This window comes from Pituophis catenifer, unplaced genomic scaffold (assembly GCF_029215685.1).
Source record: "Pituophis catenifer annectens isolate HBS135680 unplaced genomic scaffold, rPitCat1.0.hap2 SCAF_1, whole genome shotgun sequence".
In the NCBI taxonomy this organism is placed as follows: Eukaryota; Metazoa; Chordata; class Lepidosauria; order Squamata; family Colubridae; genus Pituophis; species Pituophis catenifer.
The window spans coordinates 351699240-351771328 of NW_027256881.1; the positions used below are offsets into that span (position 1 = coordinate 351699240).

General features: G+C 41.4%; 2 protein-coding genes and 1 pseudogene across 2 annotated transcripts; all 3 read left to right on the forward strand.

The window, feature by feature from the left end:
* Positions 1–820: 820 nt before the first annotated feature.
* Positions 821–13408, forward strand: LOC139313062 (vomeronasal type-2 receptor 26-like). The gene is made up of 7 exons (XM_070938417.1): positions 821–1223; positions 1608–1887; positions 7172–7463; positions 9626–9844; positions 11288–11366; positions 11612–11677; positions 12504–13408. Exons 1-7 carry the CDS (start codon positions 821–823, stop codon positions 13406–13408), a joined length of 2244 nt encoding a protein of 747 aa, XP_070794518.1.
* Positions 13409–17516: 4108 nt separating this feature from the next.
* Positions 17517–24821, forward strand: LOC139313093 (vomeronasal type-2 receptor 26-like; annotated as a pseudogene).
* A 10862-nt stretch (positions 24822–35683) lies between these two features.
* Positions 35684–53928, forward strand: LOC139313098 (vomeronasal type-2 receptor 26-like). Its single transcript, XM_070938480.1, has 4 exons — positions 35684–35850; positions 37994–38285; positions 50518–50647; positions 53024–53928. Exons 1-4 carry the CDS (start codon positions 35684–35686, stop codon positions 53926–53928), a joined length of 1494 nt encoding a protein of 497 aa, XP_070794581.1.
* Positions 53929–72089: the final 18161 nt, after the last annotated feature.

Consider the following 72089-nt stretch of genomic DNA (forward strand, 5'->3'; position numbering starts at 1 on the left):
ACGATGACAGGGACTGGAGAGAAGTCTGCGCTAGCTGTGGAGGATTCCACCAACGGCAGACCTGTCAGTTCAAAGATGCCGTTTGCAGGTGCTGCGACAAAAGAGGACACTTGGCAAGGGTGTGCCGGGCACTACAGCCATCCAGCCATAAGCAAAGAGCTGTCACTAGCCAAGCCGACCAACAACCACCTAAGAGAACTGACAGGTCCGGTTATAAAAAGAAAGGCGCATCTTTTAAAAATCCAGAGACCTTTCAAACCAGAATTGGTCAAGCGACCACCTCCCCAGAGAAGAAGCTGCACTTCACCGTCGAAATTGAGGGCGCTCCATGTAAAATGGAGATCGACACTGGCTCATCCATTACCATAATGTCATGGGCTGAGCTGAAGGCAGCAGTTCCCAACTTGCAAAAATGCCAACTGAATCATCAACGACTGTGGCTAAAAGACTACCAGGGAAACTGCATCCCTGTAGAAGGCTACAGCATGTTCCAGGTCAAATTCGGCCAGTACCAGAAGAATCTGTCCCTCACTGTGGTCAGCAGACATCTCCCAAGCCACCTTGACCTGGAATGGGGGTCACCGGAATCCACAATACCAGACGCACCCTAAAGGACGACCTGATACGCAAGTTCCAGGATGTGTTCAACGACCGCCTGGGCAAGTATATGGGGACCCCTATCTCCTTCAACCTGGTCCCTAATGTAGCCCCAATCAGACTTAAGGCTAGGAGAGTGCCTTTTGCACTAAAACCAAAAAATTGATCAAGAGCTAGACAAGCTCATAAAACAGGGGTTTTTAATTCCAGTGGACCTTGCGAAATGGGAGACACCGATAGTCACCCGATTAAGCCCGATGGATCAGTGCGCATATGTGCCGATTACAAGTGCACAATAAATAAAGCGCTCCACCAAAGCGCCTATCCGGTCCCCATTATACAACATTTGCTCCATTCTCTGGGCCCTGGCAAGATCTTTGCTAAACTCAATCTTGCGCAGGCATACCAGCAACTGCTGGTAGATGGCACTACTGCTGAGGCAGAGACTATTGTAACTCATAGAGGTGCCTTCAAGTGTACAAGATTGCAGTTCGGGGTTAGCGTAGCTCCCGATTTGTTTCAGAGTGTGATGGAGCATCTGCTGCAAGGACTTCCAGGGGTAGTCCCCTATTTTGACAACGTCCTTGTCACCGCAGCAGATGAGCAACAATTGGGGGACCAGTTACGTAGGTTGCTAACAAAATTTAGAAATGCAGGATTGCAAGTAAAACAGAGCAAATGCAAGATAGCAGTGCCTGCCATTGAATTCTTGGGGTACAAAATAGACGGAACTGGCATCCACCCCACAGAAAGCAAGATACGGGCTATTAGGAATGCACCAACCCCTAAGAACAAGGCAGACTTACAAGCATTCCTAGGACTTTTGAACTTTTACTCGATTTTCCTTAAAGACAAGGCAACGATAGCTGAGCCCCTCCACCGGTTACTGGCTAAGAAATCCCTGTGGGTCTGGGGCAAGGCTGAGGCTGAAGCGTTTGAGGCTGTGAAAAAACTCCTATCTGCTGACAGTCTCCTAATCCAATATAATGGAACACTTCCCCTTGTGTTAGTCTGTGACACATCCCCCTTTGGCGTCAGGGCCGTCTTGAGCCACAGACTACCAAATGGGCTAGAGGCACCCATTGCTTACTTTTCTCGCACCCTGTCCAGCACTGAGCAGAACTACAGTCAGCTGGACAGGGAGGCCCTGGCAGCCGTGACAGGAGTGAAAAAAATTCACGAATATTTGTTCAGACGGATATTTGAACTGGTCATGGACCACCGACCTTTGCTGGGTCTCTTGGCCGGGGATCGTGCCACCCCAGCAGCCTTATCCCCTCATCTGACTAGGTGGGCCATTTTTCTGGCTGCCTATTCCTACCGCCTTGTTCACTGCCCTGGCCGGAGCCTCAGACATGCTTCTTCCAAAGTACATCTAAATGTGCAACCAATGCCATTTCTATGCCAAACCCAGTCCTGAAACATCACTGAAATGAGGATTCATCCAGGGTCCACCAAAATAGTTCAGTTTGATGTGGTCCAGCAATTGTTCCTTGAGTAGGAGTCAAACTGAGTCCTCCTTCAGAGGTAGGGGAACAACCCCCTCTCTCAAGGATGATTCATACTGGCAGCATCTCAACTGTGGGTTTGTTCCCAAAGACAGAAGACTTTCTGCATCAACTCTTCCACCACTCTTTCTTGCATCATCTCTGTTGCTCTTGTGGACATTCAGACTCTCCACAGCTCAATTTTATTCTGTTTAACAAACTGAAGTTGTAGGAGGAGTGACAGAACCTGGGCATGGAGTCAAAAGATGAATCAGCCTAAACTCTCTATGTAGCCACAAAAGGATTAAATCCAAACTCTCTTGAATTCCATTGACCGTTATCTAACACCAAGGTATACTGATCATTCGTTTATTAGGTTCCTGTGGATAGGCATGATTAGTAATAAATCAGTCTAATTGGAACTTCCTGTGTAGTCTCAATGTTTTGCATCTGACACAACATTTAGAAAGACATTTCTTGAGGTAACCACCATACTGCTCCTTGAGCAGAAATTAATAGTCAACAAAAACCCCAGATTTCACAAGAGTTCTAAGAAGGACAGCAAACTGTCATGCAGAATCAAAGATGAAAAGTTCCACTTCTGGGAGGAACAATTATTCACAACTGCTTGGTTTTAACCCAATCTTGCAATTCTGAAAATGCTTTCTTTGTTCTTCATGTTACAACAGAATAACAGAGTTGGAAGGGACCTTGGAGTTCTTCTAGTCCAACCCCTTGCTGAAGCAGGAGAGTCCATAACATGTTCTCCACTTCCTTCTTAAAAGCCTCCTATTATTATTATTATTATTATTATTATTATTATTATTATTATTATTATTATTATTATTATTATTATTATTATTATTATTATACCACCCTTCTCCCAAAGGACTCGGGGCGGTGAACAGCCAACAGATAAAACACAAGAAATACAAAATTTAAAAACAGTATTAAAATCCAATTAAATTAATTTGGCCCACAATTAAAAAAACACCCCTATATTAAGACCCATAATTAAACAATTTAAAAATTAAAACAATTTAAAAGAGTTAGGCCAGCCCGGCTTGCTGGAATAAAAACGTCTTTAGGGAACGGCGAAAGGTGCAAAGGTCCGGGATCTGCCGTATCTCCGGGGGCAGCTCATTCCAGAGGGCAGGTGCCCCCACAGAGAAGGCTTTCCCCCTGGGGGCCGCCAGTCAACATTGTTTGACCGATGACACCCTGAGGAGCCCCTCTCTGTGGGAGTGTACTGGTCGGTGGGAGGTTATCAGTGGCAGAAGGCGGTCTTCTAAATACCCGGGTCCTAAGCCATGGAGCGCTCTAAAGGTGGTAACCAATAACTTGAAGCGCACCTGGAAGACCACCGGGGGCCAGTGCAGCTCACACAGGAGAGGTGTTACATGGGAGCGCCGAGTCGCCCCCATAACCACCCGTGCGGCCGCATTCTGGACCAGCTGGAGCCTCCGGGTGCTCCTCAAGAGGAGCCCCATGTAGAGAGCATTACAGTAGTCCAGGCAGGATGTGACGAGAGTATGAGTGACCACGCGTAAGGCATCTCGATCCAGAAAGGGACGCAACTGGCGGATCAGGTGAACTTGATAAAAAGACTCCCTGGCCAGAGCTGTCATATGCTCTTCTAAAGACAGCCATGTATCCAGGAGGACACCCAAGTTGCGAGCCCTCTCTGTGGGGCCAATGACTCAACCCCAATAGTCAGCGATGGCACCAACTGACTATATCAGGATGCTGGAAGCCACAGCCCCTCGGTCTTGGACAGGTTGAGCCAGAGCCTGTTTCTCCCCATCCAGATCCGCACGGCCTCCAGGCACCGGGACATCACATCAAGGGCATCGTTGGGGTGGTCCAGGGTGGAGATGTACAGCCGAGTGTCATCAGCATACAGATGGCACTTCACCCCGAAACCACGGATGATCTCACCCAGTGGCTTCACATAAATGTTGAACAAAAGGGGCAAGAGAACCGACCCTTGCGGCACCCCACACACAAGGCTACTCGAGGTCAATCTCTGTCCCCCTGTCAACACGAACTGCGACCGGTCAGAGAGTAAGGAGGAGAACCACCGAAGCACGGTGCACCCTACCCCCAGCCCCTTCAATCGGCGCAGCATGATACCATGGTCGATTGTATCAAAAGCCGCTGAGAGATCTAATAGGACCAGGACAGAGGAACAACCCCTATCCCAAGCCCTCCAGAGATCATCAACCAACGCGACCAATGCCGTTTCCATACTGTGCCCAAGTCTGAAGCCCGACTGGAATGGATCCAGATAGACCGTTTCCTCCAGGTACCGGGGAAGCTGTCGTGCCACCACACTCTCAACAACCTTCGCTACAAAACGAAGGTTGGAGACTGGACGATAATTCGCTAATACAGCCAAGTCCAGGGAAGGCTTCTTAAGGAGGGGCCTCACCGCCACCTTCTTCAAGGTGGTGGGGAAGTAACCCTCACTCAAAGAAGCATTAATAATCCCCTGGAGCTAGCCTCATGTAACCTCCCAAAAGGCCAGCACCAACCAGGAGGGACACGGGTCAAATAAACATGTTGCTGCGCTAAGCCTGCCCAGAATCCTGTCCACGTCCTTGGGAGCCACTGGATTAAACTCCTCCCAGATAACATTCTCAAGGCCAGCTTCCATCACCCCGCCTGAAACTACCCATTCAGAGACCAGCCCTTCCCGAATCTGAGCGATTTTGTCATGCAGATATTGCACAAAGTCCTCAGCTCTACCCTGTAAGGGGTCTTCACTGACTCCCAGATGGAGCAGGGAAATGGTCACCCTAAGGAGGGTGGCTGGGCGGTTATCTGCTGACGTGATAAGAGCAGAAAAATAGTCAAATTTTGCCGCTTTTATCGCCACTAGGTAGGTCTTCACCACTTCACATGATCTTGATTCTATCCCTCTGTTAATGCAACCTAGAATTTAAACCATGACTGTTCCTCCCCATTCAACAGCCTCCACGCACAAGGGCAAAACCTTGACAGCACTGCTTGGTCAGTCCATGGATACACAACTGAACACCATCAGCATACAAATGATATCTGACTCTGACTGAGAAGGCCTCATTGATGCACCCTGAAAGTTGGTGGATTGGGCTCAATCTCTTCCCACCAACCAGCATTGAATGGAACCACGGTGGCACAGTGGTAAGAATGCAGTACTGCATGCTACTTCTGCTGACTGCTGGCTGCCTGCAATTTGGCAGATCAAATCTCAATAGGCTCAAGGTTGACTCAGCCTTCCATCCTTCCAAGGTAGGTAAAATTAGGACCTAAACTGTTGGGGGCAATATGCTGACTCTGTAAACCGCTTAGAGACACCTGAAAAGCACTATGAAGAGGTATTTAAGTCTAAGTGCTATTGCTATTACTATTCAGATGAAGGAGGGAACCGCATAACAGTATGCACTCATTCTCTGTTATTGCAGTTTCTAATATCATCACCTACCATGTAGCTTCAAATAAACTAGTTCTTCCATCCAAATAATGGCATCACTGCTCAGTTACAAGGGTACAACTGATTATTATATGCCAGCATGATCCATTAACATTCACACTAACTGACCAACTATGACAAAGGCCAAACTCCATCTTGTTTGCAGGAAGTCAGTTTCATGGAGGTCAAATTCACAACTTTACCATGACTCCATCTGCTCTGTGCATTACAAGAAACACAAATATGTTTTTCCATTCTGGTGAATGAGAAGCTATTGCTACACGCGTAGAACAATTGCGTTTCGTTGCAATTATCTGAAGTACAGTAATACTTAGTGTATATCCCCTGTGGATTTCTAGATACAGAGCTCTTCCAAGCTATAAAAATATCTCTGAGTTCAGCAGATGGGGGGGCAAAATATGTCACTTTAGCCTGTCTTGCAAAGAGGTCACTCCTGGCTTTGAAGAGACTCAAATGCCTTTGTTTCCTCTACTGTCATGGCCCAAACACAGGTAAGAGGAAGCATTGTTGATATAAACAACATATTTGTCCTGTGCCATCCAGGTGGCACAGATGGTGTCTGATCTGCTAAGGTTCCAGTGAGATTTCAAGAGCAACCTTAAAATCAATTTCTGCATAAACCTTGATTTCTGTTCTAGGAGGGAAGGTAATAAGAATGTCCGGGCAGGAGTCATGCTACTGCTGATGCTGATGCTCTTCTGGTTCCTGGCTCCAACTACAGCAAAGAGGCTGCAAAAGATGTGTGTGTTCAGGGATTATATCCAGATAAATGAAAGCTACTATAGGGCTGGTGATCTCATTATTGGTGGGAATTTTCCCTTGGGAATCATTATAAAGTCTCCTGCCTTGGACTTTAATACAGTGAATCGTCTTCTAAAGAATATGTAAGTTTAAGCTAGAGGGGAAACATCCAGATACAGTAAATGTTGTCTTTGCATTAAATTCTGGGTTTTTTTCAGAAATACTTCTTCTAGTGTCTGTACTGTCCTGGTGTAATCACATTTTGTGCTTTTCTCAATAAATTAAGAAGCTCTTAAAATAGGCTAGAAATCAGGAAAATGATAAAAAAGAAAATGAAGAGGGAAGCTGTGCTGGCCTAATGAAGAAATCAAATTATAATATGAATCTCACCAGTAATTTCTGGTAGAAAATTCAAATAAAAGCTCAAGACTCTTCAAGGTAATACAAAAATCCCTCTCAGTTTTGGAATCAGCATTGCTGATGAATAATGGCCTTCAGTAAATCTATGAAGTGACCCCCACTGTAGTCCTGGGCTCAGCAATCCTTACCACACCTGAAGAAGCTGCTCCAAGAGAAACCTTAAATAATTATGCTGAAAGGTGAGCAGCTGGAAAGGATTACAGCCATTGGAGCAAAGCAAATATGGCAGGCATGATAGAGTGTATAAAACAGTCCATAAAATCTATGGAAAGGCTTGTCTCCTTTCTCACAAAGTCATCCAAGCTTAGACAAAGGAAATCCTTTGGAAAAAACCCAAACACAATGAAATTTGGAAGTTTCTGCCCCCAAAAGTCTCCCCAAACAATAAAGCAAATTCTACAGCCATGCACAAGTTTTCCTGTAATGTTCTCCAATGTTTTTCTCACTACAGCCTCCTCACCACTTACTACCAGCAGTTCCTTGCATTGATGTTTGCTGTCTCCAAGGTCAATAAGGATTTTCTTCTGCTCCCCAACATCACCCTTGGCTTCCACATCTACGGCCATTTCCAAAGCGAGATAAATATTTCCTTAAACAGCCTCTCCATGCTCTCCTCACGAGGCCAAGTGGTTCCAGGGTACAAACGGGGCTGGCAGGACACTCTGCTCTCCGTCATTGGTGGTCTCAGTGCCAAATCCTCGAGGCAGATGGCCTCCATCTTCAGCATCTTTAAGGTCCCACAGGTAAGAGAGCTCTCTTGGATACAGTATGGAACAGACAAAGATCAAAAGCACACACAGAAGATGAAACTAAAAGAAGTTTTTTTGTGGGGTGGGAGCATATAATGAGCTTGTGACTCTTAGATTATTCTTTATTAAAGGGTAGCCATAATTTTAGTGCCATTTATTCTCTGTATCAGGTTGTTGGTTTCTTCTCTTGTCTTCTGACAACCAATAAAAATGGCTAAGAAGGGAAGAAGATGAAGTCAAAGTGAGTCAGCCTGACTGGAGGGCCATCAACCACACAATGGTCACTACTAAAGTCAACATAAAACTTTTACTTTGTCTTTGAAAAAAGAATCTCTTTTTCTCCAGCTCGGTGTTGGCTTTGAGTTCTCTCAGGGAGAGAGAAGAGTTTATCCTTCCTTCTTCCGGATTAATCCCAAGGAATCTCCTCAATATGTGGGTTTAGTCCAGCTGCTCCTGTATTTCCAGTGGAACTGGGTTGGGCTTGTGGCCCCTGAAGATGACCGGGGAGAACGTTTCATCTCAACTCTGACGCCAATGCTCCAGGAGAAGGAGATCTGCCTGGCCTTCACTGAAAGGTTGAAATTGGATAATTTTGAAACCACTCAGACTAAGTTTATTCACAATTTTCTTACCTTGTCTAAAACAGAAGTGTTTATTCTGTTTGCAGACTCAACTGTTACTGGCAGTTTAATAGGGGCGGTATATTTTTTTGAAAATATCATGAAAGTATCATTTAGGAAGGTTTATATCTTTACATCCCACTGGAAACTTGGCATGGGACAATCTGAAGAAAAAATGCAATTTATAAAGGTTTTGAGTGGGGCCTTGCATTTTAGGGACCATTCCAGGGAGGTCTCAGAATTCAGCCACTTCCTCCTGTCTTTAGACCCCTTGAACCCCCAAGGAAATGTCTTTCTCCCTCCATGGTGGGAATTTGTCTTTGGCTGCAAGATCCATAAATCAGGAAAGATCCCTCCAAAGGGAGAAAAACAATGTACAGGAAAGGAAAATCTGCAGAATCTGCCCATTTACACTTTTGAAACAAGAATGACAGGAGAAAGTTACAATATCTACAATGCTGTTTATGCTCTGGCATATGCTTTGCATGCAATGTATGGATCCAGAGTTCGACTGACCATGATGAGGCTTGGAAAGAGGATCTCAAATGTCCAGTCATGGCAGGTAATTTCTGGGACTTTTGACTCGGTCTACAGACACTTAAATCGGAAGCTCCCCATATGAATTTCTTCAGTTCCTGATTCAATGTATGCATGCTCCCATACCAAGTCATCTGAGACCCTGCCCTTTTTTTTAGTTTACCATTTGTTGTGCTACTCAGCTTGATGTGTGAAAAGAGCTTCTGATTAACAACGGATGGAAACTAACCAAGGAGAGACACAACCTAGAACTAAGGAGAAACTTCTTAAGGAGTTCTTCAGAAGTTGTAGGTGCCCCATTGCTGGAGTCATTTAAGAAGAGACAGGATAGCCACTAGTCTAAAACTGTAGAGGGTCTGTTGCTTGAGCAGAGGGTGAGACTGGAAGACCCCAATGTCCTTCCAATACTATTATTCTGTTTCTATGACAACCACAGCAAAGAGCAAGATTCAAAGTGGTCCTAATGGGTTCCTGTTCTGAAATTCATCAGAATGTTCTGTATCAAAGGCTAAAATGTTGGACCTCTCTGAATAGTGAAGTGACCAATCAGGTCAGATGCTTCCTTCCAAATGGCCCAGTAGATTAAACCTGGTTCCTGCATTTGGCAGCCTTTGACAACGAGCTAGAGAAAATCAGTGGAATTTTCCATAATTCTGATAGAAATCATTTCAAACATTCATTTATCAGTTAACAAGAACTTGGAACAAAGGAAATATTTGAAAATGCATGTAGCCAAGTGTCACAAGAGGAAAATCCTAAAATTAAATTTAGATTGTGGAACTAAAATTCTTCTGTTTTGGTGGAATTTGAGTTGGAAACCATGCCCAGTGATAAAGGGAAAATGTTTAGTTTCAGAGTTAAGTATTTGGTGTTACACCTGATTCCTCAGATCGCCACCAAGAGATGGAAGTAGCCATTATGTTATGATAGAAGCCACAATGTCTCATTTCTAGATCTAGCTCAAATACTCCAATTTCTGAAGGTCTCATTTTATTTCAGATTCTTGCCTATTTGAGCAATGTGCAGTTCAACAACAGTGCTGGAGATGAAGTCTTCTTCTCAGGAGATGGACTGGGATCTGTTCTTTATGATCTTCTCAATTGGGTTTTCCTCTCCAATCGATCCTTTGTCCCCATAAAAGTTGGGCAAGTAAATCCTGAGGCTCCCCCTGGCCAGGATTTCACCATTAACTCCGATGGAATTGTCTGGGCCAAAAAGGTGAGCTGCAAGGAAATGTTGTAAGTTCAGGGAAATATTCATTCTCTTTCTGAGATGCAGAACATCTTCCTAACTTGAAATATAATCAATTGAGTCAGAAATGGGCAAATCCCAGACATGCAATAGAAAATATAAGTATAGAGCAAAAAACAGAGGTGATTACTTATAAAGAGCTTCTTTTTTTGGAAAGGGGTAAGTTGCAACTGAAATCTTTAGATGAATTAAAAGAAGAAGGGATAATTTATACTTGGTTTCAGTATGGTCAGCTTCAAGCTAGATGGAGGGAAGATCAAAAATTTGGTGTTATGCAAAATGAGGAAAATCTGGTGAAACAGATTAGAGATCAAAGCCAGATGCATATTAAAAGGTTGTATAATGCATTATTGGAAATAGATTCAGAAATGGAATTGGTTAAGGATTGTATGATAAAATGGGCACAAAACTTTCAGGAACCAGTGATGATGGAAATGTGGGAAAAGATTTGGGTCCGAAATGTTAAATTTACGCAAGCACAAAATTTGAGAGAGAATTTTTATAAAATGTTTTATAGATGGCACTTAGATCCTAAAAAATTACCATGTATGTACTGTAATTTGCAAGCTAAATGCTGGAGATGTGAATGTAATGATGCAACCTATTATCATATATGGTGGACCTGTAAGAAAATCAAGGCATTTTGGATAAAAATTTGGTGGGTGATGCAGAATATTCTGAAAAGAAGGTTGAAATTTACTCCTCAATTGTTCCTATTGGGTATAACTATGGACTGTACAGTATCAGAGACTAAATTGATTTTGAATCTAATATCAGCAGCTAGGCTGTTGGTAGCACAATATTGGAAGAAGGACTCTTTGCCTACTATTGAAGAGTGGATACTGAAAGTAACGAACCTAGCAGAAAATCTCAGCGTACTTGAAGGACTATACACAAGAAAGATATGTATCGGAATGGAGAAGATGGATTGACTATATTCAAAATAAGTATCAGACAAGAAAATATCAAATAGCTTATGAATGAACGTTAAGTATTAGAAGTATTTTGTTATCTATAGTGGAGTTAAGGTTTCAGGGGGGGAGTTAGTAGTCTGAGGACAAGTAGGCTAATCTAGTTTATGATTGTTAAATGAAACACCTTGTATTTTGCTCTGGGAAGTCTGGGGGGGAGGGTGGGATGAGGGGAGGGAAAGGGTGGGGGAATATGGGGGGAAGAAAATTTTTGTTTTTTGTAAAACTTTTCAATAAAATTGAGTCAGAAATCACAGTAGTCATTTGAGGAAAAATCTGCTTTGCATATAACACCTTTGAGGTCTGGTTTGTGTCATTCCACAAAGGGATGAGATTGAGAAGAACTTCTGCTTGAAACGCAGGATGCAATTACAGCAACCAACAGTGATTTCTACAACCCATTGCTGCTCAGTTGTAGCCTCATGGTTCTTCCTTTTAGAAATGTTGCAGTTCAGTTGTAACCCTTCCTCTGCAGGATGAAACCCCAGTTCCAATCTCCCACATCCATGAGTGTGTCAGTAATGCCAGTGGCCTGAATCCCTCAGGAGCTGTTCCATATTTCTGATATATGGTAGCAATGTATTTCTTTAGAAGAGAATCAGAACATCGAGGTAGGAATGGGGAAAAGAATTAGGAATGAGGAAAAGAATGAATGCATTAGGTTCATTGCTTAAGTAATTTGAAGTATTTCTCTTTCAGACCATCCCCTTTGCCAGATGTGGCATGAAGAGGTGCCATGCAGGAGAGAGGAGAAGAGTTCCAGAGGGCGAGCTGGTTTGCTGCTACCAGTGTGACACTTGTCCAGAAGGGACTGTTTCTAATCAGACAGGTGGAGGAGACTTTAATTCTAAATCTTCCATAATCAAGGAAGACATTCATTAAATCAATATATTTTTGTTATTGTGTCATTTTTGATAAGATTGAGATGCACTCACACTTTTCAGAAGAACCTTTCAGTTTACAGATCTAAACTGCCCTGGCCACAGAGGCCACCTTTCCCAACCCACAGCGAGGATAGTTTGAGGGCACAATTTATCAATCCCCAATTTCTATTTCTATTTCTACTTTCACCTCCAACTGGGAAACCAACTTTCAGTCTTTTCTTGAGGAAGTGAGGCATATGGTCCAAGCTTTTATTTGATCATTTAGAGTGAACTTCTTCCGGCATCTCTAGCAACCCTTGAGGAAATAGACCTGCTGGAGAAAGAGGAGATCCATCTATCTATGTCTCTTTGATAGAGCAGGAAGGAGGGAAAATGAACAGATTTGAGATACAAAGCAGAGAGATTAAGGCTATCAGGTTAAGGGATAATGTACTCACAAACAAAACAGCAGCATTCCTGGATAACAGAACTGCCCATCTACTGTGGGTTCCATTATCCAATGGGAGAAAAAAGAGGCAGCAAACTGAAAGCCACCTTACTCATGGAAGTGCACAGTGAATGAATAACTGGAACCGAATAAATCCTTGTCTCTGGCTAATATATCCCCAGGATCATCATAAATGAACAATTATTCTCTCTTTTTGTTGCCCCATAAATTGCACAGTGAGTTATTTCATTATACCCTTTGTGGGTAGGTCACCAGCAGAAAAGCAAGGATAATGTGCATGGTAGTTGCTCAAGAAATCCTTAGACAAAGACTTTTGATTTCAGATGCTGCTCGCTGTGAACCCTGCCCAGAAGACCAATTTCCCAACAAGGACAAGGACCAATGCATTACCAAGAAGATCCACTTCCTGGCCTATCAAGACACCCTGGGATACACTTTAGTTTTTCTTGCTCTTTTCCTCTCTGTGATCACTTCTGCAGTTCTGGTGGTTTTCTATAAACATCATGACACTCCAATCGTCAAGGCCAATAACCGAGATCTCACCTATAACCTGCTGGTCTCCCTCCTGCTCTGCTTCCTCTGCTCCTTCCTCTTCATTGGTCAACCAAGGAAGATCACCTGCCTCTTCCAACAATCTGCCTTTGCCATTCTCTTTTCCCTGGCAGTTTCTGCTGTGTTGGCAAAAACTGTCATGGTGGTTCTGGCCTTCATGGCCACCAAACCAGGGAACAAGACAAGGAAACTCTTAGGAAGACCATTGACCAACTCCATTGTCATAGCTTGTCCTCTGGTCCAAGCACTTCTTTGTGCCACCTGGCTGGGAACCTCTCCTCCGTTTCCCAGCTGGGACTTTCACTCCTTGTTTGGAGAGATCATCTTGGAATGCAAGGAAGGCTCAGCTTTAATGTTTTACATTGTCCTTGCTTACCTGGGTTTTTTGGCCTTCATCAGTTTCACAGTGGCCTTTCTAGCTAGGAAATTGCCTGATAGTTTTAATGAAGCCAAGTTCATTACTTTTAGCATGCTGGTCTTTTGCAGTGTTTGGATCTCCTTCCTCCCCACCTATCTGAGCTCCAAAGGGAAGTCCATGGTGGCTGTGGAGATCTTCTCCATTTTGGCCTCTGGAGCTGCTCTCTTGGCTTGTATCTTTTTCCCCAAATGCTACATTATTCTGCTGAGGCCGGATCTGAATTGTAAAGAAAATATAGTAAGAAACAAAAATTTCTAACAAATGCAAGGTTCGGCCTCATTTGTCTTTGTCTTTGAGGCATGTTTAGAATGTGATAATTTTTGTTCTGTTGAAATCCAAACTGAAATCTTCATATAGTGGTTTCTTTTAATTTTATCCCAATTATTTATCAAGGCATTTCGTACTAGATGTCTCTGAAAGTATGTATGAATTTTATTCTTTCCTTCCCACAGAAATGTGTGCCATTCCAATTGAAGATTGTGGCCCTCTAGAGTTAATACTCTCTTGTTATTTAATTGAATCCAATGTTTAAACCACATTGCTGCTGCCACTTGATAGTATAATTCCCAATCCGGCAGGCCAAAGCATCCTTTGGTTCTAGAATCCTGTAAACGTTTAAGTTTTATTCAGGCTTTTTCCCCCAACCAAATGAATTTACCTATTATTTTATTTAATTGTTCAAAGAATCTTTTCCTCAATCTTATTCGTATTGTTTGGAAGAGGTATAACAATTTGGGTAATACATTCATTTTTATTGCGGTGATTCTACCAATTAAAGATATAAAGAAAGGCTATATAATGTTTTGTTAGAAAGAGATTCAGAAACTGAATTGGTTAAAGATTGTATGATTAAATGGGCACAGAATTTTGCAGAACCAGTAATGTTGGAAACATGGGAGAAAATATGGGTTCAGAATGTTAAATTTACACAATCGCAGAATTTGAGGGAAAATTTCTATAAAATGTTTTACAGATGGCATTTAGATCCCAAGAAATTATCCTGTATGTATCCTAATGTTCAGCCAAAATGTTGGAGATGTGATTGTTTAGATGCTACATATTACCATGTTTGGTGGAATTGCAAGAAAGTTAAGGCTTTTTGGATAAAAATATGGTGGGTTATGCAGAATGTTTTGAAGAAAAAAATTCAATTTTCTCCATAATTGTTTCTATTGGGTATAGTAAAGGGTTTTACATTGGATGAAACTAAGTTGATATTGTATATGATAACAGCAGCGAGATTATTGATAGGTAAATATTGGAAAAATGAAGCTCTACCCACTATTGAAGAATGGACTTTGAAGATGGCCAGTTTTGCGGAGATGGCGAAGATTTCAGCATACCTAAAAGATCGTTCACAAGAGACTTATGAATGGGAATGGAAAAAATGGATAGATTATGTGCAGAATAAATATCAAGTTAGGAAGTATCAAATAGCTTTTCACTGAAAGTACTATATAAAAATAGAAATGTATGAATTGTGAAGAGAAAAAATTATAAGGGGGTTTGAGGGGTTCAAGTTTTATAAAAAGGGGATCTTGATGGGATTATATTCTGTGGAAGTCAGGGGGGGAGGGTTAGGGGGGGTTTGGGGGGGTTAGGGTGGGGAGTGAGGGGTGGGTTGAGGGGGAAAAGTGGAGTGAAAATGTAATTGTAAAACTTTTGCAATAAAAAAAAAGATATTTGTATTTTTGCCCAATTGTCTAAATCTTTTTATATCTGTTGTACCAGTTTATCATAATTGTGGACAAGAGGATAGATGGGGAACTCATCAAATTTGCAGATGACACCAAGCTGGCAGGAATAGCCAACACTCTAGAAGATAGGCTCAAGATACAGAAGGATCTTGAAGACTTGAATATTGGGCACCATCTAACAAAATGAAATTCAACAGTGAAAAAAGCAAGGTTCTACATTTAGGGAAGAAAAACAAAATGCACAGGGACCGTATATGTGATACCTTGCTCAATAGTAGTAACTGTGAGAGGGATCATAGAGTCCTAGTGGACAATCATTTAGATATGAGCCAGCCATGTGCATGAGCTGCCAAAAAAGCCAACACAGTTCTGGGCTGCATAAACAGAGGGATAGAATCAAGATCATGTGAAGTGTTAATACCACTTTATAATGCCTTGGTAAAGCCACACTTGGAATCCTGCATTCAGTTTTGGTCACCACGATGTAAAAAAGATGTTGAGACTCTAGAAAGAGTGCAGGGAAGAGCAAGAAAAATGATTAGGGGACTGGGGGCTAAAACATATAAAGAACGGTTGCAGGAGCTGGGTATGTCTAGTTTGATGAAAAGAAGGATTAGGAGAGACATGATAGCAGTCGTCCAATATCTCAAGGGCTGCCAGAAAGAAGAGGGAGTCAAAGCACCTGAGGGTAGGAGAAGAAGAAATGGGTGGAAACTAATCAAGCAATTTAGAAATAAGGAGAAATTTTGTAACAGAACAATTAATCAGTGGAACAGATTGCCTCCAGAAGTTGTGAATGCTCCAACACTGGAAGTTTTTAAGAAGAGATTGGACAACCATTTGTCTGAAGTGGTGTAGGGTTTTCTGCCTAAGCAGGGGGTTGGACTAGAAGACCTCCAAGGTTGCTTCCAATTTTGTTATTCTGTTCTGTTCCGTTCCGTTCCGTTCCGTTCCATTCCATTCCATTCCATTCCATTCCATTCCATTCCATTCCATTCCATTCTATTCTATTCTATTCTATTCTATTCTATTCTATTCTATTCTATTCTATTCTATTCTATTCTATTCTAAACACTCACACTATCTGAGCAAACTATGGCACAGGCCAAAATCCATCTTGTCTGCAGGGACTAGTTTCATGCAGGTCAACTAAACAGCTTCCCAATGACTCCATCTGTTCTATGCATTACAAGAAGAGACACAAACATGTTTTCCATTCTGCTGTATGAAGAGAAGCTGTTGCTAAGATGATAGAACAATGGCTGTTAATTGCAATTTTCAGAAGAACAGTAGTACTTAATGTATCCCCTGTGGATTTCTAAAAACAGACATCTTCCAAGATAAACCTGCTTTAAAAAATATCTCTGAGTTTTCCAGATGGGAACAGGACCTGCCACCTTAGTTGGTCTTGCAAAGAGCTAACTTCTGGGTCTGAAGAGATTCACATGCCTTTGCTGTTCTTTGGTCACAACTCAGACACAGATAAGAGGAAGCATTGTTGAGATAAATTTGCCCTCGGGCCATCCAGGTGGCGCATGTAGTGTCTGCTCTGCTGAAGCTCTGGTGACATTTCAAGTGCTACCTGCAATTCAGTTTCTGCGCAAACCTTGATTTCTGTTCCAGGAAGGAAGGTGAGAAGAATGACTGGGCAGGAATCATGCTACTCCTGATGCTGCTATTCTTCTGGCTCCTATCTCCAACTTCTGCAAAGACACTTGAAACTGTATGTGTGTTGAGGAATTATTTTCAGTTACAGGAAAGCTACTATAGGCCTGGTGATCTCATTATTGGTGGGAATTTGCCCCTAGGAACCATTGTCCTATCCAATGTCCCAGACTTTCAAGAAGACCCATTGATGCTTGTTACACATTATTTGTAAGTTTCCCTTGGAAGCAAAACATGCAGATTATTGTTCATAGTGCCTTAAATTCAGGGACTCCTTTTAAATTTATTCTACTATTTTGCAATGTCCTAGTGTAGCTCACATTTTATGATTCTCTCAGTAAAGTGCCAAGCTTGCAAAAGAGGCCAGAATTCTCAATCTTTCTTTTGTTTTTCATCAGGAAGATGATTAACAACAACAACAAAGATGAAGAGGGACAACATATTAAAAACTGTGGCAGCTTAGTGAAGAAGTCAAATTATAATATTAATCTGAGTAGTAACTTGTGATAGAAAATTCAAATAAAAGCTCAATCCTCTTCCAGTGTTCAGGAATTATAAAATCTCTCTCGGTTTTGGAATCAGCAGTGTTCATGAGTACTGGTCTTCAGTAAATCTATGAGGTGATCCCCACTGTTGTCCTATGCTCAGCAATGTTAACCACACCTGAGAAAGCTGCTTCAAGAGACATTCAAAATTGTTAGGGTGAAGGAATTGCAATTGGGAAGTATTACAGCCTTTGATGCAAGTGAAAATGGGAGGGATTGTAGAGTGCTTGGTATGGATGAGAAAGCTTTTTTTCCTTTCTCACAAATTCATCCAAGGGTAACCAAGGAAGATACCCTTAGAAACCTGAAACCCAATGAAACTTGGGAGTCCTGCTCAAAAGATCTGCCCTAAAAAGCAAAGCAAACTCTGCCAGCACGTACCAGCTTTCCTTCAGTGTTCCCCAATGTTTTTCTCACTACAGAGCCATACCTAGTAACTACCAGCAGTTCCTTGCATTGATGTTTGCTGTCCCAGAGGTCAATAAGGATTGCCTTCTCCTCCCTAATATCACCCTCGGCTTCCATATCTATAGCCATTTTCAGACTGAGAAGTTTATTTCCTTAAACAGCCTCTCCATGCTCTCTTCACAAGGCCAAGTGGTTCCAGGCTACAAATGTAATGGACAGGACACTCTGATCTCCATCATTGGAGGTCTCAACTCCAAATCTTCAAGGCAGATGGCTTCCGTCTTCAGCATCTTCAAGGTCCTACAGGTAAGTGTCCCCCATTAAATACAGTATGGAGTAGACAAACATCAAAAGTACACACAGAACCCAAAGCTGAAACCAAAGCTGGTTGGGGGGCACATCATGAGCATGTCACTCTTCATTTATTCTTCATAAAATAATATTTTATGTTTTAGTGCCATTTATTCTTTGTATAAGGTTCATGGTTTCTTCTCCTGTCTTGTTGTATGTCAAAACCTGTAGCTGGCAGCTCTTCCTAAGAATGGAAGAATCTTCATCTTGCCACTCAAACTCAGTTAATCACACTGGCAGGGTAATAAGTCACAGAATGGTGACCTCCTAATGTCACCAAAAACATTTCATTTGTCTTTGAAAAATAAATCTCCCTTTTTCCAGCTTGGTGTTGGCTTTGAGTTCTCTCCAGGAGAGAAAAGAGTTTATCCTTCCTTCTTCCAAATTAATTCCAAAGTATTTCCACAGTATGTGGGTTTAGTCCAGCTGCTCCTGTACTTCCAGTGGAACTGGGTTGGGCTTCTGGCCCCTGAAGATGACAATGGAGAACATTTCATCTCAATTCTGACACCAATGTTCAAGGAGAAGGAGATCTGCCTGGCCTTCACTGAAAGGTTCAAATTGGATGACACTCGTATTACAATGAAAAAATTACTTCACGTTTTCCAAACGTGGTCTAAAATTGAAGTGTTCATTCTTTTCGGGGACTCCATCAGTATTACCAATGTACAGCTGTCTCTGCGTGCTCATGAAATATTGAAAAAAACATCGCTTCTGAAAGTTTGGATCTTGACTTCACATTGGAAACTTAGTGTGGGGAAATTTGAAGATGTATTACAATTTATAAAGCCTCTCCATGGAGTCTTGCATTTTAGAGACCACACTGGGGATGTCTCAGAATTCAATCATTTTGTTCTGTCTTTAGACCCCTTGAACCCCCAAGGAGACGTCTTTCTCCCTCCATGGTGGGAAAATGTCTTTGACTGCAAATTCCATAAACCAGGCAAGATCCCTCCAGAGGGGGAAAAACAATGTACAGGAAAGGAGAATCTGAAGAATCTGCCAAATTACACTTTTGAAACAGGCATGACAGGTGAAAGTTACAATATCTACAATGCCATTTTTGCTCTGGCACACGCTTTACATACAATGTATGGATCCAGAGCCCAACCGATTATGTTGAGACTTCGAAAGAGGATCTCAAATGTCCACTCATGGCAGGTAATTTCTGTAGCTTTTTACTCAGTCCACAGACACTTAAATTGGAAGCTCCCCATATGAGTTTCTTCAGTTACTGATTAAATACCTGGTTTTATAGGTGCTGGTTCTCACCTATAAAGCCCTACATGGCATGGGCCCAGGGTACTTGCAGAACCACCTCCTACTGGCCTCCCACCACCCTGTGCGGTCACATAGGGCTGCCCTCCTCCGGGTGCCATAGGCCAGACAATGTTGGCTGGTGGCCCCCAGGATGAGGGCATTCTCGGTGGCTGCACCGACCCTCTGGAATGGGTTACCCATCGGGCTCCGGATGGCCCCTGACCTCCGCACTTTCTGCACCGACCTGAAGACATGGCTGTTTAAGCAATTTCCCTGATCTACTACGAGATTTTATTCTGTTTGGGGTTTTATATTGGCTGTTTTTAGGATTTCTTATTGTTATATGTTTTTATTCTGTGCGCTGCCCCGAGTCCTATGGGAGAAGGGCGGCATATAAATTTAATAAAATAAAATAAATAAAATAAATCAAGACCTGCATGCTCCCATTTCAATCCACCTCAAAGCATATTAAAACAGCAATGATTAAAAACAGTATGAAATAAGCACAATATTTTATTGAAAGGGGGTAAAAAGAGAAGTAAACCAAACCAGTTTTCCATAAGTGTAATATAGGAAAGATGTTTATAAAGCCCAAAATGCTCTTCAACAGTTGCCCAAATTTCAGGAGGTGACCATTCCAAGGCGGAGGAGAAAGATAGCAATCTGGGTGTGTTTGTGCAACACATTTCAACAGCTCAGTTGAAACACAAGTGGGCATATTTGCAGAACAATTTCAGTTTCCATGCTCAGTATGTACCCTCAATCCTACTTGTAAAAATACACTCAGTTCAATTCAATTAAATACCATGATCCCGAAGATTTAAAATGAACAAACATTTAAAATGAACAAACAGGCACCCCACTACACAAGAACAAAAAACACAACCCGTCAGCTCACAAGAAATCGGACCATGTCTCAGTAACAACCACCAGCCACTCAAACATACCTAAACCAGACCATGACTCAGAAGGAGCTGAACAAATACCCACAGTAATTTGCATTACATAAAAAGGTATTTAAAGACCAGAGTTTTCATGGATGAGCCCAACTCAAAATACACTGGCGATGTCTCCTTGAATGGTGATAAAACATTTGCAACCAAATTGACAAGCTCGGAGCTTACACCAACAGCCCAACACTCAATTCATTTTAAACTTGGTTTATGTTTCTATTGCTTAGCATCCTGTGTGACTACTACCCATTTGTTTTGTTTATCATTTGTTGCACCACTCAGCTTGTTGTGTGAAAATAGCTTCTTTCAACCACAGTACACACAGCAGGATTCAAAGTGGTCCTAATGAGCTCCTGATCTGATATTCATCAGATTTTTCAGCATCAAAGGTTAAACATTGGTCCCCTCTGGAGAGTAAAATGACTAACCAGGACAGGTGCTTCCTTCTGCATGGCCCCTCTTGGTCCGACCTTGTTTCTGCATTCTGCTGTCTTTGATTATCAAGTAGATAAAAATCAGTGGAAATTTACATGGTTGTGATCTAAATTATATTCATTTCAAAGATGGATTTGTCCATTAACAAGACTTTGGGCCAAAGAAAATATTTAAAAATGCATGTAGCAAAGTATCACAGGCGCAAAACCATATAATTAAATTTGGAAAGTGGCACTACAATTTTTCTATATATTGTATTCTGATAAAACTGGAGTTGAAGAAACCATGATACACAACAATGAAGAGAACCTTCTATAGTTTGGAGTTAAATATCTGATGCTACTCCTGATTCCTCAGATCTCCACCAAGGGAACTCCTCTAGCTTCTCAGACAAAAAAACAAACAAACAAAAAAAAAAAACACTTCATCTCAAGATGGTCACCCCTGTTATGATAGAAGCCACAATGTCTCATTTGTAGCTCTAAGCCAAGTACTCCACTATTTGAAGGTCTCTTTTCTTTTAGATTCTTGCCTATTTGAGGAATGTGCAGTTCAACAACAGTGCTGGAGATGAGGTCTCCTTCTCAGAAGATGGACTGGGATCTGCTCGTTATGATCTTCTCAACTGGGTTCTCCTCCCCAATCAATCTTTTGTCCCCATGAAAGTTGGGCAAGTAAATCCTGAGGCTCCCCCAGGTCAGGATTTCACTATTAACTCTGATGCGATCACCTGGGCTACAAAGGTGAGATACAATGAAAGATTCGTTCTCTTCTGAGGATGCAGAACATCCTTCTAACCTGAAAAATAATGAATTGAGTCTGAAATTATGTCAGTCACTTGGTGAAAAATCTGCCTTTCATGAAACATACTGAGACTAGGAAGAGCTTGTGCTTAAAAACGAGGAGGCAATTACAGGAGTCAACAGTGAGTGCCATGGCCCATTCCCATTCAGTTATATCCTAATGAATCTTTGTTTTACAAAAACTAGTTCACTGTCACAAGCTTTGCTTTGCAGGATGAAACCCCACTTACAATCTCCAGCATCCATGGGTATGTCAGGAGTGCCACTGGCCTGAATCCCCAAATTCTGCTCCTGGTTTCATGTAGATGTGGTTGAACCATTTCTTTAGGAGAGATTCTGAAATCAGAAATAGGAATATGGAATGGAAATAGGAATGTGGCAATGGATTAATGGAGAATGTGAAATGCTCAAGTGTTTCTCTTTTCTCTTTCAGAAGGTGCCCTTTGCCAGATGTGGCATGAAGAGGTGCCATGCAGGAGAGAGGAGAAGAGTTCCAGAAGGCGAGAATGTTTGCTGCTATCAATGTGATGCTTGTCCGGAAGGGACTATTTCTAATGAGACAGGTAGAGTGGCCTTCAAATAGTACATCTTTCAGGGTCAAGGAAGCCATTCAGTAGATCTTTTTGTTTTTTACTGTTGTCCTTTGGGGTAAGATCGACATGGACTCATTTACGCCTCAGCAAACCCCTTCAGTTTATGGATCTAAAACCAGAACTATCCTTACTAGGTATACTACAGGGGAAATAAAATAAAAGAATCATATACTTAATGTTACATGTAATAACAGCAGCTAGAATCACATATGCACAAAATTGGAAAAATGAAAGTATACCTATAGACAAAAACTATTTGGGCCAAACTATTTAATTCGATTTTATTTCTGCTTTTTAAATTTTGTATGTATGTATTTTATTGTTGGCTGTTCACCGCCCTGAGTCCTTCGGGAGTAGGGCGGTAGACAAATCAAATAAAAGTAAAAGTAAAGTAAAAGTAAAAAGGTAATAAAGAAAATATTAGAATGTGCTGAATTGGACAGGTTAATGATGGAACTTAAGGATAAAAAGGAATAAGAGTATTACTTAACATGGGACATTGTACAAATGGTTAGATAACAGGTGCAGAAATTAGTAACTTAAGAAGTTACTAATTTCTAATGAAAGAAGATTAACAAAATAGAAATCGATACAGATAAGTAGATAGATAGATAGATAATAGAATAGAATAGAATAGAATAGAATAGAATAGAATAGAATAGAATAGAATAGAATAGAATAGAATAGAATAGAATAGAATAGAATTCTTTATTGGCCAAGTGTGATTGGACACAGAAGGTATTTGTCTTTGGTACATATGCTCTCAGTGTACATAAAAAGACAAGACAAGATCATCAAGTATATATATCATGTATATATGAATATATATTCTAATCAATAGTACTATTGGACTGTACGTGACTATAGATTAAAACATATAGAGTGATAAATGTTGTGACTCCGGCTCCCGAGCCTGTCCTCATGGAGGAAGATGACTCTGAAAGTGATGGGGAGGAACTGACAAGGCCTCCCTCTCCAGGACCCTCCTTTCTGGCAATGCCTCAGGTTCCAGCTGAAGGCCAGGAGTTAGGCATGTCGGAGCATCCACTAATAGGGAATGATGAAGATCAATCTTGGATTGATCTCAGGCAGCGTCGGAGGGAGAGGCGTGCTCAGCAAAGGAAGAGGTGTGGAAGGGCCAGAGATTGCTGAGTCACTGAGCCATGCCCCACAGGGGATAAAAGTGGGTGGGGTTGCTCTGCAGGCTCTGTGATGGACAAAAATTGCATATTGTGAGCTTCAGATGGGATATTTTTTGGAATTAAGGCTTGGACTTTGTGAATGACTTCTGACTACTCTTTGAACTCTTGGTTGCCCCAGCAACGGACTACAGATACGCTGACTCCTGTTTCTAGAGGTGATAAGAAACTTGGCAGGCATTCAGAAAGTAGCTGCCAGAATTTTTATCTGCCAAAGGGATTCAGGTTGGCTTGTGAAAATAAATTACTGGTAGACATCTTTTGCTCATGTGTCTGCCTATGTGAGGTGAGGGGACAGAACAGATAAATGTATAGAGTGTTATGATACAAGTATGAAAATAATGGTTATAACTATGATGTACAACATTATGTATTTAATGAGTATGACTATGACTATTTACTGTATGACTATGAGAATAGTGGTTATAATCAGGGTGTATAATATTATCTATACTTAAAAAGGACTTGATAGAGCCAATACACTGTATTGAGGGAGAGAGGGAGGGAGAGAGGGAGGGAGGGAGAGAGAACAGCATTCCAGCTAACAGATCTATCACTTTTCTATAGCATAAAGGGGCAGCAAAAAGCAGGTGAATGTCTCATACTGAAAGCTACAGTATTGATGGTAGTGCCCATTGAATAGATAATTGGAACGGAAGTTAACCATGTCTCTGGCTAAACTATCTCCAGAATGATCATGAATAAACAATGATATGCCCTTTTTGAAGCCCCATAAATTGCACAGTGGGTTCTTCCATCACTTCCTTGGTGGGTAGTCCAACAGAAGAAAGCTGACAATCGTATCATCACTGTGGGAGGGATAATGCTCATGGTAGATCAAGGACTCTTGATTTCAGATGCAGCTCACTGTGAACCCTGCCCAGAAGACCAATATCCCAACAAGGACAAGGACCAATGCATTGCCAAGAAGATCCACTTCCTTGCCTATCAAGACTCCCTGGGATACACCTTAGTTTTTCTTGCACTTTTTCTCTCAGTGATCACATCTGCAGTCCTGGTGATTTTCTATAAACATCATGACACTCCAATCGTCAAGGCCAACAACCGAGATCTCACCTACATCCTCCTCATCTCCCTCCTGTTTTGCTTCCTCTGCTCCTTCCTCTTCATTGGTTGACCTGGGAAGATCACCTGTCTCTTCCAACAATCTGCCTTTGCCATCCTCTTTTCCCTTGCAGTTTCCTCTGTCTTGGCAAAAACTGTCATGGTGGTTCTGGCCTTCATGGCCACCAAACCAGGGAACAGAACAAGAAAACTGTTAGGAAAACCACTGACCAACTCCATTGTCTTAGCCTGTCCCCTTGTTCAAGCAATTCTTTGTGCTTCCTGGCTGGTCACCTCTTCTCCATTTCCCAGCTGCGACTTTTACTCCTTGTTTGGAGAGACCATCTTGGAATGTAAGGAAGGCTCAGCTTTAATGTTTTACATGGTCCTCATCTATCTAGCTTTTTTGGCCTTCATCAGTTTCACAGTGGCATTTCTAGCTAGGAAATTGCCTGATAGTTTTAACGAAGCCAAGTTCATTACTTTTAGCATGCTGTTTTTTTGCAGTGTTTGGATCTCCTTCCTCCCCACCTACCTGAGCACCAAAGGAAAGTCCATGGTGGCTGTGGAAATCTTCTCCATTTTGGCCTCTGGAGCTGCTCTCTTGGCTTGTATCTTTTTTCCCAAATGCTACATTATCCTATTGAGGCCTGATCTGAATTGTAGAGAAAATATAGTAAGAAACAAGAATTTCTAACTAGTGTAAGGATTGGCCTCATTCATACTTGTCTTTGAGCCATGTTTAGAATGTGATTAATATCTAAAAACTGATGACATGAAGAGGAGTTTGTCCATTAAATAATTCCTTATCAAATTCTATATTTGGTCATAATAAACCTGTTGTCACATAATAAATCTGATGTCAGCAGCAATCACTAATTTTTTTTGTTTATCAAGTTTTCAAAGTATCCTCAGTGACACTTGTGTTTATTATTTCAAGGTAGACATTTTATTTTTCTTTTTTATTCCATTTAATGGATGGAAATCTAAAATCTAAGATCTAAAATTGAAGTGTTTGTTCTGTTTGGAGACCCTAATAGTACTATTAATGTACAGGTGTCTGTGCGTTATCATGAAAAATTGAAAAATACATCATTTCGGAAAGTTTGGATTTTAACTTCTCATTGGAAATTTAGTATGACTGGATCTCAAGACATATTGCCATTCATAAAGCCTTTCCATGGGCCTTGCATTTCAGGGACCACTCGGGGGATGTCTCAGAATTCAGCCATTTCATCTTGTCTTTAGACCCCTTGAAGCCCCAAGGAGACATCTTTCTCCCTCCATGGTGAGAATATGTCTTTGGCTGCAAGATCCATAAATCAGGAAAGATCCCTCCAAAGGGGGAAAAACAATGTACAGGAAAGGAGAATCTGAAGAACCTGCCAAATTACACTTTTGAAACAAGCATGACAGGTGAAAGTTACGATATCTACAATGCCGTTTTTGCTGTGGCACATGCTTTACATGCAATGTTTGGATCCAGAGCCCAACCAACCACAATGAGGCTTGGAAAGAGGATCTCAAATGTCCACTCATGGCAGGTAATTTCTGTGGCTTTTTACTCAGTCCACAGATCCTTAGAGAGGAAGCTCCCCATATGAATTCCTTCAGCTACTGATTTAATGTCTGCATGCTCCTATATCAATCTCCATCAAAGGATATTAAAACAACAATTATTAAAAACCGTATGAATTAAGAACAATATTTTATTGAAAGAGGATAATGGGAGGAAATAGAAGTAAACCAAACCAGCAGTCATAAGTGTAATACAAGAATGGTCTTTATAAAGTCCAGAAGAGCCTTCAACAATTCCCCAAATTTTGCAGGTAACCATTCAAAGTGTTGCAGGAAAAAAACGGGACCAGGCCAAGCTCTTCCAGGAAAGAGTTTATTGTGCATGGTTCAAACAGCCCAAAGGCAAACAAAAGTTTGAACCCCGAGGGGTCCTTCATGACAAGTATTTATACAATCCAATTGCATATGCATATCAGGGAGCGTTACATTTAACACGTAAGAACTAACCTCCATCAGTTTGCAAAGATCAAAGAGGAGAGGAAATAATAATAAACACCCGCTAACACATTCATGTTCTCTGGTCAGTGTCTCAAGACAAAACATAAGAAGATAAGGGACTGGAAGACGCCTCAAGGGTAATAAAGGAAGCAGCATTTGTTATCTGGGGATATACATGACATTTGGGGTACAATAAACAGTGAGTAACAGGATGCATCTGTTTTGGGTCAACTTACCCTTTTAAAGATAAGTACCTCCGTCAAATACCTTTGTCAATCCAGCAACCTTTTATCGACATGGAAGAGGAACTTCAGCCTTGGCCAAAGTTTTAGGACATTAATATTCGAAGTTTAGCCAATATCAAAATTTGGTCTGCCTCAGAAGGAGGAGGTGTCAGCCCAAAGCTTGATAGCAATCTGGTGCATTTGTATTTGCATTTTTCTATTTCAGCAAGTCATCTGAAATACCAGTGGACACATTTGCAGAACATTCTCAGTTTCGCTCAGCATGTACCCATAGTCCAACGTGTAAAAATACACTTAATTCATTTTAAGCTTGGTTTATGTTTTTATGGCTTAGCGTCCTGTGTGACTCCACCACATTTGTTTCATTTATCATTTGTTGCACTACTCAGCTTGTTGTGTGAAAACAGCCTCTTTCAACCACAGCACACATAGCAGGATTCAGAGTGGTCCTAATGGGCTCCTGATCTGATATTTGTCAGATTTTTCCTCATCAAAGGCCAAACATTGGTCTTATCTGAAGAATAAAGTGACCAATCAGGGCAGGTGCTTCCTTCTGCATGGCCCTTCTTGGTTCAGACCTGATTCCTGCATTCTGCTGCCTTTGACTATGAGCTAGAGAAAGAGAATGAAATTTTCCATGGTTGTGATAGAAATGATTCATTTCTAAAATTCATTGGTCAATTAACAAGACCTTGGGACAAAGTAACTATTGGAAATGGCAGATAGCCAAGAATCACAGGAGCAAAACCATATAATTAAATTTGGAAAGTGGCACTAAAATGTTTCTATATATTGTATTCTGATAAAACTGGAGTTGAAGAAACCATGATACACAACAATAAAGAGAACCTTTTGTAGTTTCAGACTTAAACGTTTGGTGTTACTCCTGATTCCTCAGATCTCCACCAAGGGAACTCATCTAGCTTCTCAGACATAAACCCATCTTCTCAAGATGGTCGCCATGTTTTGATACAAGGCACAATGTCTCATTTGTAGCTGTAGCCCAAATACTCCAATTTCTGAAGGTCTCCTTTCTTTCAGATTCTTGCCTATTTGAGGAAAGTGCAGTTCAACAACAGTGCTGGAGATGAGGTCTCCTTCTCAGAAGATGGACTGGGATCTGCTCCTTATGATCTTCTCAACTGGGTTCTCTTCCCCAATCAATCTTTTGTCCCCATGAAGGTTGGGCAAGTAAATCCTGAGGCTCCCCCAGGCCATGATTTCACCATTAACTCTGATGCAATCACCTGGGCCACTTTTTCCTCACTTTATTTGTGTGTTATCTGCAAGAGAAAGAACAGTTATATCATCTCTGGGGGAGGGATATGAATGCCGATTAATGTACATTCAAAGTGACAATAAAGTTCTAACTTTAAGTTGTAGATGCCCCAGAAATTGTAACACAAGGACTCTTGGTTTTAGATGCAGCTCACTGCCAGAAGATCAACATCCCAACAAGGACAAGGACCAATGCATTGCCAAGAAGATCCAATTCCTTGCCTATCAAGACACCCTGGGATACACTTTAGTTTTCCTTGCTCTTTTTCTCTCAGTGATCACATCATCAGTCCTGGTAATTTTCTATAAACACCATGACACACCGATTGTCAAGGCCAACAACCAAGAATTCACCTACTGTACATCCTCTTGGCCTCCCTCCTGTTCTGCTTCCTCTGCACCTTCCTTTTCATTGGAGAATCTGGGAAGCTCACCTGTCTCCTCCAACAATCTGCCTTTACTATTCTCTTTTCCCTTGCAGTTTCCTCTGTGTTGGCAAAAACTTTCATGGTAGTTCTTGCCTTCATGGCCACCAAGCCAGGGAACAGGACAAGGAATCTCTTAGGGAACCCACTGACTAACTCTATTGTTTTAGCCTGTCCCCTGGTCCAAACACTTCTTTGTGCCACCTCTCCCCCGTTTCCCAGCTTGGACTTCCACTCCTTGTTTGGAGAGATCATCTTGGAATGTAAGGAAGGCTCGGCTTTAATGTTTTACATGGTCCTCACCTATCTAGCTTTTTTGGCCCTTGTCAGTTTCACAGTGGCATTTCTAGCTAGGAAATTGCCTGACAGTTTTAACAAAGCCAAGTTCATTACTTTTAGCATGCTGGTCTTTTGCAATGTTTGGATCTCCTTCCTCCCCACTTATCTGAGCACTAAAGGGAAGTCCATGGTGGCCATGGAGATCTTCTCCATTTTGGCCTCTGGAGCTGGTCTCTTGGCGTGCATATTTTTTTCCTAAAATGCTACATTATCTTATTGAAACCCAATTTAATTGTAAACAAAATCTAATAAGAAACAAGAATCTTTAACACATTTTCATTTTTCTTTGAGACATGTTTAAAATAAAATATTTGTTAAAAATGATGAAATGAAGCAGGAACATGTTGTATATACCTCTTGTCAACAACAATCACCCAGATTTTATTTTCCATGGCTTCTAACTGTCCCCAGTGAGGACCAATGTACAGCAAAGAAATAAAGTTTGGTGTTCAATACGTATTTATTATTCCATAAATCTCCTTAGACTTTGTAGAATCTCCCACCAACCCATTTCTGCTGTGCTACTTTCATCAATGTGGGGAAAATTCCTGGGAGGGATGAGATTGTAATCATTTATTGTGCCCTATCATCTCTTGGAGCTTCTCAGCAAGTGATTGACCTAATTTGTTCTAGGACCTATGTCAGAACTTAATTTCATTGATGATTATATATCCTCAGCAAGGTCATCCAATGCATAGTACTTGTGAGAAAAAAAAATTCCCTCACAGTTGCTGTGCCTATTAATGGCCTTTGGCTTAGATAATTGAATAAGCCAATCAGAGTGCAGCTCCTGGTTTTGAATCTCCCGGGCTTTTTCTATGCCTTCCCTAACTGTCACTAACTGTCACTAACTGTCACTAACTGTCACTAACTGTCAGCATATAAGGAGCTGCTTGCCAGCAGGCTAACCCAGTTCGGGATCAGAGGCAGAGCTGAAGTCCCTAAAGCCTCTCCCTTCTGAGGAAGAAAGGCCCAAACTCCAATCGTACAGGGCGATTGTAGAAAGAGCTGACAAGATACTTAAGGAAGAGACTGACAACGGATCTTCTGTTGAATAGGCTTTGTTTATTTTCGTAAATAAAACAGTTTACTTTCAAAATCTTCGTGAGGTTCATTTATTTAATAGATTATAGACATATAAAGTTACAGTCCACCACCTTTATAACAGTAGTCATCCTAGCTTCTCAGCTAAAGGCAAAAGGCACCTCTCTATTCCCACACTTGGAATACATAATCCAGTTCTGGTCACCACAATATGAAAAGGATGTTGAGACTCTAGAAAGAGTGCAGAGAACATCAAACAAGAATGATTATGGGGCTGGTGGCTAAAACATATGAAGAATGGTTACAGGAATGGGGTATGTCTAGTCTAATGAAAAGAAGGACTAGGGGTGACATTATAGCAGTCTTCCAATATTTGAGGGGCTCCTACAAAGATGATGGAGTTAAACTATCTTCCAAAGGACCAAAAGGCAAGACAAGAAACAGTGGTTGGAAATTAACCACACAGAGAAACAACCTAGAACTAAGGATAAATTTTCTAATGGTGAGAGCAATCAACCAATGGAATAGCTTGCCTTCAGAAGTTGTGGCTTTTCCATCACTGGAGACTTTCAAAAAGAAACTCTATAACCAACTCTACGACCCATGGAATAGGGTCTCTCTGAAAAAAATGACTCCCTGAAGCACCCTGAAAATCAGGAGTTGGGCTCAATCTCTCTCTTCCAATCAACACTCACTGGAACCAGGTTCAGAGAAAGGAGAGAAGCACATAACACCATGTACTATTGGGGGCGAATCACTGGCCCCCACGGAGAGGGCTCGCAACTTGGGCGTCCTCCTGGATTCACGGCTGTCTTTAGAAGAGGACTTGACGGCCGTGACCGGGAGGATTTTCTATCAGGTTCGCCTGATTCGCCAGTTGCGTCCCTTTCTGGATCGGGACTCGTTACGCACAGTCACTCATGCCCTCGTCACCTCCCGCCTGGACTATTGTAATGCTCTCTACATGGGGCTCCCCTTGAGGAGCACCCAGAGGCTCCAACTGGCGCAGAGTGCGGCCGCGCGGGTGGTAATGGGAGCGTCATGGCGCTCCCATGTGACACCTCTCCTGCGCGAGCTACACTGGCTCCCGGTGGTCTTCCGGGTGCGCTTCAAGGTTTTGGTTACCACCTTTAAAGCGCTCCATGGCTTAGGACCTGGTTATTTACGGGACCGCCTACTACCACCAATAGCCTCCCACCAGCCAGTACGCTCTCATAGAGAGGGACTCCTCCGGGTGCCGTCAGCCAAACAATGTTGGCTGGCAACCCCTAGGGGGAGAGCCTTCTCTGTGGGGGCACCTACCGTCTGGAATGAGCTCCCCCCAGAGATACGGAGGATCCTGGATCTGCGCACCTTCCGCCGCGCTGTGAAGACTCTTTTATTCCATCAAGCAGGCTTGGCCTAATCTCCTCCCTCTTTTAATATATAAATTTTAAATCTGTTCTTAAATTATTGGGGTGTTTTAATTTGTCTGGGCCAAAAAATGATTTAATTCGATTTTAACTGGTTTTTTAAATTTTTGTATTTATGTATCTTATTGCTTGGCTGTTCACCGCCCTGAGTCCTTCGGGAGTAGGGCAGTATACAAATCAAATAAATAAAATAAAATAAATAAAATACCCATTTTTATTACTCCACACCACGGGCATCAAACTTGCCGTGTCACATTGCCATCACATGACGTTTCATGGTGTTTTTCCCATTCACGGAACTGGGTGGGCGTGGCCTGCACGTCACACATCTGGTCCATGGACCTCTAGTTTGACACCCCTGACTTAGACATACCTTTTCCATGAACTGTCCCCAAGTGGGCCTTCAGGTTTTCTCCACACCAGATGACAGTTTTAAAGGCATACTTTGTACAACAAAGACAGGAGACAAACCTCTCTGGCTCCAACTAGTTGTTAGAAAATATTTTTGTAGATTTTGCATTAGTCTAATATCTTAAGAGAACCTCCAGTCTTTTAATAAGATCCATTGGAGAAGTTAATTTCCTATTTTGTTCCCTGCCATGTGGATATAAATAAACCTTCCATCCAAACATTAATATTATTGCTTGCACTTACTGGGGTGCAAATGAACAGAACAGAACAGAACAGAACAGGAAGACCTTCTAGTCCAGCCCCCTGCTCTGGCAGAAGACCCTATATCCATGATGGTGAACCTATGGCACACATGCCAGAAGTGGCATGCAGAGCCCTCTCTGTGGCCACACAGGCTGTCGCCAGCTACTCTTCTGGTTTCTGGTGCACCAGCTGGTTTTTGTGCATGCTGGAGTGCCAGAAATCTGAAGACCAGCTGGCTGGCGCCCATGCATGCACCAGAAACAGGAAGATCAGCTGGCTGGCGCATGCATGCACACTTGTGCGCTCATGCCTGCACGCATGCACACACATTCTGGTTTTGGCACTCAGTGCCGAAAAGGTTCGCCATCACTGCCCCATATCATTTTAGACAAGTGGCAGTCTAGTCTGTTCTTAAAAACCCCTAGTGATGAAGAGCCCATGATTTCTGAAGGCAAGCTGTTTCACTGGTTAACATCTTTTTTGTAGTGTGGTTATCAAAATTAGTTGCAGTTATTCCAGGTGTGGTCTTCCTAGGGCTTTATAAAGCAGTAGTAATACTTCACATCCTTTCTGGATCGGGACTCCCTACACACAGTCACTCATGCCTTCGTCACTTCCCGCCTGGACTACTGCAACACTCTCTACATGGGGCTCCCCTTGAGGAGCACCCGAAGGCTCCAACTGGCCCAGAGTGCGGCCGTGCGGGTGGTTATGGGAGCAACATGGCGCTCCCGTGTGACACCTCTCCTGCGCGAGCTGCACTGGCTCCTGGTGGTCTTCCGGGTGCACTTCAAGGTTATGGTTACCATCTTTAGCGCGCTCCATGGATTAGGACCTGGTTATTTACGGGACCGCCTACTACCACAAGCAGCCTCCCACCGGCCGGTACGCTCTCATAGAGAGGGGTTCCTCTGGGTGCTGTCGGCCAAACAGTGTTGACTGGCGGCTCCCAGGGGGAGGGCCTTCTCTGTGGGGGCACCCACTATCTGGAACGAGCTCCCCACAGAAATACGGAGGATCCCGGATCTACGCACTTTCCGCCATGCTCTTAAGATTCTTCTATTCCAGCAAGCTGGCCTGGCCTAATTTTCTCCCCTGTTTTAAAATTCTTTTACATCGAAATTTTAATTTGTTTTAAATTTTGGGATTTTTTTAATTGTCTTGGGCTAAATTATTTAATCTGGTTTTAATTATATCTTTTAACTTTTGTATTTATGTATTTTATTTTGTGCCTGTTCACCGCCCTGAGTCCTTCGGGAATAGGGTGGTATATAAATCTAATAAAAGACAAAGACAAAGACATGATTTTGAGTCTATGCCTCTGTTTATAAAACCTAGGATTGTATTGGCTTTTTTGGCTGCTGCCGCACACAGCTGACTCATATTCAAGTGATCATCCACTAGGACTCCAAAGTCCCTATCATAGTTATTGTTTTTTTTTTTTTGAAAAACAATTTTTATTTCAAACAAAAACATAAAAATATCATCCTTTCAAACAATTACAGACAGTGTATCGATCGGTTAGCATCCTTTTGTGCTCACAAAATTTTCAAAATATCCATATATGACACAAGCTTCTTCTCCCTAAAAACAAATTTTTACACATTTTATCTTAAGTTCCAGATCATATATCGTATTTCAACTCCATATTTTATTATCTATCCTATGATAAAATAAACCCCATATCAAATAATATTGATTGTCTTCCTGTTTTCTTATTTCAATTGTCAGTTTATTTCATTTCAGCACAATCCAACATTTTCTTAATAATTTCTTCATCAGTAGGTATTTTCTCTTCTTTCCAGTTTTTAACAAATACGATTCTAGCCGCTGTTAAAATATTCACAATTAAATATTGCAATTCTCTATTATATGTCTCTGGTAAGTTCCCTAATAAAAATATCTCTGGTTTAAAGTCAATATGTCTCTTTATCATTTTTTCCAACCATGAGTGTATCTTAGTCCAATATCTCTTTGCTTCTACGCATGTCCACCACATGTGGTAATCTGATCCTGGAGTCTGATGACACTTCCAACATTTCTCCTATTTATTCTTAAACATCCTGGCTATTCTCGCCAGGGGTAGGTGCCACCTGTAAAACATCTTATACAAATTCTCCTTATATGCTGTAGACATTGTCATTTTATAATTCTGTGACCACAATTTCTGCCATTTCTCTAAATCAATACCATGGCCAAAATTTTTCCCCCGAGCTATCATTGCTTCTTTAACTTGTTCTTCTTCCAATTTCATCTCTAACAAATATCCATATAGTTTTTTAATTACGTGATCTTCAGGACTCATTAAAATCTTATCTAAGTTAGTCAAAACATTTGAACTAGGTCTCGCCTAATCTGTACTTATACCTTTGATTGTCATGTGCCACCATGGCCCGTTAGCACTCATAGTATCTGAAGTAACTATGGCACAGGTCAAACTCCAAGTTGTTTGTAAGTGCTCAGGTTCATGTAGGTCAAAAACATGCCAGCTTTGAGTGTCACATCCATCTGCTTTGTGGATCAGCAACAAGAGACATAGACATGTCTTTTCCTGTGATGAAATGTAAAATTTGTTACTACCGGTTCTGTGGGTGTGGCTTGGTGGGGGGTAATCAGGGGTGAAATGCTCCCGGTTCAGACTGGATCGCCTGATCTGGGCTGGCTTGAGCTAATTTTAAATTGATTTTAAATTGGGTTGTTTTAATTTACGGCCAGAACATTTAATTATTTTAATACTGTTTTTAAATTTTGTATGCTTTGTTTTTACTTAGGCTGTGCACTGCCCTGAGTCCTATTTGGAGAAGGGCGGTATAGAAATTTAAACAAATAAATAAATAAATAAATCTGGTTCGGAGAACTGGTAGCAAAAATCCCTGCCCCCCACCCCATTGCCCAGCTGAGCTGCGCAATCATCAGAGGCTTTTTTAAATTATTTTTAAAAGCATTTTTTCTACAACCTCTTCGGCCAAAGAGTTTATAGAAAAAATGCTTTTAAAAGGAAAGCCTCTGACGATCAGGCAAGTCAGCTGGGATCATCAGAGGCTTTAAAAAAAAAAAGCTTCTGCTGATCAGGCAAGTCAGCTGGGATCGTCAGAGGCTTCAAAAGCATTTTCTTTACAACCTCTTCAGCCAAAGAGGTTGTAGAAAAAAATGGTTTAAAAAATTAAAAAAAAAAAAAGTTGGCCACGCCCAGTCAGTCATATTACCCACCCACCCCACCAAGCCACGCCCACAGAACCGGTAGTAACAAATTTTACATTTCACCGCTGGGGGTAATGTGACTGGGTGGGTGTGGCAACTTTTTTTTTTTTTTACTTTTAAAAGCATTTTTTTCTACAACCTCTTCGGCCGATGCTGAATAAAAATTTAAAAAATGCTTTTAAAAGCCTCTGACGATCCCAGCTAAGTCATGCGATCATTAGAGGCTTTTTTTTTTACTTTTAAAAGCATTTTTTCGGCCAAAGAGGTTGTAGAAAAAATGCTTTTAAAAGTAAAAAAAAAAAAAAAGCCTCTGATGATCATGCGGCTCAACTGGGCATTGGGGGGGGGGGGGGCAGGGATTTTTGCTACCAGTTCTCCAAACTACCTGCTGCCATCACTACCGGATACGGCGATCCGGTCCAAACCGGGAGCATTTCACCCCTGGTGAAATCTGGTGTACCACCAAAAGTTAGTGGTAAGTGGGTAGGAGAAATGCTTTTCTTTGCAATTATCAGAAGAACAATAATTTTTAATATATCCCCTATGGATTTCTACCCACAAAGTGGAAGACTTTATAAAACCTGCTGTAAAAATATGCTTTGAATTCTCCCTGGGGGAGCAGAACAAGAAACCTTGCCTTGTTTTGTAAAGAAAAAAACACCTGAATTTATTGAGATTCAGCTGCCTTAGTTTCCTCTTTGGTCACAGCCCAAAGACAGGAAAGAGGAAGCATGATTGATATAAATATGCCCTGGATATCCCAGTGACATAGCCTCTCTCTATTGTGTTAAAGCGCTGGTGAGATTTTCAAGTATTACCTGCAATTCAGGTTCTGCACAAATTTTGATTTCTGATTTAAGAGGTATGATGGCAAGAATGACTAGGTTGCCTCTTCTGCTTCTGATGATGATCTTCTGGCTCCTGCCTCCAACTACTGCTAAGAGGATGCAAACCATATGCATTTTCAGAAACCCTTTACAGATTCAAGATCAATGGGAATATGACAGGCCTGGTGATCTGATTATTGGTGGGAATTTGCCCCTGGCAACCATTTCTTCTGCCAGCATCCCAGACTTTCAAAACGACCCATTCCTCCTTACTTATAAAATGATGTAAGTTTCACTTTGGGGTGGGGAGGGGGTAAGATGACTGGTTTATTTTGGATCCAGGGATTTTTTTTCAGAATTACATGCCCTAGTACAGTTGAAATAAAATAAGATAACTTTTATTTCCATTTTTTCCCTTTTTTCCTTCCTTTAACACACATTAAAAATGAAATTCTTTTTTTTAAATAACTTTTTTATTTTTATTTTTAAACAAACAATTCATCATTAATCAATCAGTGTAACATCTGGGTACAAATTTAAAGGGAGAGCTAATTAAGAAAATATTAGAATGTGCAGAAATGAGTAGATTAACATTAGCAATTAGAGGGAAGGAAGAATCGGAGTATTACAACATATTGGGGCAATTTCATCAATGGATAGAGATTGAATATAGACAATGTAAAAATAAGAAACATGGGGAAAATATGTTGTAATAATTAAATTTAAAAATGAAATTCTGTTGCCTACTCTCAAAAGTGCAAAACTCAACTAAGCCACCCAGAGTCACTTGGTTGATTTGGGTGATATAGAAGAAAGAGTGGCAGAGCTGGGAGTGGAGTCAAAAGAGGGTTAGAATTTTTACATACCGTGTTTCCCCAAAATGAAAATTCTGTCTTATATTTTTTTGAACCCTGAAATAAGCCATGTGCTCAAAAGCCCGATTGGGATTATTATCAAGGGATGTCTTATTTTGGGGAAAACAGGGTAGTCACAAATGAACTAAGTCAAACCCCTTTTGAATTTTGTGACCCTTATTTAGTGCCAAAATAGTGGTGTTAGTTGAGATGATTTCTATGCATATACATGAGTATTAATAAATCAGTTTTATTCACATATGGTCTTGGTCTTTCATGCCCAACAGGTGGCTGTAGAAATTGAGTAAATACAAAACTCAAAGAAAAGCTCAGTCCTTTTCCATTGTGGGATATTGAAAAAATTACAACCCAGTTTTAGAATCAGGGATGCTTATGAATAATGGACTCCAGTACACCTATGCTGTGATCACCAATGGAGATCTTGTGTTCATCAATGGTTCTTCAGACCTGAAGAAAGTGATTCTACCATGAATCATGTTGATTAGAGTGCTAGAGAAACAGTTGGGAGGGATTATAACCACTGTAGCAAAGTGAAGAAGGGAGAGATGACGGAGGGGTATAAAATGATCCATGATATGTAGAGAGAGGTTTAATTTAATTTAATTTAATTTAATTTCTGCCCCTCTCCGAAGACTCAGGGCGGCTCACAATACATTTTAAAAAATAATTAAAAAAACATTGAAAAATTAAAAACATTAAAAACATTATATTTGTTAAATATAAACCTTTATTAACATTTAAAATCCAAAAATACAAGTTAAAATACATCTGTAACAAAAATACATCCGTAATAATTATACAATTCTATGTCTTTCTGACAGTACGTAATTCGTAATTTTGGTCATCTATTCCGGCATATTCTTACTTAATCAACATATTTAAACACATTTTATATCTTATATTATTCTATACATTCCTTATTTTTAATTTCTATCCATTGATACCAATTTTCCCAAGTTAAGTAGTATGCCAAGTCTTCCTTATTATTTAATTCTAAAGTAAGTTTGTCCATTTCTGCACATTCGAAAATTTTCCGGATTATTGCACAGCCTGTTAGTATAATGGACATTTTCCAGGCTTGTGCAAGAACAATTCTTGCTGCTGTAGTTATATGAATGATTAAATATTTAATCCTTTTAGGGTAATTTCCTTTAATAATCCCCAGAATAAACAGTTTAGGTTTAAATTCTATTTTACAGTGTGTAATTTCTTTTAGCCATTTTTGTATTTTAATCCAGAATTTTTTAACTTCTGGGCAAAGAAGTTGATTAGAGTGCTAGAGAAACAGTTGGGAGGGATTATAACCACTGTAGCAAAGTGAAGAAGGGAGAGATGATGGAGGGGTATAAAATGATCCATGATATGTAGAGAGAGACTTTTATTCCTTCTTTCAAGGCCATCTAAATTTAATTAAAGAATAACCTTTAAAAACACCCACATCCAACAAAACTTGGGAGTTTCTGCTCCAAATAACACTTTTAAAAAAAGACAAAGGAAACACCAACACAAGCTTTACTGTAATTTTCACCACTGTTTTTTTTTTCTAACTGCAGATATGAATCCAAAAGCTACCAGCAGTTCTTAGCCTTGATGTTTGTAGTCGCAGAAGTCAACAAAGATCTGGTTCTCCTCCCAAATATCACCTTTGGCTTCCACATTTATAGCAATTTCCAGGTTGAGAGGAAGATTTCCTTGATCAGTCTCTTCTTACTCTCCTCACAACATCAAATGATTCCAGGTTATAAATGTGACCGGCAAGACATTCTGCTTTCTGTTATTGGAGGTCTGAAGTCCAAATCCTCAAAGCAGATGGCTTCCATCTTCAGCATCTTCAAGGTCCCACAGGTAAGGAAGCGCCGCAGGAGAAAATATGGAGTAGCCAAACATCAGAAGCATACACAGAAAACATAAAACTTTAGGGGCACATCAAAAGATATGTGCTATAATTGAATTCATTTTTATAGTTTATGTATCAAGTTGTTTTTATGTAACCCCAAATAGAAAGATAAGATCATTCTGAAATGTTGTACTTACCAAGAGGGATTCCTTCCTACCTTATTCTTTAAAAGGATAGCTATTCCTTCTTCACAGTTTATTCCATGTATCAGATTGATGGTTTGTTCCCTTTGCTTCTCACACAGTAATGCCAATAGTTACTCAATAGTAGTAACTGTAAGAGGGATCTTGGAGTCCTAGTGGACAACCATTTAAATTTGAGCCAGCAATGTGAAGCAGTTGCCAAAAAAGCCAACACAGTTCTAGGCTGCATCAACAGAGGGATAGAATCAAGATCATGTGAAGTGTTAATACCACTTTATAAGGCCTTGGTAAGGCCACACCTGGAATACTGCACCCAGTTTTGGTCACCACGATATAAAAAAGATGTGGAGACTCTAGAAAGAGTGCAGAGAAGAGCAGCAAAGATGATTAGGGGACTGGAGGCTAAAACATATGAAGAACGGTTGAAGGAACTGGGTATGTCTAGTTTAATGAAAAGAAGGACTAGGGGAGACATGATAGCAGTGTTCCAATATCTCAGGGGTTGCCACAAAGAAGAGGGACTCAAGCTATTCTCTAAAGCACCTGAGGACAGGACAAGAAGCAATGGGTGGAAACTAATCAAGGAGAGAAGCAACTTAGAACTAAGGAGAAATTTCCTGACAGTGAGAACAATTAATCAGTGGAACAATTTGCCTCCAGAAGGCGGTTTTTAAGAAGATGATGGATAACCATTGTCTGAAGTGGTGTAGGGGGGTTGGAGGCAGGGGGTTGGAGTAGAAGACCTCCAAGGTCCCTTCCAACTCTGTTATTCTATGATTGTATGATTCTATGACATGTCCCAATTGGGCAATATATGTAACTGGTGTCTCTTCCTAAGAAGGGAAGAAGCTTAAGCCTGCCACTCAAAGTGAGCCACCCTGACTGATGGGGCAAGAAACTATACAGTTGTGAGCCCTAAAGTCACCATAAACCTTTACTTTGTCTTTGAAAGATGAATCTCTCTCTCTTTAGTTTGGTGCTGACTTTGATTTCACTCAGGCAGACAGAAAAATATATCCTTCCTTCTTCCGGATTAACCCCAATGAATTTTCTCAGTATGTGGGTTTAGTCCAGCTTCTCCTGCATTTCCAGTGGAACTGGGTTGGTCTGGTGGCCCCTGAAGATGACAGTGGAGAACGTTTCATCTCATCTCTGATGCCAATTCTGAAACAGAAAGAGATATGCCTGTCTTTCACTGAAATGTTGAAATCAACTAATATTTATAGCACAATGACAAAATTAATTCACATTTTCCCAACTTGGTCTAAAACCGAAGTGATTATTCTCTTTGGTGACTCTAGTAGCATTACTAGTATACAGGTGGCTCTGTATACACATGAAAAAATAAGAAAGACACCATTTTGGAAAGTTTGGATCTTAACTTCTCATTGGAAACTTAGTGCAGTGCAGTCTCAAGACATATTGCAAGTTGTAAAGCCGTTCCAAGGGGCTTTGCATTTTAGGGTCCACACCGTGGATGTCTCAGAATTCAGACATTTCATCCTGTCATTAGACCCTTTGACCCCACAAGGGGATGTCTTTCTCCAGATATGGTGGGAAATAGTCTTTCGCTGCAAGATTCACAAACCAGGCAAGAGCCCTCCAAAGGGGGAAAAACAATGCACAGGAAAAGAGAATTTACGCAATCTGCCAAATTACATTTTTGAAACAAGGATGACAGGTGAAAGTTACAATATCTATAATGCCATTTATGCTTTGGCACACTCATTACATGCATTGTATGGATCAAGAACCCAGCCAACTACGATGAGGCTTGGAAAGAGGATCTCAAATGTCCAGTCATGGCAGGTAATTTCTATGACTTTTTATCCAGTCCACAGATCCTTAGAGAGGAAGCTCCCCATATGCATTTCCTCAGTTACTGATTAAATGTCTACATGCTACCATATCATTTTATCTCAAAGCATATTAACACAGCAATTATTAAAACAGAAAAACAATATGAACTAAGTATAATGTTTTGTTGAAAAAGGGTATAAGGGTAAACCAAACCACTTGTCCATAGGATCTACAGAGGAAAGACCTTCCTATAAAGTTCTGAAAGGTCTTCAATGGATTATTCAATCTGGAATGACCATGGAGTGGTCATTCTGGAGAGAAAATGTAAGCCCAGAGCAAGCTGACAATCTCGGTACATTTATGGAACATACTTCAGCAGGTCAATTGAAACCCTAGCAGGCATATTTGCAGAATCACCTTAGTTTATGTTTCTCTGACTTAGCATCCTACATCTTACATAAGAGCCGAGGTGGCGCAGTGGTTAGAGTGCAGTACTGAAGCTACTTCAGCTGACTGCTAGTTCAGCAGATCAGCAGATCAAATCTCACCGGCTCAAGGCTGACTCAGCCTTCCATCCTTCTGAGGTGGGTAAAATGAGGACCCAGATTGTTGGGGGCAATATGCTATTTAGTATACTGTCTTTGGTGTAAGCCGCCCAGAGTCCTCAAAGAGTGGGCGGCATAGAAATATGACTAATAAAATAAATAAATAAATAAACCCCACCCCATTTGTTCATTTTTTCATTGATTGCATTGCTTAGCTTGTTATTTGAATGTAAGCTTTTGGGTTTGTTAAAAACAGATCATGCCAAACAAACCTTATTGCCTACTTTGATAAAGTGATTAAATTAATGGATCAGAGAAATGCTATGGATATAGTATATTGGGACTTCAGTAAGGCATTTGACAAAGTAGACCACAGCCTACTTCTTGGTAAAATAGAATAATGTAGAATAGACAGTACCACCACCAGATGGATTCACAGTTGGCTGACCAACCACACTCAACATATAGCCCTACATCTACATGAAGGGAAGCATGCCATGAGGTACCTTAAGGTTTTGCCTTGAGCCCAGTGCTCTTCAACATCTTCATAAATTATGTGGATGATAGGATACAAGGGGAACTCATCAAATTTGCAGATGGCACCAAGTAATGGGGTAATTGCCAATACTATGGAAGATAAACTAAAGATTTAGAAGGATCTTGATGGATTTGAGGGTTAGGCCCTATCTAACAAAGATGCAGTTCAGTGTTGGAAAAATAAGGTCCTACACTTTGTCAGGAAAAACCAAATGCATAGCTATAGAGTCAAGATGCATGGCTTAACAATAATAAATGTATTATTTATTTATTTAGTTTGTCAAACATGTACGAGATAACAGATATAAGTATAAACATAATTTGAATATGTGAAAAGGGTAAGTAAAAAGGAATATTAGGACAGGGATGGTAGGCACGCTCGTGCGCTTATGCACGCCCCTTACAGACCTCTTAGAAATGGGGTGAGGTCAACAGCAGACAGTCTAAGGTTAAAGTTTTTTTTTTTTAATTTGATTTATATGCCGCCCTTCTCCGGAGACTCAGGGCGGCTTACAATGCATTAAGCAATAGCCTATTAAGTTATGGGAGTTTGGGGATGCAACCACTGTTGTGGTCCGCCAACAGCCTGCGGACAGCGATGAGGTTGAGGAAAAACATGGGAAGGCCTGGATGAGGGCTCTGCATCAGAGGCAGAGATGGGGCCAGGGCCATTGGGGAGTGAGGTGCAGACTCCAAAGCCTCCAGAGACTGATAGGAGTGAGGCAGAGGAGCAGGAGGAGCCTGTTCCTAGTGCACGCATGAGAAGAGCTGCCAGAAGGCAAGAGCAGCTCAAGCAAAGAGGACAACTCAGGAGTAGGGCCAAGAGATGATTGGCCCCTCCCATAAGGCTTAAAACAGACCAGCAATGGCGTTTGGGCTTTGCCAGAAAACAACGCTGGTAGCTTTGTCTTCTTCTTCATCTACGTCTTGTATTTATTTTTGTATCTGTGACTTCTGAACATTTGCCAAGAAAGGCCTTTGTCAGTTTGCCTAATTGGACCAAGGTTTGCGATAGGACTGAGGAATTTGTGTTGGGAGGAATTTGCTTTAATTTAGTTGAACAACACTGGGAATGAAGTAATTCTCAGCTGTTCGAATAAAGTTTGTTTGTTTTTTCATTGACTGATTTTCCTACTACTTACTTGGGCCTGGGTCACAACAACCACGGTGTCAAGTAGTGTATTCCAGGCATTGACCACTCTGTTGCTGAAGTTGTATTTTCTGCAATCGAGTTTGGAGCGGTTTACCTTAAATTTGTATCTATTGTGTGCTCATGTATTATTGCGGTTGAAGCTGAAGTGGTCATAAACAGATAGGACATTGTAGCAGATAATTTTGTGTTCTATGCTTAGGTCAGACCATAGGCAGCGTAGTTCTAAATTGTCTAAGCCCAAAATTTCAAGCCTGGTGGAATGAGGTATTCTGTTGTGAGCAGAGGAGTGGAGGACTTCTCTTCTCGTGAAATATCTCTGGACTCACTCAATTGTATTAATGTCTGATATACAGTGCAGATTACAGGCAGATGAGATGTATTCGAGAATTGGTCTAGCAAAGGTTTTGTATGCCCTAGTTTGCAGTACAATATTACCGGAGAAGAAGCTTTGCAAGATTAGATTAACAACTCTTAATGCTTTTTTAGCAATGCTGTTACAGTGAGCTCTGGCACTTAAATCATTAGAGATGAGTACACCAAGGTCCTTGAAAGAGTGAGGGTCATCTACAAGATCGTGTCCACTCAGCTTGTATGAATAAATGTATGAGGGTTCTACGTATCCTGTTGGATCACTACTTAAATGTGAATATCAACAGTGTGTTACAGCTGCCAGAAAAGCTAATGCAGTTCTAGGCTACGTCAACCGAGGAATAGCATCAAGATCATTAGAAGGGATGGTATCTCTCTGTACTGCACTAGTGAGGCCACATTTGGAATACTGCATCCAGTTCTGGTCACCACAGTACAAAAAGATGCTGAAGACCTTGAAAGAATGCAGAGAAGAGCAACAATGATGATAAGGAGTCTGGAGGCTAAGTTTTTTTTTATATATATAAATTTGATTTATATGCCGCCCTTCTCTGGAGACTCAGGGCGGCTTACAGTGCGTTAAGCAATAGCCTTCATACTTTTGTATATTTTATACAAAGTCAGCTTATTGCCCCCACAAACTGGGTCCTCAATTTTCCTACCTTAGAAAGGATGGAAGGCTGAGTCAACCTTGAGCCTGGCAAGATTCGAACTTACTTTAATTGCAGACAGCTGGTGTTAAATTACAGTGCTTTAGTCTGCAGAGCTATCCAAGCAGGTCATATGATAAACAGCTAAGGAAACTAGTTTAGGCCCATGAAGAGAAAGCTCAGGGGAGATATGATAGCCGTCTACCAAAACTTGAAGGGCTGTCACAATGAAAGGAGGATTAATTTATTCTCCATAGCAAATGAGGCAGGACAAGAAGCTTGTCAGGGGGAAATTCAACCTTCAAATCAAGAGAAATTTCTGGACAGTGAGAACAATTAATCAGTGGAACAGGTTGCCTCCAGGAGTTGTGAATGCTCCATCACTGGAGGGTTTCAGGAAAAGTTTGGAAAGCATTTTGTCCAGAATTGTGTAAGGACTCCTGTTTTGGCAAATGGTTGGACTATAAGACCTCCAAGATCTGGCCCTATGATACTATCATTGATTTGTCAACTTTGGATCCACAGCAGGATCCAAAGTTTCTTTGTCTGAAATCTGTCAGACTTTTTTCATCAATAGCTAAATGTTGGACCTCTTTGGACAGTAAAGTGATAAAGCAGGGCAGGCACTTCCTTCCATATGGCCCCACTTCATCATTCCTGCATTCTGCTCTGTTTGATTATCAGGAAGGGTAAATCAGTGGAATTGTACACAGTTGTGACCCAAAATATTTCATCATTCCTAAAATGCAGTTGTCATTTACAAGACCATTGGGTTAAAATATATATTTAAAAATGCATCACAGGAACAAAACTGTATAATGAAATTTGGAACGTGGCAGTACATTCTTTGAATGTAGGTATCATTCTGGTAAAACTAGGGTCGAAGAAACAATGATACAAATGCCCAGTAACAAACAGAACATTTTGTAGCATTGAGGAAGGAGTCACATATTTGGTGTTATTATGTTTGCTTAGATCTCCACCAAGGGACCTCTACTAGCTTCTCAAATATACACAATACTCTTAAGATGATGGCCATCATAGAACAAAATAAGCCGTGATGTCTTACCTGTGACTGTCAGCCAAGAACTCCAGTTTCTGAAGACATCCTTTCTTTCAGATTCTTTCCAGTTTGAGGAAAGTCCAGTTCAACAACAGTGCTGGAGTTGAAGTCTCCTTCTCAGAAAATGGACTGGGATCTGCTCGTTATGATCTTTTCAATTGGCTTTTCCTCCCCAATCGATCTTTTGTCCCTGTGAAAGTTGGAGAGATAGATCCCAGGGCTCCACCAGGTCAGGATTTCAGCATTAACTCTAAACAAATCATCTTGGCTACAAAGGTGAGTTGTAAAATCCAGGAAAGATGAATTCTCTCCTGGGATGAAGAACAACTTTCTAACTGGAAATTGGGTTACTGAATAGCAATAGCAATAGCACTTAGACTTATATTTATTTTATTTATTTATTTGATTTTTATACCGCCCTTCTCCAACAGGACTCAGGGCAGTGAACAGCTGAGATAAAACATAACATATAAAATTAAAAAAAAAACAGTTTAAAAGACATTAAATAATTTTGGCCCTCAATTTAAAACAACCCAGTTAAAACCAATTACAAATTAAAACCGAAAGGATGGGATCAAGCCAGCCCGGCTAGGTGAAATAAATGAGTTTTCAGGGCCCGACAAAAAGTCCGGAGGTCTGGTATCGTGCGTATCTCTGGGGGTAGGTCGTTCCAGAGGGCAGGTGCCGCCACAGAGAAGGCTTTCCCCCTGGGGGTCACCAGCCGACATTGTCTGGCCGACGGCACCCTGAGGAGGCCCTCTCTGTACGAGCGAACTGGCCAGTGGGAGGCTATTGGCGGCAGAAGGCGGTCTTGTAGATACCCCGGCCCTAAACCATGGAGCACTTTAAAGGTGGTCACCAACACCTTGAAGTACACCTGGAAGACCACCGGAAGCCAGTGCAGCTCATGCAGGAGAGGTGTCACATGGGAGCGCCCTATTGCTCCCATAATCCCCTGCGTGGCCGCATTCTGGACCAACTGGAGCCTCTGGGTGCACCCCAAGGGAAGCCCCATGTAGAGAGCATTGCAGTAGTCCAGGTGGGAAGTGACGAGTGCCTGAGTGACCTTGCGTAGGGAGTCCCACTCCAGAAAGGGATGCAACTGGCATATCAGGCGGACCTAATAAAAAGCCCCCCTGGCCATGGCCGTCATATGCTCTTTTAAAGACAGCCGTGCATCCAGGAGAATGCCCAAGTTGTGAGCCCTCTCCGTGGGGGCCAGTGATTTGCCCCCAATAACCAGCGATGGCACCACCTGGCTATATCGGGATGCCGGAAGCCACAGCCACTCGGTCTTGGAAGGGTTGAGTCAGAGCTTGTTTCTCCCCATCCAGGCCCACATGACCTCCAGGCACTGGGACATCACTTCAAGGGCATCATTGGGGTGGCCTGGGGTGGAGATGTACAGCTTAGTGTCATCAGCGTACTGATGAAACTCCACCCCAAAGCCACAGATGATCTCACCCAGCGACTTTACATAAATGTTGAACAGAAGGGGCAAGAGGACCGACCCCTGTGGCACCCCACAAACAAGGTGCCTCGGGGTCGACCACTGCCCCCCTGCCAACACAGATTACGACTGGTCAGAGAGGTAGGAGGAGAACCACCGCAAAACAATGCCCCCCACCCCCAATCCCTCCAACTGGTGCAACATGATACCATGGTCGATGGTATCAAAAGCCGCTGAGAGATCTAACAGGACCAGGATAGAGGAACAACCCCTATCCTGAGCCCTCCAGAGATCATCCACCAACACGACCAATGCCATTTCCGTGCTGTGCCCAGGCCTGAAGCCGGATTGGAGCGGATCTAGATAGACAGCTTCATCAAGGTACTGTGGAAGCTGCCGCGCCACCACACTCTCAACAACCTTCACAATAAAATGAAGGTTGGAAGCTGGACGATGGTTAGCCAAAACAGCTGGATCCAGAGAGGGCTTCTTGAGGAGGGGCCTTACCACCGCTTCTTTCAAGGTGGCTGGTAGGACACCCTCGCTCAGAGAAGCATTAATAATTCTCTGGAGCCAGCCTCGTGTAACCGCCTGGGAAGCCAGCACCAACCAGGAGGGACACGGGTCCAATAAACATGTGGTCGCGTTCAGCCATCCCAGAATCCTGTCCACGTCCTCGGGAGTCACAGAATCAAACTCCTCCCAGATAACACTCTCAAGACCTGCCTCAATCATCCCGTCCAGATTTACCCAGTCAGAGGCCAGGCCTTCCTGAATCTGAGCGATCTTATCATACAGATACTGCACAAAATCCTCAGCTCGACCCTGCAAAGGATCATCCCGCGCTCCCAGATAGAGGAGGGAGAGGGTCACCCTAAACAGGGTGGCTGGGCGATTATCTGATGATGCAATAAGGGTGGCAAAATAGCTAGATTTTGCCGCTTTTATCGCCATTAGGTAGGTCTTAATGTGAGACCTCACCAGTATTCGGTCGGATTCGGAACGGTTGGTCCTCCAACCGCTCTCCAGGCATCTTTTCTGGCAGTTCATCTCCCTCAGCTCCTCGGAGAACCAAGGAGCTAGGTGAGTTTGGTGCCGGGTCAGAGGCCACAAAGGCACTACATGGTCCAAAGCTCCGGCGGCTGCACTGTCCCAGGCGGCCACCAGGTCTTCAGCCGAGTCATGAGCCAGAGTCTCAGGAATGGGCCCAAGCTCCATCTGGAACCTATTAGGATCCATCAGGTGCCTGGGGCGGAACCACCTAGTCGGTCCCCCCTCCCTGCGGCGGGGTGTAGAGGTTAGAAAGTCAAGTTGAAGGAGCGAGTGGTCAGACCATGACAAGGGTTCGATGACTATATTCCCTGTATCAAGGCCACTCGACCACTGACCAGAGATAAAAACTAAGTCCAGAATGTGCCTGCCTGTGTGAGTAGGGCCCTGAATTAACTGAGTCAGGTCCATGGCTGTCATGGAAGCCATGAACTCAAGAGCCACCTCAGACGTTTCACTGATGGATGGCAGGTTGAAATCCCCCATGACCAAAAGTCTGGGGGTATCAACCGCCACCTCGGCTATGACGTTGAGCAGCTCAGGCAGGGCCGTTGCCACGTGGCAGGGAGCCAGGTACGTGATCAACAAGCCCCTCTGCACTCCATGGCCCCACTTCACAAAAAGGGACTCACATCCGGTTATCTGTGGAACAGTGGTCTCCCTCGGATCAAGACCTTCCTTTATAATAATCGCCGCCCCCCCCCACCCCTGCCCTGAGCTCTTGGCTGGTGGAATGCACGGAAGCCTGGTGGGCACATATCCATGAGGGGAACTCCCCACTCCAGGCCCAACCAGGTCTCTGTAATACCTGCCAGGTCCGTTCCCCTCTCCTGAATAAGATTGCAAATGAGGGGGTCTTTATTTACCATGGACCTGGCATTGCACAACAACAGCTGAAGGCTCGGGCCCTGAGAGTCTGAACAGCCTGGGGAACGAGAAGGGCTATGGGGACCGGGGCATGCCACCGCTCGGAGATAGCGAGTGCGCACCCCCATCACATGATATGGCCCCCTGCTCCTGCCATATCTGCCCCTCCCACTCAGCGTATTGATGGAAAAGCCCTCAGCAGAATGAACGCTAATGCCCCCCTTACCCCAAGAATCCATACCCTCCATGGCCTGACTGGCAGCTGGGCCAGACCCCTCCCCCCATGGGTTAACCCCCAAACCCACACAACCGTCCCGCCCCTTAGAACCCCTTAAAAATCTATCTAAAAATTTCCCCAGAAAACCCCTCAATCCCCTTTTTGCAACATGCCACCTCTCGGGGTGCCAAAGTCCGTCATAAAGGTAGGCCCTCGATCGAGTGGAGGGCCACACCTGCAAGAGGGGGGAATCTCGCAGAATAAGAAGCTCCGCTGGCGAATACATTTATAATAATCGGGGGAGGCCCACGGCCAGGGGGTTAAAAGTTGGTCCAAATTCCAGAAAAGGGATATCCAATCAGGTCCAAGTCAATAAACTCCACTGCTCTCTCACAACAGTGGATGGAGTCTTAAGCCATTTAGGGGCCAGATGTCGACACCAGCCACTCTCTCACAAAAGCTGGGAAGGGCCAAGAACCGCAGTCATCGTCCGACTCCATACCAGACTTGAGATCCAGGGTATATCCCTCTACAATTGGGAAGCATTGATGACAACCACCAATCTACAGGACCACGGGCCAGGAAGAGACTCCGGTGGCTGCACCTTAGGCGAATCATGAGGCCATAAAAAAGTCCATGGGAGGCAGATGTCACATTGTCCAGCCCTCTCTAAGCGGTTTACAGAGTTAGCATATGGCCAGCAATCTGGGTCCTCATTTTACCCACCTCAGAAGGATGGAAGGCTGAGTCAACATTGAGCTGGTGAAATTTGAACTGCCAAACTGCAGCTAGCAGTCAGCTGAGGTAGCCTGCAGTACTGTACTCTCACCACTGTGCCACTTCGGCTCTTATAGAATCTGAACATATTCGAGCCATTTTGTAAAAATTTGCTTTTCATGCAATAGATTAGAGGTCTGATTTGCGGCAGGTCCACAAAAAGTTTGAATGGGGAAAAATCTGCTAAAAACGCAGGATGCAATTATAACAGGCAACAATAGGCAATAGTGATATCCATGGACCATTCTCATTCAGTTGCATCTTACTGTGATGACCCAGGGCATGGTACAGAGGCAACACAGTCAGCTGTCAGTTCAAACCGCCCCTTTATTGCTCAAAGAGCCTTGGTGGCTCAGCAGACTAAAGCACTGTTAAGTAACACCAGCTGCCTGCAATTACTGCAAGATCAAATCTCACCAGGCTCAAGGTTGACTCAGCCTTCCATCCTTCCGAGGTAGGTAAAATGAGGACCCGGATTGTGGGGGCAATAAGATGACTTTGTATAAAAAAGAACACCGCTTGGGGGGGCCCAAAAGCCCTACTAAGCAGGTATATACAAAAGTATGAAGGCTATTGCTTAATGCATTGTAAGCCGCCCTGAGTCTCCGGAGAAGGGAGGCATATAAATCGAACCAATAAATAAATAAATAAAGTGTTCCCCAAATGCTCCCACGTTTCTGGCAAGTTCCCAAGCAAAGTGATCACACCCACCCACACACACACACACTCACACCTCCAAGCAGCCTTTGGTTGCAAGTAGTCCGGCACTACACTGGGAGCACAACAGCTGCAAACAAGAAATCCAGCAGGGCAAAGGAATAAGTCAATTAGTCCAAGAAGCAAAGGAACAAAGCGAGAAGTCCATGAAACATCCAACATCGGCAATGGCACACAACACTCCATGAATTCAGTGTTTTTCCCCCAACAAATGCCCCTCCCCACAGCATCTCCTTAAGTCTCAGTCCCCAGGTGTGCCTTGTGGAGAGGAGAGGGGCACTCTCCTCCCTAGTAGTCAGGTCAACCTGAGCTGTTCCTGCTTTCTCTCCACTCTCCGTGCTCGAGGATCAGGAGGGGGTCGTCTTTGCTCATTGTCTGAGCTCGGTCTCTCATGATCACTGCTTAGCTTCTCTTGGTCATCCTGCCCCCCTTCCTCCCTGCCTACAAGCCGTCCCAATCCTGAAAGGCCCTGGCCTGACTGGGCCTGCCCCTCCCCATTTTCCTCCCAAGCCAACGAAGCCACCCCCTTGATGTCTCCAGTTCCAGCTTGTCTTCCTCTACAGATTCAGGCTTCGACAGGGGCATGACACCCATGTGATTCTGTACCTCAGTGTCACAAGCCTTCCTTTGAGGCTGAGATCCCAGGTCCAATCTCCAGCATCCATTGTTAGGTCGGAGTGCCAGTGGCCTGAATGTCCTAGTCGCTGTTCTTGGTAGACTCTGGCAAATCATTTCTTTGGAAGAGATACTGAACATGGAAATAGGAATGTGGAAAAGAATAAATCAAACATGCTCATTGCTTATGCCATCACAAGCATTTCTCTCATTTCTCTCTCTTTCAGAAGGTGCCCTTTGCCAGGTGTGGCATGAAGAGGTGCCAGGCAGGAGAGAGGAGAAGAGTTCCACAAGGCGAGCAAGTTTGCTGCTACCAATGTGATACTTGTCCAGAAGGGGCCATCTCTAATCAGACAGGTAGAGCAGACTTCAATGTAGATCTTCTTTATAAAGAACATCTCCTTTATAAAGAAGTCCTTTATAAAGGACTCCTTTATAAAGAAGGAGTTAGACTACAACTAAAATCTATGGAACAATTAAGAGAAGAAGGAATAATTAGAACTTGGTTTCAGTATGGACAGCTGCAGGCCAGATGGGGAGAAGATCAGAAAATTGGTATTTTGCAACAGGATGAGAACTTGATAAAACAAATAAGAGACGAAAGTCAAATGCACATAAAAAGGTTGTATAATGTATTAGTGGAAATAGATTCAGAAACAGAGCTAATCAAGGATTGTATGATAAAATGGGCACAAAATATAGGAGAACCAATAATGATGGAAACATGGGAAAAGATATGGGTTAGAAATGTAAGATTTACACAAGCCCAAAATTTAAGAGAGAACTTTTATAAAATGTTTTATAGATGGCATTTAGATCCAAAAAAACTAGCCTGTATGTATCCAAATGTACAACCTAAATGTTGGCGATGTGAGTGTGAAGATGCTACGTATTTTCATATATGGTGGACATGTAAAAAAATTAAGGCTTTTTGGATAAAAATATGGTGGATTATTCAAAATATTTTAAAGAAAAAGATCAAATTTACACCACAGGTTTTTTTTGTTGGGAAGAGTTACGGACTGTACTGTGACAGAGACTAAGTTGGTTTTAAACTTAATAACAGCAGCCAGGTTACTGGTGGCACAGTATTGGAAGAAAGAAGATCCACCTACTATTGAGGAATGGACACTAAAAGTCGCGCATTTGGCAGAGATGGCAAAAATTTCATCATATCTTAAAGATCACTCAAACGAAAAATATATATCGGAATGGAGACGATGGATTGACTATATTCAAAACAAGTATCAGACTAAGAAGTTTCATATATCTTATGAATGAAATACTTTTAATCTTTAATTTATGTTTATAGTGTTTTGAGTTATAAGGAGTTAAAGACCTAGGGAGAATATGAAGCCAACAAATTGTTAGCATATTTTAGTTTTATGTTTGTGAATGCTATACCCTGTGCTTGTTCTGGGAAGTCTAGGGAGGGGGGTGGGGGGGAAAGGGGAGGGGGAGGGGGAAAGGATGGGTGGGTGGGCAAGGGGGGTGGGAGGGGGTGAGAAAATGTTTGTATCTTCTATAAAACTTTTCAATAAAAAAAAATGTAGATCTTCCAGGATCTAGGAAGCCATTCAGTAGATCAAAATATTTTTTTGTTATTGTTATCATTTTTGGTAGACTGTTTGAAGTGCTTCAAACAGTCATAATTTTTCAGCAGAACCTTTCTATATTTATTGTCATAGCTGGTTGGGCCTTTTCATTCCTACTGTAGTTCAGAGAACCGGCAAATACCACCTCTAGCTGGCCCCAGAGTGGGGTGGGAATGGAGATTTTTCAATATCCTTCCCCCAGGAGTGGGGAGGGAATGGGGATTTTGCACTATCCTTCCCCTGGAGTGGGGTCAAAATAGAGATTTTGCAGTATCCTTCCCCTGCCATGCCCACCAAGCCACACCCACCAAGCCACACCCATCAAGCCACACCATGCCCACAGAATTGGTAGTAAAAAAAATTGGATTTCACCACTGCGGTAATGCATTGTAAAGTGGTATATAAGTCTAAGTACTATTACTATTGCTATATTGAAATCCACAGTAGTTATAGAAGTGCCTTTTTCTCCTTAGGAAACTGACCAGGTCAGTGTCAGTCTTGAAGCCATTTTCCCCTGGCACCTTCAGGGCTGCCACAGCAAAGATGAGTGGAGCTGTGGGAACAGGAGGAGGAAGGTAGAGATAGCTGGGAGATTGTAGCCAAAATAAAATTCTTTGCTCTGAGAACTAAGGACATTCCCACCAGGTGCAAGGAGGTGGGATCTGAGACCAACTAACCTTTGGACTGTGACCTGATTGGACTACGTGGTGGATTGCATCGGTGGGGGAAAGCAAATGATACTTTTAACTAGGGGGAAACCTAAGGGGGAGGGTTAGAGTCGGGTTTCACCAGATGTGCCAATATGACATACCTAATAAATCTATACTTTGAAGAATACGCCTGCCTTGGAGTTTTGATTCCTTTGGGTATGTTAACTGGAACCCTGACACTCAGCTGGAACTGAATAGATCCTTGTCTCTTCCTAGCCTGTTCCCAGGGTCATCCTGAATGAAGGTTGATTTGCCCTTTTTATGACACTGTAAGTTGCCCAGGGGGTCCTTCCATCATTTTCTTTTTAAACTGATAATTGCAGAAAAGGAACATCCATGCCACCCCAAAGAAACTTGGAAGGGAGAGGAAGAGACCTTCTTAACTGCAGATCTATGTAGAATGCTTATAGAATGACTCTTGGTTTCAGATGCAGCCCACTGTGATCCTTGCCCAGAAGACCAATATCCCAACAAGGACAAGGACCAGTGCAAAGTCAAGAAAGTCCACTTCCTGGCCTATCAAGAGACTTTGGGATACACGTTAGTTGCTTTTGCTCTCTGTCTCTCTGTGACCACATTTGCAGTCCTGGTGGTTTTCTTTAAACATCATGACACACCGATTGTTAAGGCCAACAACCGAGATCTCACCTACATCCTCCTGGTCTCCCTCCTGCTCTGCTTCCTCTGCTCCTTCCTCTTCATTGGTCGACCTGGGAAGCTCACCTGTCTCTTCCGACAAACTGCCTTTGCCATTCTCTTCTCCCTTGCAGTTTCCACTATCCTGGCAAAAACTGTCATGGTAGTTCTGGCCTTCATGGCCACTAAGCCAGGAAACAAGACAAGGAAATTCTTAGGGAAACCATTGACCAACTCCATTGTCTTAGTCTGTCCTTTGATTCAAGCAATTCTTTGTATCCTGTGGCTGACAATTTCTCCCCCATTTCCTAACTTGGATTTTCACTCCTTGTTTAAAGAGGCTATCTTAGAATGCAAGGAAGGCTCAGCTTTCATGTTTTATGCTGTCCTCGCCTATCTGGGTTTCCTGGCCCTTGTCAGTTTCTCTGTGGCTTTTCTGGCCAGGAAATTGCCAGACAGCTTTAACGAAGCCAAATTCATCACCTTTAGCATGCTGGTCTTTTGCAGTGTTTGGATCACTTTCCTCCCCACCTACCTGAGCACCAAAGGGAAGTCCATGGTGGCTGTGGAGATCTTCTCCATTTTGGCCTCTGGAGCTGGTCTCTTGGCTTGTATCTTTTTCCCCAAATGCTATATTATCCTGCTGAGGCCCGATCTGAATTGCAGAGAGAATATAATGAGGCATAAGAACTGCTGATTTATGCGGTGACTGGGAACTGTTATTTTGATTTTTGTATTTAATCTGATTTCTTAAAAATGACAAAATAAGAAAGATGGGTTTGGAAATCAAGTGATGTGACTAATCAGAAGGTATCTGTTAATCAGTAACAAACTCCTACCCTTTTATTGTACATTAATGTGTTGCTTTGGTTTTACTTTTTGCGTTTTTATGCATGTTTGTTTTCATAGATCCCTGAGGCTCTGTTGAGTTCCTCACTAGGATTTTAATTCAATCAACTATTAGCATTTTTCCCTACAACTTAAATGACCCAGATTTTTACTCTCTATTAAACAGATTAATGTACCTTATTAATAAATAAATGATATGAAATTGTTATTAATAAATATTTTCTTTGTGGTTCCAATCTTACAATTTTTTATCCTTTCCAAGTTTTATGAACAAGGAAGATGGATGGAAAAAAGAAAGGAAGGATGAGTTAGAATAAACAGAATATACTGTGACTCATTCACTATTGAATAGGGAGGAAGACAGGGTGGTATGATGGTCTCTTACTCTAACCATAACGCTAACCCTTCATCACACCTGCTCTGGATTTAACTTCCTGTTCTCCTTCCTGTTCTCCCCACATCAGTGCAGGTCACATTGTCCAATTAGGTGTCAAAGTGTTGTTGTGAGAAAATGGCTCTGCAAAGCACCTGTTTAAATGACCTTGGTTCCCACAGGATGATTTCTCGTTGTTGTCTAGAATTGGCATTCCAATCTTACCCTAACCTCCCCCCCTTGATTATTGGCAAGTTGAGAAGCAATAATGGCTGGAACAGCATAAGCACGTTCAAACCTAACAAGTTTGAAATGCGTAATACATTGTCAACTTGTAAAGCATTCCTGGCCTGCTCTTGAGTTGCCATAGGCAGGAGGGGCAGTGGGGAAACTGACGGAGCAGCATGTCAGCAACAACCAGAAGCACATTTCATGCATACCTTTCTCAAGGCTGTATCCCAGGGTACCGGAACCAGCTGGAGAGGCGTGATCTCTACAGCCCGTGAAAGTGCTCCGTTGGAGAATGTGATTTATGACACACCCTGGGAGGAGGTGGGAAACAGGGTCATAGTTGGGCTGTAAATTATATGGGGCAGAGCTGACTTCACTTGGGTATGTCCAACATGTTGCTCCTAATAAATAACTGGATTTCTTTTGAAATCTGGCTCGAGGCTGATGGTTTAATTAGGGCATCTGTCAGAACCCTGACATATGTCTTGTAATACATATAGTTCTGAACTTGCCTAGAGGGGACATAGTAGCATGAGTTTACCATGAGATTATCCTTGTAAGAAAACTGATCCTGTATCAGGCTGGGCGCCACTCTCAAATACTGCAAAACAAAAAGCAAAAGCAAAAGCAAAAGCAAACAAACAAATAAACAAAAAACCCAGACAGTTAAGTTGGATGCTATTTGACCCAAAGGTTGAATCCTACAAAGTCTGAGTGGCTGGGTGGGTAGAAACTAAAGGCCAGCATTGCATATGTTGCACGTAGCCTGAGCAGGCTGTAGGTGGATAAATGGGTACAGAAACCCAGGGAGATATGTCTGGTGGAGTGTTCCTGCACTTGGTCATAAGGGCTAAATACCACAAGGGTGCTGCAATAGCCACAACTTTGAAACAGGGTCATAGGTAGTTATTTTTGGGGGGGACAATTTAGTTTGAGATTATGATAAGTGACTGCTTCTTAAGTAGAGCACTACCTGTATAAATAAACCATCCATTCTATCCAAGCATTGGCATGATTGCTCATACTTACCAAGGTATAGCTAATTGCCATGTGCCACCATGGCCCATTAGCTCTCATACTATCTGAGCAAACTATGTCACAGGCCAAAATCCACTTTGTGTGCGGGAGCTTGAGTTTCATGCAGGCCAAATACACAATTACACCATGACTCTCAAGTCCATCTGCCCTGTACATTACAGCAAGAGACACAAACATGTTTTCCATGCTGCTGTATGAAGAGAAGTTGTTGCTAAGTGGGTAAGACAATGGCTGTTCCTTGCAATTATCAGAAGAACAGTCATTCTCAATGTATTCCCCTGTAGATTTCTACCCACAAAAATCTTCTGAGATACAACCTGCTCTAAAAAATACCTCTGAGCCCTCCAGGTGGGGGCTGGACATGAAATCTTAATTGGTCTTGCAAAGAATAACTCCTGGGTTTGAAGAGACTCATGTGTTTTCATTGCCTCTTTGGTTAGAGTCCAAATATAAGTAAGAGGAAGCATTGTCGATATAAATTTGCCCTGGGGCTGTTCAGGTGTCATAGTTTCTCTTGTGCTTAAACTCTGCTGAGCTTTCAAGTGTTACCTGCAATTCAGCTTCTGCACAATCCATGATTTCTGATCTAGGTGGGAAGATGACAGGAATGACCAGGTTGCCTTTCCTGCTGCTGCTACTCTTCTGGCTCCTGCCTCCAATTTCTGTGAAGAGGATGCAAACCAGATGTGTCATGAAATGGCCTTTGTTTATTGAGGAGAAGTATTACAAGCCTGGTGATCTCGTTATTAGTGGGAATTTGGCTCTGGGAATCACAATTTTTCTCAACGAAGGCCCAGTCTTTCGTAAAAACCCATACCATCGTGTTTTACCAAGGTGGTACATTTCACCTGGATGGGATAGATGTAGATAATTGTTTGCTTTCTTTGGGATTTAAGGGATTCCTATCAGAAATTCTGATCCTTATAATATTGGTTTCTTCCCCCATGCCATCGCTCTGCTAAACAACTAATTCCCACAACAGTGTCAAACTATTTACTAAGACTGTATTACTATTCTTCTTCTTATCCTTCCTATTATCTATCTCCTTTCTAGTTATGACTATAACCTTCTTGCTTGTATCTTTATGATTTATATTGTTTTATTTAGTTACCTAGTATGATTTATGTTGGTTGCTTATTTAGCATCCTATGATACTAAGTGTTGTATCTTATGATTCTTGATGGATGTATTTTTTTATGTAACCGAGAATATATGAACTGAAGGCAAATTCCTTGTGTGTCCAATAACACTTGGCCAATGAAGAATTCTATTCTTTTTTATTTTATATTGGCATTGTCCTTGTGCAATTCAAATTTTTGTGCTTTTTTCAATAAAGAGCCAAACTACCTTACTTTATACTCTACTCTAGAATTCTCAATTTTTTTCAGAATTTCTCATCAGGAAAATGAGTGAGGAGAAAAAAGTGAGGAGAGACAACACATAAGAAACGGTGCTGGTCTAGTGAAGAAATTGATGTAATGTATGGAACAGAACAGAACAGAACAGAACAGAACAGAACAGAACAGAACAGAACAGAACAGAACAGAACAGAACAGAAAACGAAGTTGGAAGAGACCTTGGAAGTCTTCTAGCTCAATCCCCTGGTCAGGCAGGAAACCCTATACCGTTTTAGACAAATGGTCTAATCTCTTCTTCAAAACTCTTCTTTAAAACTTCCAGTGTTGGAGCATTTACAACTTCTGGAGGCAACTTGTTCCACTGATTCATTGTTCTACCTGTCAGGAAATTTCTCCCAGGTTGCTTCTCTCCTTGATTAATTTCCATCCATTGCTTCTTGTCCTACCTTCAGGTGCCTTGGAGAATAGCTTGACTTCCTCTTGTTCATGGCAACCCCTAAGATATGGGAAGATGGCTATCATCTCACCCCTAGCCCTTCTTTTCATTAAGCTACACATACCCAATTCCAGCAACTGTTCTTTTTACGTTTTAGTCTCCAGTTTCCTAATCATCTTTGTTTTGCTTCTCTGCACTCTTTCTAGACTCTCATCATCTCTCTCTCTTTTATTTTTTACCTCGTGGTGACCAAAACTGGATGCAGAATTCCAAATGTGGTCTTACCATATTTTAATGTTAATTTGGGCAGAAGGTTTTCAGTGTAGGATACTGAAAACAGAAAATAAAACTGAGTTTTGTAGTCAGCATTAATCATCAATAAAGACCCTCAGTAAATGACCCACAAATGAGGTCATTTGGTCAGCAATGGTTACCAGACCTGAAGAAGGTTCTCCAAAACAGCTCCAAATTGATTTGTGTTTTGAGGAACAGGTGGGAAGAATTACAGCCACTGGAGGAAACTGAAGATGGGAGCAATGATAGAGGGGTATAAAACAGTCCATGATTTGGACAAAAAGTCTTTTGTCTTTTGTCTCGCAAGACCATCCCCGTTTAATCAAGAACATTCTTTTAAAAAAACACAAACCCAATGAAATCTGGGACATGCTCCAAACAACAACACAAAAGGCAAGACAAACTTCAACAGCATTTTCAATCTTTCCTATAACTAATTTTTTTTTTTCACTGCAGAAGCCCGACTGAAAAATACCAGCCTCTCCTAGCTTTGGTGTTTGCAGTCAGAGAGGTCAACAAAGATTTGGCTCTCCTGCCCAACATCACACTCGGCTTCAACATCTATGACAATCGAGAACTTGAGATGAAGATTTCCTTAATCAGCCTCTCCCTTCTCTCCACACAAGACTATGTGATTCCAGGTTATACCTGTGACAGGCAGCACCCTCTGCTCTCTGTCATCGGAGGTCTCAACTCCCAATCCTCAAGGCAGATGGCCTCCATCTTCAGCATCTTCCAGGTCCCACAGGTAAGGGGGCTCCATGGGATGCAGTATGGAGTAGACAAACCACAGAAACCAAAGTTGTTGGGGTTTTTTTGGGTGGTGGGGGCTATCAGTAGAATGTGATTTAGAGAAGGCATGCTGCATTTCATGTATCAAGATAAACCTAAAGAGATAGATAATAAGATAATTCTGAAATGCTCTGCTTGTTAAGAGAAATAACTTCCTAATTTATTCTTCAAAAAAGTGCATCCACCGTTTTGGTGAAGTTTATTCTCTGTATAAAGGTTTTTTTAAAAAAAATATTTTATTTTATTGATTTTCTATTAAATACATTCTTAGTGCTTAATAAACACTAAGTATTTAATTTGCTTAACAATACAAATTGCATTCTTAACCTCCACCCCTCTTTTCCAACCATTGGTAAAATAAATTCCATGTTTGATAATATTCTACATCCTCTTTCTGTTTCATTTTCAATGTCAATCTATCCATTTCTGCACAATCTAGTATCTTCTTGATTATTTCTTCATCTCATGGTATATCTTCATTTTTCCAAAAATAATTATGCGAAAATAATCCTCGCTGCTGTTAAGACATGTAATATTAAATATGTACTTTTCTTATCTTCAGATATTATACCTAATAAAAACAATTCAGGTTTAAAATCTACATGTTTTCCTATCATCTTTTCTAACCACCTATGTATCTTTGCCCAAGTATTTTTCGCTTTATTTATTATTCAAATTTCTTGTGTCTTTGACACAAGTCCACCACAAATGATAAAATGTGCCGGGTTTTTTATTACATTTCCAACATTTGCTAGACATATTTTTAAACATTTTAGCTAATCTAGGGGTGGTAGATGCCATCTATAAAACATTTTATATAGATTTTCTTTATAAGAAATCACCATTGTTAATTTATAATTCTCTTCCCATAAGTTTTATCATCTCTCTAGTTCTGTATTATAGCCATTTCCCCCCCCCCATTATAGCATTGTGTCTTTTATTTGTTCATTTTCCATTTTCAAACTCAGTAAGAAATTATAAAAAGGTAAAGGTAAAGGTTCCCCTTGCACATATGTGCTAGTCGTTCCCGACTCTAGGGGGCGGTGCTCATCTCCGTTTCAAAACCGAAGAGCCAGCGCTGTCCAAAGACAACTCCATGGTCATGTGGCTGGCATGACTAAACGCCAAAGGCGCATGGAATACTGTTACCTTCCCACCAAAGGTGGTCCCTATTTTTCTACTTGCATTTTTTAAGTACTTTTGAACTGCTATGTTGGCAGAAGCTGGGACAAGGAACAGGAGCTCATCCTGTTATGTAGCACTAAGGATTCGAACCTCTGAACTGTCGACCTTTCCATCGACAAGCTCGGAGTCTTAGCCACTGAGCCACATGTCCCCATAAGAAATTATATACTTTGTTAATTAGCTTTCAGAGTTCAACAGCGTCTGATCAAAAGATGCTTGTCCTTTATAGAAGCTATACTTTTTCATGTCTGAATCATATCTAGATTGTATTTGCAATTTTGACCATCATGATAATGTAATGTCCTGGTCTTCAAACTCTTACTTCGATTTTAATTTCCCTTCAATGTCCAAAATGTCTTTATAAGTGACAATTTTTTTCAAACTTCACCAGGTTTGGGTATGTAAAAGCTTCTATCGTTGAGAGCCATTCTGGGATTTTAAAATATATTTTAGGTTTTATTTTTTTCTCATACAGATATTAGTGAATTTCTTACATAGTGATTTTGGAAGTATCTGTGGCTTTTTTTCTTCTTCTCATACCATAGGAAGGCATGCCATCCCATTTGTAAGTCATGTCCTTCTAAATACAACAATCTCTTGTACCTAAAGGTTATCCGTTCTTTTAGCCATGTTACACAAGAGCCAATCTGATAGTCCAAATCCTTTATTTTCTTTGGATTCTTGTAGCATTTTCAATTTTATTCTTGCTTTTTTTCCCATGCCATATAAATTTCAAAATTAATTTATTCAAGTCGTCAAAAATTTCTTTTCAATTTTTATAGATACGGTTTGGAACAGTTAAAGCAGTTTTGGTAGGATATTCATTTTTATCTTGGCAATCCTTCCCAACATTGATAAGTGTAGGTTTTTCCATTTTTCTAAATCTAGTCTTATTTGCTTAAGTAGTTTTATATAGTTGTCTTCTTTTATCATTGCATATCTTGCTGTTAAGTATATTCCCAAGTATTTAACTTTCTTTACTATTTGAAAGGCCACTTTTTCTGCCAGTTTTTCTTTTTGTTTTTGTGTAAGATTTTTAACTATCACTTTAGTTTTCTCTCTGTTTATTTTCAACCCTGCTACTTCTCCAAACTCCTCTAACACTTAATAATTTTGGAATTGTCTCTAACGGATCTTCTACAATAAATGCCAAATTATCTGCAAACGCTTGTAGTTTATATCTTTCCTCTCTTATCTCCATTCCTTTAATTTCTATATTTTGTCTAATATTTGTGTTTAAGACTTCCAAAGTCAATATAAATAGTAAAGATGATAAGGGGCATCCTTGTCTTGTTCCTTTCTTTATATTGAAATTCACTATGCAATTCCCATTTATGATTACTTTAGTTGTTTGTTTGTGATATATCGTCTTAATTATATTTATGAATTCTTTTCTAAAACCCATGCAGTTTAATTGATGTATCATAAATTGCCAATTTATATTATCAAAAGCTTTCTGAGCATCTAAGAAGATTAGTGTCATTTGTTTTCCTGGATGTGCTTCGTAGTATTCTAAGGTGTCCAGAATAATTCTTAAATTGTGCTTTATTTGTCTTTTTGGTAAGAAGCCATTTTGATCTGGGTGAATGAATTCAGTCAAAAATTTCTTCAGTGTCTCTGGTATTATTGAGACAAAGATTTTGTAATCTACACTTAATAAGGATATTGCTCTATAATTTTTTATCTGTGTTAAATCTACATCCTCTTTTGGTATTAGCATAATATTCACTTCTATCCATGTATTTGGTAGTTTGGCTTCTAATAGTAGTTCATTACGGACTTCCTTCAGTGGTATGCTTAATGTATCTAAGAAACATTTATAGAATTCTGCCAGTAGCCCATCTGGGCCTGGAGTTTTGTAATTTTTCTGTCTTTTGATTGCTTCTACCCTGTTTCCCTGAAAATAAGACATCCCCTGATAATAACTCAATTAGGCTTTTGAGCACATGGGCTAAAATAAGTGTCCCCCTGAAAATAAGCCCTCCCCAAAAATATTTAAGCGCAGAGCTGGAAATCAGGTAAGACAGCAAGAGGAGCCCCATCTTACTCCACGTGGCCCAAAATAATAAGACTTCCCTGAAAATAAGGCTAAGTGCTTATTTTGGGGTTCAAAAAAATATAAGACAGGGTCTTATTTTTGGGAAAACATGGTATTAGCTCACACATTGTTACTTTTCCATTGAATATATTTTAAAGTTTTCAGGGACTTTAGGTAAGTTGGCTTCTTCCATATATTGTGGTTTTTTTTTCCCCCATAGATTTACCTTCTGTGTCATATAGCGTTTCATAATATTCTTTATCTATTTTTTTTAATATTATCTCGTTTTGGGACTGTATCTGTCCCTGATCATCTTGCAATGTATTTATCATCTTTTTCTCTTTTTCTTTTTTAAATTTGTACGCCATCCGTCTTCCTGGTTTATTTGCATTCTCAGAAAAGTTTTGTTTTGCCCTTTTGATTTGCTGAGCTATTTCTTCTGAGATTATTAAATTCAATTTATGTTTGATCATCTCCATTTGTCTTTTAAGCTTTTTCTTTTGTGGATCTCTTTGGAGCTCTAACTCCTATTTCTTGTACACTTCTTTTAACATCATACTCTGCTGCTTTTTCTCTTTAATCTTTTTAGCCATATAGCTAGTCCTCTGAAGTATGCTTTGGCTATATCCCATATATTCTGAAGTGAGGTATCTTCTCTTTTATTTTCTTTAAAGAAAACTTCTTTTGTTGCAGGTTCTGTAAATTCTTTCTCTCTTAATATAGCTTAGTTTAATGTCCATTTAAGATTCTTTTTTTATTCTTCTCCGAGAAAAGTTTTACTGGATTGTGGTCAGCCCAAATGCTAGGTTCTGTTTCCGTCTCAAGTATATCAGTTCTTAACTCAGGGGGCATCCATATCATATCAATTCTAGACCATGTTTTATGTCTATTTGAATAGAATGTGTATTGAGTCTTTTTTGGGTTTATCTCTCTCCAGACATCTTATATACATATTTCTTTTATCATTAAAAAAAAAAAAATCTTAGGTAGTCTCTTTCTTCCTTTCTTCCCTATTTTAACACTTTTGTAATCTAATGTTTCATCTACAATTGCACTAAATTCTCCTAGGAGGCAAATATTTTAATATTCCATTTCTAATATTTTATTTAGTGCTTTGTAAACATTTTCTTGCTTATCATTTGATGCATATATTGTTATTATCAAAGTCTTTTTTATTATTAATTGTTGTTCCCATCATCAAAATTCTTCCTTCCTCATTGGAGTAAATAAGTTTAGAATCCATTGACTCTTTAATATATAAGGCTACTCCTCTTTTTGTTGTTGTTGTTTTGCAGATGTAAAATATAGTTTCCCAATTTTTGGACATTCTAAAAATTTATAGTGTTGTTTCTTTATGTGTGTTTCTTGCAGCCAGATTATTTCTGTATCCAATGAATATAAATCCATTTATATCCATCAAGAGAATTCCATTCCCTTTCTCCATCTTGTTTAATTATATTTAGCATTTGGTTTTCTAGAGATTCTTTTCTGTCTTTGTTCTTTCATTAGTTCCTCTTCTTCTTGGTCTATTTTTTCTTCTTTATCTTCTTCTTCTTCATTTTGTGTCACTGTGTCTTCTGTCATTATTTCTCCATGTTTTCTTTTGATCTCTTTATATTCTTGTGTATAAGGTTGATAGTGTGTTCCAGAGGTGGGTTTCAGAAGGTTCTGACCAGTTCTGGAGAACCGGTAGTAGAAATTTTGAGTAGTTTAGAGGATTGGTAAATACCACCTCTGGCTGGCTCCACCCCTATCTATTCTCTGCCTTCTGAGTCCCAGCTGATCGGGAGAAAATGGGGATTTTGCAGTATCCTTCCCCTGGAGTTGGGTGGGAATGGAGATTTTCCCCTGCCATGCCCACCAAGCCACACCCACCAAGCCACACCCACAGAACCAGTAGTAAAAAAATTTGAAATCCACCACTGGTGTCTTCCCTTATCTTTTGACCTGTCACTACCAGACAAAATATGTTTAATGGCAGCTCTTCATATGTTGAGAAAATGTTTAAGCTTGCCACTCAGAGTCAGTCAGCCTGACTGTTGGGACAAGAAAACACACAATTAAAGTCACTATAACAGCTTACTTTGTCTTTATAAGATCCATCTCACTTTCTCCAGCTCGGTTTTGCCTTTGATTTCACTGGAGGAGAGAGAACAATTCATCCTTCCTTCTTCCGGATTAATTCCAATGAATCTCCTCAGTATGTGGCTTTAATCCAGCTGCTCCTGTATTTTCAGTGGAACTGGGTTGGGCTTCTGGCCCATGAAAATGACAATGGAGAATGTTTCATCTCATCTCTAACACCAATCCTCAAGGAGAAGGAGATCTGCCTGGCCTTTGCTGAAGTGTTGAAACCAGACTTTTTTGCTATTACATGGTTGGAATCAATCAATATGTACAAATCCTGGTCTGAAGCTGAGGTGATTATTCTGTTTGGAGACACCATTAATTTTGGATATATGCTCCTGGCAGTGAAAGCTGATGCAGTAAAGTCAAAGGCATCATCTTCCAAAGTTTGGATCTTAACTTGCCATTGGAAAGTTACCATGGTGAGTCCTGCAGCCATGTTGAAAATTATAATGCCCTTCCATGGGGCTTTGCATTTTAGGGACACTGAGGACATCCCAGAATTCAGCCATTTCCTCCTGTCTTTAGATCCTTTCAATTCACAAGTGGACCTCTCTCTCCTGCAATGGTGGGAAGGAGTCTTTTACTGCAGCAGCTACAAACCAGGTAAAATTTCTCCAAAGCGGAAAGCAAAATGTACCGAGAAGGAGAATTTACACCATCTGACCATGTATACTTTTGAAAGAACTATGACGGGTGAAAGTTACAATATCTACAATGCTGTTTATGCTCTGGCGCATGCATTACATGCAATGGATGGATCAGGAAACCGGCCAGCCAAGATAAGCCTTGGAAAGAGGATCTCAACTGTCCAGTCATGGCAGGTAATTTTTTAACAGATTAACAGAGAGGGACCCTGTAGGTTATCTACAACTCCCCACACAAGCAGGAGACCCTCCACGATTTCTGACAAATGGTAGTCCAATCTCTTCTTGAAAGACTCCAGTGATTAAGCTTCCACAACTTCCAAAGGCAACTTCTGTTCTATTGGTTGATGGCTCTCTCTCTCCTTATTTCTAGGTTGAATTTTTCCTCGATCAGTTTCCATCCATTATTCCTTGTCTGGCTTTTGGATGCCTTGGAAAATAGCTTGACCCCTTCCTCTCTGTGGCAGCTACTCAAATTCTGGGAAACTGCTATCATGTCTCCCCTGGTCCTTGTCTTCACTAGAGTAGCCATATCCAGTTCCTATAACTGTTCTTCATATGTTTTAGTCTCCAGTCCCCTATTCATCCTTGTTGCTCTTCTCTGCACTTTTTCTAGAGTCTCAACATCTTTGTTATAATGTGGTGACGAAAACTGAATGCTGTATGCTAGGTGTGGTCTTACTAAGGCTTTATAGAGTGGTCTTAGTACTTCCATTGATCTTGATTGTATCCCTCTGTTGATGCAATTTAGGATTGCATTGGCTTTTCTTTGCTGCTGGCTCATATTTAGCTGGCTGTCCACTAAGAGTCCAAGATCCCTCTAACAGTTACTGCTATTAAGCCTGGTTTCACGCAGTCTATACATGTACTTTTGGTTTTCTTGCCTAAGTGTAAGAATTTACTTTTTTCTACATTGAATTTCATTTTGTTGGATAGGGCCCACTGTTCAAATCTGTCAAGATCCAGTTGGATCTTGAGCCCATCTTCTAGGGTGTTAGCTATTCCTGCCATCTTAGTATCATCTGCAAATTTGGAAAGTTCCCCTTCTATTCCCTCATCTAAGTCGTTTACGAAGATATTGAAGAGTACTGGGCCTAAGACGGAACCTTGTGATACTCCACTGCTTACTTCTGTCACTTTTTATCCACTCCACAGATCCTTAGAGAGGAAGTTTCCCATAAAATGAAATATCGAATGCTACCTTATAAGTGCACCTTGGTGCAGATTGAAAAATCAATTATTTTTAAAACTAAAATATGAATAAAGAATAATATTTTGTGGGAAAGTGATAGACCCTGCAGTTATGAACTGACTTCAGCTACCTACCCCATTTGTTTAGTTTGTGATTTGTTACACGATGTGTCTTGTTGTGTGAAAGGAGCCTTTGTCAACATCAGAGACACAGCAAGACTCAAAGTGGACCTGATTGGCTCCTTCTGTCAGGATTCGGTGTTATCTCAAATAAACTTCATTCTCAAATGCAAAGACTTTGATGAAACTTTTCTTTATTTAAGAATTAACTACGTCATTCCTGAACTCTTGTGCAGCCAGAACTGGCATCTCCTTCCAAACCCCTCCCTTTCCACTCTTTATTCCCCAATGTCTCATTGGCCATCGTGCAGATCCATCTCTCCCTCCCAAGCCCTTTCCAGTCACAGGAATTCCCCCCTCCCTCTATCACCTAAGTAACATTATCTACCAAGGCGCAGGAAACTAAGTGAAAGTTCATCTCAGCATTAAAGCAAGGCTTCTCTTTCTCTCATTCATGTCAGCGCTGGGGAAAATCATAAATTGGAACGCTGACACCTGCTCTGATATTCATCAAATTTTCCAGCGTCAAAGACTAAACATTGGACTTCTCTGGACAGGACAAACCAGGACAGGTGCTTCCTTCCACATGGCCTCACCTGGTCATACCTGGTTCTTACATTCTGTTTTGTCTGACTATGAACTAGAGAAAGTCACTGGAATTTTCCATCGTTGTGATATAAATTATAAAATCATTCCTAAAATGCATTTGTTATTTACTAGATCTGGAGCCAAAAGAAATATTTAAAAATGCATGTAGCCCAGTATCACAAGAGCAACAGCATACAATGAAATTTGGAGTGTGGCATTAAAATCCTGACCAGATCTCCACCTGTGAAACTCCTCTTCTTTATCACGTGCACACCCAAGGTGTTTTTTTCTTCTTCTTTCAGATTCTTCCCTATTTGAGGAATGTCCAATTTAACAACAGTGCTGGAGATGAAATCTCATTCTCAGAAAATAGATTGGGTTCTCCTCGCTTTGATCTTTTCAACTGGGTTTTCCTCCCCAATGAAACTTTTCTCCCCATGAAAGTTGGGCAAATAGATCCCAGGGCTTCCCAAGGACAGAATTTCACCATTAATTCTGATGCAATTCTCTGGCCAACTAAGGTGAGCCACAAGGGGACACTGTAAGTTCAGGGAAAGATTTGGAATGCAGAATCATGGGATTATAGAATAATAGAGATGGACAGGAACTTGGAGGTCTTCTAGTCCAACCTTTTGGTGCTTTGGAAAATAGTGTGAACCCCTCAACTTTGTGGCAGCCCCTCAAATATTAAAACCCTGCTATCATGTCTCCCTTAGTCCTTCTTTTCTCTCTAGACAAGAACATCCTTCTAACTTCTAAAATGGTCAGTTAAGTCAGAAAATATGGCAGTCATATGGTGAAAAACTTGATTTGCATATAAAAAATATGAGGTTTGATTTGTATCCATCCACAAAGGTCAAGGAATGGGAAGGGAACTTCTGCTTCTGAAACCCACGGTGCAAATAGTTTAGTTTAGTTTACTTTATTGTCATTGCACCTAGTACAACGAAATTAAATGCCATCTTCAGTGTACATCATACATAAGAAAAGCATATTAAAAAAACACACACATATCCGTCACATTCTATACAGTTGAATTGAAAGCCCTCGATACTGCATTAATATTTCACTATACAGTGGAATTCAATATAGTTACTGCTCTGGAATAGAAGCTGTTTTTCAGCCTATTTGTCCTTGTTTTTATTGTCCTGTATCGTCTGCCAGAGGATAATAGTTTTTAAAAAAGGGTGCCCAGGAGGAGATGGATCTTTAGGAATGTTTTGAACTTTCTTAAGGCTGCGGGAGCTATAAAATTCTTCCAAGGAGGGGAGAGGGCAAGCAATGATCCTCTAAGCAATAATGTTAACCCTCTGGAGCACTGTCCTATCTGCCACTGTGCAATTGGCAAAACATACACAGGTGCAATAAGTTAAAATTAGAGCAGGCAACAGGGATTTCCATGGGCCAGTCCCATTCATTTGGATCCTGTTGATTCTTTCTTTAACAAGGGCTGAAACCCAGGGTACCATTAGAGCAGCCAACAGGGATTTCCATGGACCAATCCCATTCAAATTGATTCTTCTGAAGAAAGGCTGCAGTTCAGAGTCACTTTGAGTCACAATTCCTATATCTAGCATCCATTGATGGGTTGGGACTTCCACTGGCCTGAATCTCCCAGGAACTGTTCCTGGTTTCATGTACATGGGGCTGAACCATTTCTTTTGAAGACATACTGAATATAGAAATAGGAATGTGGAATGCAAATAGGAGTGTGGAAAGGAATTGGTTAGAATTGGAATTCTTTATTGGCCAAGTGTGATTAGACACAAAGGGATTTTGTCTCCAGTGAGTAAGCTCTCAGTGTACATACAACAATAGTGATACATTATTATCATAGTCATTGTAAAAATACATTCATCATAAAACATTAGATACAACACTTAGTGATAGTCATGGATACTAAATAAGCAATCAACATAAAACATACTAGAATACTAAGTAAACAGTATAAATGGTAAGATACAAGTAACAAAGTTATAGTATAAGAAGATGAGATAGGTAATAGGGACAATGAGAATAAATATGGTAATACTTCATGGTAATACTTCATTACTACTTGTAATGAAGCCTGTTCATTGCTTAGGCCATCTTAAGTATTTTTCTTTGATATTTTAGAAGATCCCCTTTGCCAGGTGCGGCATGAAGAGGTGCCCTGCAGGAAAGAGAAGAAGAGTTCCAGAGGGGAAGCAGGTTTGCTGCTACCAATGTGACCCTTGTCCAGAAGGGACCATCTCTAATCAGACAGGTAGACCAGACTTCAAATACAGATCTTCCAGGATCAAAGAAGCCATTCATTAAATCAAAATATTTTTATTATTGTTGTTATTTTTGATAAGATTCAATGCACTCATACTTTTCAGCATAACCTTTCAGTTGATGGATCTAAACTGTTCTGGCCAGAGAAGCCACCTTTCCCAACCCACAGAAATTTAATGCAGGCTAGTTTTAGGACACAAGTTACGAATCTCTGTCTTGCATTTCCATTCCTACTGCAACATTCAATTAGGAAAACCAACTTCCCAATTTTTCCTGAAGGAGATTGTTGTGTGGTTAATTATTATTATTATTAAGAGTTTGCTTCTTCTGTCAGCTCTATCAATCTCTGATGAAATAGACCTGAGAGAAAAGGTGGAGATCTATCTATCTATGCCTTCCCGATAGAACAGGAGGAAGTAAAAGAAAGTATAAAAGAGCATATTTGAAGTATGAAGCAGAGAAGTTAACACAGGTAATAGCAACGTTCATATCTCACTGATCTATCAGTTTTTTGGGAGTTCAAAATATATAGTGGGGGAAATAACAGGCGACAATCTGAAATTGAAAGACACAATAATCATACAAGTATCCAGGGAGCAGACAGCTGAATCAGAACAAATCCTTGTCTCTCATTAACGTATCTCCAGATTCATCATGAATGAAGGATGAATTGTTGTTTTAAAGGGGACAGTTATGTCATCTCTGCAGGAGGGATAAAGTTCATGAGAAAGTACCCTTGAAATTCTTAGATAAATACTCTTGATTTCAGATGCAGCTCACTGTGAACCCTGCCCAGAAGACCAATATCCCAACAAGGACAAGGACCAATGCATTGCCAAGAAGATCCATTTCCTTGCCTATCAAGACACCCTGGGATACGTTTTAATCTCTCTCACTCTTTTTCTCTCTGTGACCACTTTTGCAGTCCTGGTGATTTTCTATAAACATCATGACACAGCAATTGTCAAGGCCAACAACCGAAATCTCACTTACATCCTCCTGGTCTCCCTTTTGCTCTGCTTCCTCTTCTCCTTCCTCTTCATTGGTCGACCAGGGAAGATCACCTGTCTCTTCCGACAAACTGCCTTTGCCATTCTCTTTTCCCTGGCAGTTTCCTCGGTGTTGGCAAAAACTGTCATGGTGGTTCTGGCCTTCATGGCCACCAAGCCTGGAAACAGGTCAAGGAAACTCTTAGGAAAACCACTGACCAACTCCATTGTCTTAGCCTGTCCCCTGGTCCAAGCAATTCTTTGTGCCACCTGGCTGACAACTTCTCCCCCGTTTCCCAACTTGGACTTCCACTCCTTGTTTGGAGAGATTATTTTGGAATGTAAGGAAGGCTCAGCTTTAATGTTTTATGTTATCCTTGGTTATCTATGTTTTTTGGCCCTTGTAAGTTTCACAGTGGCATTTCTAGCTAGGAAATTGCCTGATAGTTTTAATGAAGCGAAATTCATTACTTTTAGCATGCTGGTCTTTTGCAGTGTTTGGATCACTTTCCTCCCCACCTACCTGAGCACCAAAGGGAAGTCCATGGTGGCCGTGGAGATCTTCTCCATTTTGGCCTCTGGAGCTGCTCTCTTGGCTTGTATCTTTTTTCCCAAATGCTACATTATTCTACTGAGGCCCAATCTGAATTGCAGAGAAAATATAGTAAGAAACAAGAATTTCTAACAAATGTGAAGATTGCTGTGGGTGGGGGAGGTTCGCGCGGGTGCGTGCCCACACCCATAATTCTATGTGCCCCCCTGCACATGCACATGCAACCTCCCTTCCCCCCCCCCCCGCTCCTGGCATACAATGGCCTAGTAGGTCCATTTTTCTTTCTTACCTGGCTCTAGATCCTCTCTATGCATCTGGGAAGGGCAAAAACAGCCTTTCTCACTCCCTCGGAGGCCCTCTGGAGGCCTGAAAGGACCCATTTCAGGGGTGAAATGCTTCTGGTTCGGACCGGATCACCTGATCCGGTAGCGATGGAGGTGAGTGGTTCGGAGAACCGGTAGCAAAAAACCCTGCCCCCCCCAATGCCCAGCTGAGCCACACAATCATCAGAGGCTTTTTTTTTTTTTACTTTTAAAAGCATTTTTTCTACAACCTCTTTGGCCGAAAAAATGCTTTTAAAAGTAAAAAAAAAAGCCTCTGATGATCGCGCGGCTCAGCTGGGATCATCAAAGGCTTTTAAAAGAAAAAAAATTCCTTTTTTTCTTTTAAATGCTTCTGACAATCCAAGCTGACTTGCTTGATTGGCAGAGATTTTTTTTCTTTTAAATGCCTCTAATGATCAGGCAACTCAGCTTGGATCGTCAGAGACTTTTAAGAGAAAAAAAGGGTCTTTTTCTTTTAAATGCCTCTGATGATCCAAGCTGAGTTGCTTGATCCGCAGAGGCATTTAAAAGAAAAAAAAGTCTCTGCCGATCAGGCAACTCAGCCGGGATCGTCAGAGCCTTTTGAAAGCATTTTTTTACAACCTCTTTGCTGAAGAGGTTGTAGAAAAAATGGTTTTAAAAGTAAAAAAAAAAGATTGGCCATGCCCACCCAGTCACATTACCCCCCCACCAAGCCATGCCCACAGAACCGGTAGTAACAAATTTTAGATTTCACCCCTGGCCCATTTCCCAACTCCCGGTGGGACAGGAAATGACTTTTTTGCTGTCCCCAGCCTCCAGAGCCTCTCTAGGAATCTCTGGAGGCTGGGGACAGCAAAAAATGTTGGGAGTTGGGAAATGGGCCCTTTCAGGCCTCCGGAGGGCCTCCGAGGGAGTGGGAAAGGCTGTTTTCACCCTCCGCAGATGCATAGAGAGGATCTGGAGCCAGGTAAGAAAGAAAAATGGGCCTTCCCCACCCATCCCCCAGGCCCTCCGGAGGCAGGAAACAGCCTGTTTCCCTACTTCTAGTGGACCCAGAAGGCCCAAAAATCAGCTGGCCAGCGCGTGCATTATTGTACATTAATAATAAAGGTAAAGGTTCCCCTCGTACATATGTGCTAGTCGTTCCTGACTCTAGCGGGCAGTACTCATCTCCGTTTCAAAGCTGAAGAGTCCGAAGATGTTTCTGTGGTCATGTGGCCGGCATGACTAAATGCCAAAGGCACACGGAACACTGTTACCTTCCCACCAAAGGTGGTCCCTATTTTTTCTACTTGCATTTTTTACATGCTTTCGAACTGCTAGGATTGCAGAAGCTGGGACAAGTAACAGGAGCTCACCCCATTATGCGGCACTAGGGATTCGAACTGCTGAACTGCCAACCTTTTGATTGACAAGCTCAGTGCCTTAGCCACTGAGCCACCGTGTCAATAACAACAACAACAACAACAACAACAACACTAATAATAG

Coding starts and splice junctions, on each gene's coding strand:
- LOC139313062 (XM_070938417.1), top strand. CDS start 821: ATGGGAGACACCGATAGTCACCCGATTAAGCCCGATGGATCAGTGCGC. Junction 1,224..1,607: donor ACAATTGGGGGACCAGTTAC/GTAGGTTGCTAA, acceptor CCCTTGTGTTAG/TCTGTGACACATCCCCCTTT. Junction 11,678..12,503: donor GACTGTTTCTAATCAGACAG/GTGGAGGAGACT, acceptor TTTTGATTTCAG/ATGCTGCTCGCTGTGAACCC.
- LOC139313098 (XM_070938480.1), top strand. CDS start 35,684: ATGCAAACCATATGCATTTTCAGAAACCCTTTACAGATTCAAGATCAA. Junction 35,851..37,993: donor CTCCTTACTTATAAAATGAT/GTAAGTTTCACT, acceptor TTCTAACTGCAG/ATATGAATCCAAAAGCTACC. Junction 38,286..50,517: donor GCATCTTCAAGGTCCCACAG/GTAAGGAAGCGC, acceptor TCTCTCTTTCAG/AAGGTGCCCTTTGCCAGGTG.